The sequence below is a fragment of the Rhinopithecus roxellana genome, chromosome 19, assembly GCF_007565055.1.
Source record: "Rhinopithecus roxellana isolate Shanxi Qingling chromosome 19, ASM756505v1, whole genome shotgun sequence".
NCBI classification, from domain to species: domain Eukaryota; kingdom Metazoa; phylum Chordata; class Mammalia; order Primates; family Cercopithecidae; genus Rhinopithecus; species Rhinopithecus roxellana.
Genome location: NC_044567.1, coordinates 48,757,932 through 48,814,609, shown reverse-complemented (window position 1 = coordinate 48,814,609; position 56,678 = coordinate 48,757,932). Strand labels below are relative to the sequence as shown.

Here is a 56,678-nt window from a genome sequence, read left to right as displayed (position 1 = left end):
TTAACATGGTTTTTTTTTTTTTTTTTTTTTGAGACGGAGTCTGGCTCTGTTGCCCAGGCTGGAGTGCAATGGCTCAATCTTGGCTCACTGCAACCTCCACCTCTCTGGTTCAAGTGATTCTCCTGCCTCAACCTCCTGAATAGCTGGGATTACAGGCTTGCACCACCATGCCTGGCTAATTTTTTGTATTTTTAGTAGAGACGGGTCACCATGTTGGTCAGGCTGGTCTTGAACTCCTGATCTCGATATCCACCTGTCTCAGCCTCCCAGAGTGCTGGGATTACAGGCCTGAGCCAGCACACCCCACCTCACTTTTTTTCAAAAGCCATTCATGATACATATAGATCTGATTCATTCCCTTTCTTTCCTGAGCATTCTATCTATGCAACACATTTTATTTATTCATTTCCTTATTATTATTATTATTGTTGTTGTTGTTTTGTTTTTGTGTTTGAGACAGGGTCTCACACTGTCACCAACCTGGAGTGCAGTGGCATGATCTCTGCTCACTGCAGCCTCAAACTTCTGGGCTCAAGCAGTCCTGCCACTTCAGCCTCCCAGGTAGCTGGGACTACAGGAGCGTGCCACCACGCCTCGCTAATTTTTTGTATTTGTAGAGAAGAGGTTTTGCCATGTTGCCTGGGTTGTATTATTATTATTTTTTTGAGACAGGGTCTCACTCTGTCACCCAGGCTGGAGTGCAGTGGTGCGATCACTGCTCACTGCAGCCTCCACATCCCTGGCTCAAGAGATCCTCCCACCTCAACCTCCCAATTTGCTGGGACCACAGGTTCGCCATCATGCTCGGCTAATTTTTGTATTTTCTGTAGAGACAGGGTTTTGCCATGTTGCCCAGGCTGGTCTGGAACTCCTGGGCTCAAGCAATCCTCCTACCTCAGCTTCTTGAGATTACAGGTGTGAGCCACCACGCCCTGCCCATAAGGTTTTATTGCATATAGTCACACCTATTGTGACAGATACCTTCTGGTCTGGCAAGCCCAAGCCCAGCTTATTCACTACGGTCCTTACAGACAACGCTTGCCAACACCCTTCTTGGACTTGTGCCAGAATTGCTGTCCTGCTGGTCATCTCTTGGGGCTCTCTCTTGGATCCCTCATTAGTCCACAAGCTTCTGGGTGGTGACACCCGGGTTTTGTTGTTTTTTCGTTGTTTGTTTTTTTTCTTGAGACGGAGTCTCGCTCTGTCGCCCAGGCTGGAGTGCAGCGGCCGGATCTCAGCTCACTGCAAGCTCCGCCTCCCGGGTTTACGCCATTCTCCTGCCTCAGCCTCCCCAGTAGCTGGGACTACAGGCGCCCGCCACCGCGTCCGGCTAATTTTTTGTATTTTTAGTAGAGACGGGGTTTCACCACGCTAGCCAGGATGGTCTCGATCTCCTGACCTCGTGTTCTGCCCGCCTCGGCCTCCCAAAGTGCTGGGATTACAGGCGTGAGCCACCGCGCCCAGCCTGCTGTTGTTTATGAGACCAAGTCTCGCTTTTTTGCCCAGGTTGGAGTGCAGTGGCACAATATTGACTCACTGCAACCTCTGCTTCCCGGTTTAAGCAATTCTCCTGCCTCAGCCCTCCAGCAGCTGGGATTACAGGCGCCCACCACCACACCCGGCTAATTTTTGTATTTTTAGTAGAGATGAGGTTTCACCAGGTTGGCCATGGCTGGTCTTGAACTTCTGACCTCAATGATCCAGCCGTCTCGGCCTCCCAAAGTGCTGGGATTACAGGCGTGACCCACCGCGCCCTGCTGACACCTGGGTCTTAGTAACCTGCCCTAAGGCGTGCTCTGGCACCAGATCTGTGCTCAAATCCTGCGTCTTGGAAAAGTCGATTCGCTACTTTAAAATTTTTTTAAATTAAAAAGAAAAAAGGATTTTTTATTTAGAGACAGGGTCTCACTCTGTCGCCCAGGCTGGAGTGCAGTGGCTCCATCACAGTTCACTGCAGCCTCGACCCCTGGGCTCAAGCGATCCTCCCAACTCAGCCTCCCGAGTAGCTAGCTGGGACCACAGGCGCACTCCACTACGTGTTGCTAGTAGTAGCAGTATAGTAGTAGTAGTAGTAATAGTAGTAGTATTTTTGGTGAGACAGGGTTTCGCCGTGTTGCCCAGGCTAGTCTCGAACTCCAGGGCTCAAGGGATCCGCCCGCCTCGGCCTCCCAAAGTGCCGGGACTGCAGGCGTGAACCACCGCGCCAGGCCGATTCCCACCTTTATCTCCCAATTTCCTCGTCTGAGCAATGGAGATACAGGTAGGGCTGAAGGTCAGGCAACAATGTGATGAGCTGTGAGAAGCACTTGGCGAGGTGCTGGTTATCAATCTTGCCCTGCCTCAGTACGTTTACCAAGGAGGCCTAGCCAGCCGCGCTGTGTAGCAGCACGGAAGAGACGGGGTGAACCGCTGGGCGAGCGGCGCTGGGACCCAGACGCCACCCGTGCGAGGCGCCGCAGCGCGTCCGTCAATCAAGGTCGTCGTGGGGCGGGGCGGGGCGGTGCTTCCGCCTGCGCGAGGCCGGGCCGGGCAGCTCCGAGGCGGCGCAGGTCGGGAAGCCGCGCTAGGTCTCGCCGGCCGCGCGGCCAGATGAGGGGGGCGATGGAGCTGGAGCCTGAGCTGCTGCTGCAGGAGGCCCGCGAGAACGTGGAAGCAGCTCAGAGCTACCGGCGGGAGCTGGGTCACCGGCTTGAGGGGCTGCGGGAGGCGCGGAGGCAGGTCAGAGGGCCACACCCACAGGGGCGCTGTGGGCCCGGGGGCGGCGCGGGTGCCGGGCGAGGGCAGGGAGGGCTCTGAGGGGTGGGAGTGTCCGAAAACTCTGAAGTAGGGAAGAGGCATTCATTTGAAAGGAGACCTGGTGGAGTCAGAACGGGGAAGGTGGGAGTTGAGGAGGTCGTAAGGGGAAGTTTTGGGGGCGGAGGGAGGGTGTGAGGAGCGTTCACTAAACTGTGGGGCAGCGATGGGAGTAGCGGTGGGGTCCGAAGTTTGGGAGAGTAAGGGACCAGAGCAGATTCCGAGGGGGTCACGCGGGTAGTGATGAGTCGGGGGAGGAGGAGACTATTCGGGAAAACCTCCGGTAGGTAGACATTGATTTTAGAGAGCCTGAGGAAAAGGTGGGACAGTGACCTGGGAGACTGAAAGTGGAGACAAAATGGATATTGGAAGGGGAGGACTAAGGGGCGAGAGTGAGGGAGGGGGTAGGGATTGAGAAGCAGTAGCGTTGGCACTAAATAAATGCAGTTAATGCCTGAATAATATATGATTTTGAATGCTTTTTAAAAAATCATTTAGAGTAATCCCGTTCTAGAAGGTTTAAAATTTAAGGTGAAGGTGAAGCTGTGTTGGAGTAGCAGAGGAAAATTATTTCATTTTCCTTGAGAGAGGGAATACAAAGATATAGGGAAATGGAAGAATAGATTTTAAGAGAGGAGTGCTGAAATGAAAAGCTAAAGATATTTTCAAGTGGTGCAGTTATCTGTTTCACAGGGAAAGAGTTATCAAAGATACAGGAAAGTCATATGGTTTCTCTATACCCTCGAACGTGTATAGAAAAAGATAAAACCCGCTGCCAATTGGAGATAGGACAGATAATCTTCAGGCTACTATTAATGCAGCTGCTTAATAAGTGCTTTTTGAGTGAATGGGATTCCATCTGAATTTCTCTGGGTCATACTTCATATTAATCTAGATGGTCGTCTTAGCACTTCCATGCTGTATAGAACCTGAAAATGGTAGAAAAGTGCTGTGCAAACAGTGTCTTTGGATATTCTCATCATTAAGGACTCAACATGTTTTAGGTTATATATATATAAAAAACATATGCAAACATATATAAATATGTATATATATCTTTTTTTTTGAGACGGAGTCTCTCTCTGTCGCTCAGGGTGGAGTGCAGTGGCACTATCTTGGCTCACTGCAACCTCCGCCTCCCGGGTTCAAGCGATTCTCCTGCCTCAGCCTCCCGAGTAGCTGAGATTACAGGTCTGCGCGCCACCACACCCGGCTAATTTTTGTATTTTTAGTAGAGACAAGGTTTCAGCAAGTTGACCAGGATGATCTTGAACTCCTGACCTCGTGATCCACCTGCCTCAGCCTCCCAAAGTGCTGGGATTACAGGCGTGAGCCACTGCGCCCGGCCGGGTTTTATGTATTTAAAAATACAGTGTAGGCCAGACATCTTTTGTATTTTAGTAGTGAAACCGGAAGCAGAATCTAGATATGATTATGCTGATTTGGTGAATACTTTTCAAGGCCTTCCAATGCACTCATCTTTATTTCTCTGTGAAAATGTCTGCATTATTCCTTCTGCTATTTTGAAATAGGGACTCTAGATCTAAGACATTGTATAAAAAGAAAGATATTAAAATACCATCTAACATTTCAGTCAGTTAAGGTGTATTATATATGAGCATGATTATTGTTTGTGTATTAACAATTCAGAATCAGTAGAGTTGACACTAAATGAGTGAGTTTAGCACCTGGGAATAATTAATTTCTTGTGATATTGGATGCATTAAAAAAAATCATGTGATTACACCTTAGATGGTTTAGTATTCAATTTTCAAACCTATACTTTTTTCAATTTTATATCCAACAATTTAAATACAGGACATGCTTCTCTGTAGTTTAGTTTATTATGAGCTTTGTTTTGTTTTGTTTTTGAGGCCCATTGTCTTGGGCTTGAGACAGAAAACATTAAATGGACATCCATTACAGTTAGGTTCCTGATGACATTGCCTTCTGACTAGACTGAGTAATAATGTAGTTCTCTTTTGTGAGTGTGAGTCTCTTTTGGGAATGTGTTTTGTGCCAGTGGCAGTTACAACAGCATCTCTCAAAGCTAACTCTAGGGGATTGTGCATGTTTGGGTTTGTGGCATAAGTCCTCTGTGAACTTGCATTTTAAGGAAGGTCTATGGTACAAAAATATTATCAAAATAACCAGCTGCTTTTGTTTGGTGGTTAGGATATTTTTAGGGTTCCAGTCATTTTCAGAGTAACTATGTAAAATACATGGCACTTTAGTCAAGGATTTTGCATGGGAGAAGCATGAGAAGAGCAGAGAGGAAGGGATACCACCTGTTGTCTTTATTTTTTACTTGCTGATTTTATATCTTTTTGGCATATGATTTTTGTTTTTCTTTTTCTTTTTTTTTTTCTTTTTTTTTGGTGGGGGTGCAGACAGGGTTTTGTTGCATTTCCCAGGCTGGTCTCCAACTCCAGGGCTCAAAAGATCCTCCCACCTCTGCCTTCCAGAGATGGAATTACAGGTGTGAGCCACTGTGCTGCCTGGCATGTGACTTTTTTATTGAGATATAATTCACATGCCATAAAAGTCATGCCTTAACGTTTACAATTCAAAGGTTTTTAGTATATTCGTAGAGTTGTCCAACCATCACCACTATCTAATTCAAGTATATATTCATCACCCCCAAAAGAACTCCTTAGCTGTCACTCCCATATCCCCTGGCAACCACAAAACTACTTTCTGTCTCCATGGATTTGCCTATTCTGGTCATTTATATAAATGAATTCATACGGTATATAGCCCCTTGTGACTGACTTCTTTGACTTAGAATAATGTTTCAAGGTTGATTGATGTGGTAGCACGTAACAGTACTTCAAACCTTTTTATGGCTGAATAATTGTTATGTGGATATACCACATTTTATTTATCCATTCATCAGTTAATGGACATTTGGATTATTGGATTAATTCCACTTTTGACTATTATGAATAATGCTTCTGTAAAGAATTTGTGTGGACATGTTTTCAGTTCTTTTAGAATATAGCTAGGAATTGGTGGATCAAAGGCAACCTTTTGTTTAACCTTTTCAGAAACTCTTGGCATACTTTTTATCTTTTTTTTTTTTTTGAGACAGGACCTCGCTGTCACCCAGGCTGGAGTGCAGTGGCACAATCTCGGCTCACTGCAAGCTCTGCCTCCCAGGCTCAAGTGATCCTCCCATCTCAGTGTCCCAAGTAGCTGGGACTACAGGCAAGTGCCATCACACCCGGCTAATTTTTTGTATTTTTAGTAGAGATGGGGTTTCAGCATGTTGCCCAGGCTCCTGAACACCCACTTTGGCCTCCCCAAGTGTTGGGATTACAGGCTTGAACCACCACACCCAGCCTCTTTTTTTTTTTTTTTTTTTTGAGCCAGAGTCTTGCTCTGTCACCCAAGCTGGAGTGCAGTGGCATGATCAAAACTCACTGCAGCCTTGACTTCCTGGGCTCAAGCCATCCTCCTATCTCAGATCCCCAAGCAGCAGGGGCTATAAGTACACACCACCATGCCTGCCTAATTTTATTTAATTTTTTTAGTAGAGATGATATCTTCCTGTGTTTCCCAGACTGGTTTCTTTTTCTTTTCTTTTCTTTTCTTTTCTTTTTTTTTTTTTTTTTGAGACAGAGTCTCGCTCTTTTGCCCAGGCTGGAGTGAGGTGGCACAATCTTTTCTCACTGCAACCTTAGGCTCACTGCAACCTCCGCCTCCTGGGTTCAAGAGATTCTCCTGCCTCAGCCTCCTGAATAGCCAGGGTTACAGGCACCTGCCACCATGCCCATCTACTTTTTGTATTTTTACTAGAGACAGGGTTTCACCATGTTGGCCAGGCTGGCCTCGAACTCCTGACCTCGGGTGATCCTGCCCACCTCAGCCTCCCAAAATGCTGGGATTACCACCGCACCTGGGTGAGCCACCATTCCCAGCTGCCAGGACAATTTCTAACTCCTGAGCCCAAGCAATCCTCTTACTTCAGCCTCCCAAAGTACTGGTATTACAGGTGTAAGCTGCTGCATCTAGCCTACCTTTTATCTTTGCTTTAGTTTCTTATCCTTTAAAATCTAGCATGAAATTTGTCTCGTGTTAAGAAATCATGTTGTTTGAACATTTAGAAGGAAGAAGAATAAAAATGTTTTTAAGTTATTCTGTCAAAACTGCCAACATGTAGCAGTTTCTCCTCTTGTGGTTAAGTTTAGGCTCTACCCTCTTTTCAGAGAAAAGGAAGTTCTGCGTAGGAATGCAAGGATTGTCTGTAACTCTTAATGTTTGAATAAGTTAAAGGCTAGAAAGCTGTTCATTGTCTTCAGGAAATCAGATAATGTTTACAGCCAACTTGGCCTAGCTGATGTTGAAATCATTAAGAATAGTTCTCTATAGCTCGCTGGAATCCTTGGTACTAAGATGTAAATACCAAAGAAATTAACTCCCGGCCGGGCGCGGTGGCTCAAGCCTGTAATCCCAGCGCTTTGGGAGGCCGAGACGGGCGGATCACGAGGTCAGAAGATCGAGACCATCCTGGCTAACATGGTGAAACCCCGTCTCTACTAAAAAATACAAAAAACTAGCCGGGTGAGGTGGTGGGCGCCTGTAGTCCCAGCTACTCGGGAGGCTGAGGCAGGAGAATGGCGTAAACCTGGGAGGCGGAGCTTGCAGTGAGCTGAGATCCGGCCACTGCACTCCAGCCCGGGCGACAGAGCGAGACTCCGTCTCAAAAAAAAAAAAAAAAAGAAAAAAGAAATTAACTCTCACTGTCCTTAAATATTCATTTGTTCATTCACTCAAGTAAATATTTATTGGGTGCCTACTGTAGGGCTGAGAAACTTCTAGGTCCTAGATTCTGTGTTCAAGGAAATAGATCACTGCCCTCCTGGATTTATGCATTCCTCTTTACTTTGGTGGCTGATACTTAGGTTACTACCCCTAAAAACAAAACAAGAAAAATGTAAGTTCTATTTGTGTATTCATTTTTAGATTTCGCTTCTATTATATCTTTCATCACTTGTCCTATTTCTACAGCATTGGCCTTTCTGTTTGTTATAAGTAGAGATCCAACCTGGCCAATATGGTGAAACCCCATCTCTACTAAAAAAATATAAATTAGCCGGGTGTGGTGCCGGGTGCCTGTAGTCCTAGCTACTCTGGAGGCTGAGGCAGGAGAATTGCTTGAACCGGGGAGGCGGAGGTTGCAGTGAACCAAGATCACACCACTGCACTCCAGCCTGGGCGACAGAGCGAGACTCCATTTCAAAAACAAAAATATAAGCTGAGATAACTGATCAAAATGTCATGTAGTGATGTCAGCTGGCCACTCAGGCCTCACAGAGTGGCACCACTTTGATGACATTGCCAAAGTCAGGGCCTGGTCTTTAAACTTTGTAAGTCCAAAAAGTTCATTTTTGTACATTATCAAAGGGGAATTAGTTGAGGTACTGGAGGTGTCTATAGTGAGAAATGCAGTATTTTATTCTGTGTGTTCTAATTCACTCTATAACATCACTATGTTGGCTTTCATATACCTTTTGGTATTCCGATTCAGTATTTCTCAGGACCCTAACAAAAGCAAGTCTCTGCTCCTTCAAGAGCAAATGGTAAGATCCTTGCACCTAATTAAGATACTAGTTGGTGGCCGGGCGCAGTGGCTCACCCCTGTAATCCCAGCACTTTGGGAGGCCGAGGTGGATGGATCACATGAGGTCAGGAGTTCGAGACTAGCCTTCAACATAGCAAAACCCTGTGTCTACTAAAAATATAAAAAAAATTAGCCAGGTGTGGTGGCACACACCTATAATCCCAGCTAGTCTGCAGGCTGAGGCAGGAGAATTGCTTATACCTGGGAGGTGGAGGTTGCAGTGAGCCAAGATGGCGCCACTGCACTCCAGCCTCAGCAACAGAAGACTGTCCCCCCCCCCCAAAAAAACACAAAAACTCAAAAAAAAGTTATTTCAAAAAACCAAGACAGGAAGTCTTAGTAGCTTAACAAAGAAAAGAAAGCTGTTGGCCAGGCGTGGTGGCTCATGCCTGTAATCCCAGCACTTTGGGAGACCGAGGCAGGCGGATCACCTGAGGTCAGGAGTTTGAGACAAGCCTGACCAATATGATGAAAACCTGTCTTTACTAAAAATACAAAAATTAGCCGGGCGTGGTGGTGGGCGCCTGTAATCCCAGCTACTCGGGAGTCTGAGGCAAGAGAATTGTTTGAAGTCAGGAGACAGAGGTTGCAGTGAGCTGAGATCGTGCCATTGCACTCCAGCCTGGGCAATAAGAGCGAAACTCTGTCTCAAAAAAAAAAAGTGCAAAGAAAAGAAAGCCGTTATTGCTCCTTTTATCTCCCACTTCCTCTTCTGTTACCCATTTTCAAAATACTACAAAAATCTGAGTATAATTTGTTACAGTAGTAGTACTTAAAATGTTCCTATTATAGTATTCTAAGAAAAGATTAAATCCAGATACAGGGAAAACCAAGAACAGGTGAAATATATATATATATGTTTTTTTTTTAATGAAGTTTCACTCTTGTTGCCCAGTCTGGAGTGCAATGACGCAATCTTGGCTCACTGCAACCTTCGCCTCCCAGGTTCAAGCAATTATCTTGCCTCAGCCTCCTGAGTAGCTGGGACTACAGGTGCGTGCCACCACGCCCAGCTAATTTTTGTATTTTCAGTAGAGATGGGGTTTCACCATGTTGGCCAGGATGGTCTCAATCTCTTGACCTCATGATCCACCTTCCTCCGCCTTCCAAAGTGCTGGGGTTACAGGCTTGAGCCACACTGCCCGGCCTGCAGTTAACATTTGATGTATCTTTCTATATATATTATTCTGGAAAGTTGAGAGACTACTGTATATGCAACTTTATATCACTTTTTAATTTTTATTAACATTATAAACATTTTGTTAACATTATAAGAATTTTGGTAACATCATAAGCATTTACAAGAATATTTTCCCATGTAAAGCCTTTTTTTTTTTTTGAAGACAGTCTCACTTTGTCATTCATACTGGAGTACAGTGGCACCACCTTGGTTCACTGCAACTTCCAACTCCCGGGTTCAAGCAATTCTCCTGCCTTAGCCTCTCAAGTAGCTGGGATTACAGGCACATGCCACCACACCCAGCTCATTTTTTGTATTTTTAGTAGAAGGAGGTTTCATCATGTTGCCCAGGCTGGTCTTGAACTCCTGAGCTCAGGCTGTTCACCCACCTCAGCCTCAAAAAGTGCTAGGATTACAAGCATGAGCCACTGCGCCCATCCCACAGCCTCATTTTTAATGCAGAGTTGGAGTCTATTATAAATACTTAAAGGAACATTTGTTGGTGGTAGGTTGCAATATATTGATTCTGGAACTCCAAAGTACTGGAAGCAAAACTAATTGCACATAAGGGGGGTAAAAATAAAAGCCCCACATATACAGTCAAAACAACAGGGATATATTCTGAGAAATGTGTCATTGGGCGATTTTGTCATTGTACAAACCTAGATGGTATCATCTGCTACACACCTAACTATAGTTTATTGCTCCTAGGGTACAAGTCTGTACAGCATGTTACTATACTGAATACTGTAGATAGTTGTAACATATTGTAAGTGTGTATCTAAACATAGAAAAGGTACAGTAGGCATGGTGGGTCACACTTGTAATCCCAGCACTTTGGGAGGCCAAGGTGGGAGGATCTCTTGAGCCCAGAAGTTTGAGACCAGTCTGGGCAATATAGGGAGACCCCATCTCCACAAAGAAATTGAAAATTATCCAGGTATGGTGGTGCATGCCTGTGGTCCCAGCTACTCAGGAGTCAAAGATGAGAGGATTCCTTGAGCCCAGGAGGCTGAGGGTGCAGTAAGCCATGATCACACCACTGTATTCCAGCCTCGACAACAGAACTAGACCCTGTCTCAAGAAAGAAAGAAAGAGAGAGAAAGAAAGAAAGATACAGTAAAAATATAAAAATATAATAATATAATCTTATGGGACTACCATTATGTATGTGATTGTTGTTGTCCAAAACATCATTTTGTGATGCTTGACTGTATTTGTGTGCAAAAGACCACATATTTACATTGGTTTTTGAGTCAGTCTTTTCGACCAATAAATCTTTTCACAAGTTTTTTTTTTTTTTTTTGGAGACGGAGTCTCGCTCTGTCACCTAGGCTGGAGTGCAGTGGCCAGATCTCAGCTCACTGCAAGCTCCGCCTCCCGGGTTCACGCCATTCTCCTGCCTCAGCCTCCCGAGTAGCTGGGACTACAGGCTCCGCCACCTTGCCCGGCTAGTTTTTTGTATTTTTAGTAGAGACGGGGTTTCAACGTGTTAGCCAGGATGGTCTCGATCTCCTGACCTCGTGATCCGCCCGTCTCGGCCTCCCAAAGTGCTGGGGATTACAGGCTTGAGCCACTGCGCCCGGCCTTTTTTTTTTTTTTTTTTGAGGTGGAGTCTTGGTCTGTCACCTAGGCTGGAGTGCAGTGGCACGATCTCAGCTCACCGCAACCTCTGCCTTCCAGGTTCAAGTGATTCTCCCGCCTCCACCTCCCGAGTAGCTGGGACTACTGGTGCACACCACCATGCCCGACTACTTTTTCTGTTTTTAGTAGAGACGGGGTTTCCTCATATTGGCCAGGCCGGTCTCAAACTCCTGAGCTCGTGATCTGCCTGTCTTGGCCTCCCAGAGTGTTGGGATTACAGGCGTGAGCTACCATGCCTGGCCTACAAATTGTCTTTTTTTTTTTAACTTTTTATTTCCTGAACAACACCGATGTACAGAAATCATCTTTAAATATGGCACTCTGAAAGCTGCTGGTTGAGTTTAAGACTCCCCAGAAATATAGAAGGAGGTCAAGGAGAATTAAAACAAGCCATTCTGGCCAGGCTCGGTGGCTCACACCTATAGTCCCAGCACTTTGGGAGGCTGAGGTGGGCGGATCATCTGAGGTCAGGAGTTCCAGACCAGCCTGGCTAACATGGTGAAACCCCGTCTTTACTAAAAATATAAAAAAGTTAGGTGGTACACCTGTAATGCCAGCTGCTTGGGAGGCTGAGGCAAGAGAATGGCTTGAACCTGGGGGTCAGAGGTTGCAGTGAGCCGAGATTGCGCCCCTGCACTCCAGCCTGGGGAACAGAGTGGGACTCCATCTCAAAAAAAAAAAAAAAAAAAAAAAAGAAACTAGCCATTTTCTGGTCGGGTGTGGTGGTTTACGCCTGTAATACCAGCACTCTGGGATGGCAAGGTGGGTGGATTACCTGAGGTCAGGAGTTTGAGACCAGCCCGGCCAACATGGTAACACCTCGTCTCTACTAAAAATACAAAAAGTTGGCCGGGCACCAGTGGCTCACACCTGTAATCCCACCACTTTGGGAGGCCAAGGTGGGTGGATCACCTGAGATCAGGAGTTCGAGACTGGCCTAGCTAACATGGTGAAACCCCATCTCTACTAAAAATTCGAAAACTAGCCAGGCGTGGTGGTGGGTGCTTGTAATCCCAGCTACTCGGGAGGCTGAGGCAGGAGAATCGCTTGAATCCAGGAGGTGGAGGTTGCAGTGAGTGGAGATTGCGCCACTACACTCTAGCCTGGGCGACAGAGCGAGACTCTGTCTCAAAAAAACAAAACACAAAAGAAAAAAACCCTCAAAAATTCGCTGGGCGTGGTGGCAGGTGCCTGTAATCCCAGTTACTTGGGAGGCTGAGGCAGGAGAATTGTTTGAACCCGGGAGGCAGAGGTTGCATTGAGCCGAGATTGCACCACTGCATTCCAGCTTGGGCAACAGAGCAAGACTTCATCTCCAAAAAAAAAGAAAAGAAAGAGGAAGCTGTATCCACACTTGGAGGCCGAGACGGCGATCACGAGTCAGGAATCGAGACCTCCGTAACATGGTAACCCCGCTTATAAAAAAAAATACAAAAAGCACCGGGCTGGGGCCTGATCCACTCTCGGAGCTGGAGGAGAATGGCGTAACCGGGCAGTTGCAGGAGCTGAGACCGCACTCATCAGCCCGGCGACAGACGAGACTCCGTCTCAAAAAAAAAAAAAAAAAAAAAGAAAAGAAAGAAAGAAAGTGTGTGAATGTTTTGTTGTAGAGGTATATTTTTGTGTGTAGATTTTTTTTTTTTTTTTGAGACGGAGTTTCGCACTTGTTGCCCAGGCTGGAGTGCAATGGCACAATATTGACTCACGGCAACCTCCGCCTCCCAGGTTCAAGTGAGTCTCCTCCCTCAGCCTTCCGAGTAGCTGGGATTACAAGCATGCACCACCACGCCTGGCTAATTTTGTATTTTTAGTAGAGATGGGGTTTCACCATGTTGGTCAGGTTGGTCTCGAACACCCGACCTCAGGTAATCCACCAGCCTCAGCCTCCCGAAGTACTGGGATTACAGGCGTGAGCCACCATGCCTGGCGATTTTGTTTTAGTAGAGAACTGGGTTTTTTTTTTGAGGCGGAGTCTCGCTGTGTCACCCAGGCTGGAGTGCAATGGCATGATCTCAGCTCAATGTAACCTCTGCCTCGCGGGTTCAAGCAGTTCTCCTGCCTCAACCCCCTGAGTAGCTGGGATTACAGGCTCCTGCCACCACGCTTGGCTAATATTTCTGCATTTTTAGTAGAGACGGGGTTTCACCATACTGGCCAGGCTGGTCTCCCAACTCCTGACCTCAGGTGATCCGCCCGCTTCTGCCTCACAAAGTGCTGGGATTACAGGCGTGAGCCACTGCTCCTGGCCAGTAGCTATTCTTATTGCTATAAATCTGGTAAATAATATGACTAATTTGTCATCTAAAAAGCCAAACAAGTATAGAACAACCTTTTATTGTTATTACTATTATTATTGTTTTTTTGAGATGGAGTTTTGCTCTGTCACCCAGGCTGGAGCACAGTATCTCAATCTCGGCTCACTGCAACCTCTGCCTCCCGGATTCAAGCAATTCTTCTGTCTCATCCTCCCGAGTATCTGGGATTACAGGCGTGCGCCACCAAGGCCAGCTAATTTTTGTATTTTTAATAGAGACGAGATTTCACTGTGTTGGCCAGGCTGGTTTTGAACTCCTTGCCTCAAGTGATCTGCCCACCGTAGCCTCCCAAAGTGCAGGGCTTACAAGCATGAGCCACCACACCCGGCCCAGCCTTTTTTTATTATTGAGGGCTATCAGTGAGTCACTAATATTTGCCGTTATTTTAGTTGTTCCTATTAGCCATGAAAGCTTGCGAAACTAAACTTGCCTAATCTTCAGTTTCCTTCTGTGTAAAATGAGGATAAGGATAGTATCTACCTGGCCATTGTGGGAATTAAAATGAGAAACTTATTTAAAATGCTTAGCACAGTGCCTAGGACATAGGAGATTCTTAATTAATGTTAGCCATGATAATACTAAATATTATTGTTATTCAAGGTGACATCCCCTGCTCCTCCAACTGACAACTTATTCTTTAAATGTCTCCTACTCTCTTTCCCATCATAATGCTCTTTTAATGCTCTGATGGCAGTTTGTGGCTGCCCCAGTTATGTAAGAACATAATTCATTTCATTATAGTTACTTTTGCTTGCCATCCTTGTTACCAGAATGAGAGTTTTTGAGGTGAAGACCATGCTTTATTCATCTTTATAACCCTACTTTCTGGCACATACTAGGCCTCAATAAATGTTGAATGAATGCCTTTATGAATGTTGTGGGTGTAATTTGGCAGACATTCTTTTTTCGATTATCTTGGTCTTGATGATGTGCACTCTATTAGATAATCAAGAATTAAACATGTATTTTTCATATGGTTTGTTTACTGCTACGTAATAAAACTGTGCCAAAGCTTAATAACTTAAAAAGCAACCATTTTATTTGCTTACAATTCTGGAAGTTGACTGGGGCTCAGATAGGTAGTTCTCCTGGTTTTGCTTGGCAACACTCTTATGGTTGCGTGAAGTTGAGGCTGGAACTGTCTGACATAGAACATTCACTTATATTGGAGACTTAGTATTAGCTAGTCTCAGTTGGAACACTGGCATACCTGGGCTTTGGTGCCAATCTCTCTCTCTGTCTTCCTCCCTTCCTGCCTTTTCACCTTCCTGTCTCTTTCCTCTTGTCCTCTCCAGAAAAGTAGGCATACTTCTTTCATGGTGGCCTCCAAAAAGCAGATGTTGACAGGTCTTCTGAAGGATGAGGCCTGGAACTGGCACAGGATTAGTTTCACTCTATGGCTGTGCACGTGTGATTGCATTGCTAGTCACAGGCCCAGCCCAGATTCTAGGGGAGAGGACCACACAAGGCCACGAGTAGTTGGAAGTGTGAATTCCTGGTACATTGGGGGCCGCTACTGTAATAGATTACCAAATCATATAATATACGTTTTCTTTTTGAAAGTTCTCAAATAAGCATTTTTTTTCTAAAAAAGCCTAAGTGTAAGAGAAACGAGGAGAAACATAGCAGTGCTTACAAGTCCATTCTTGAGTCAGACTGAATTCACAATCTCTGCTACTTCATAACTTTGTGATATGGCCAGTTTCATCTCTCTGACTCCTATGTTACTCATCTACACCATCTACACATGTTCTTTTCACAGGGTTATGGTAGAGTTTAAATTAGACCATAAGTACAGTTTTACCTGGCATACAGGTACTCAGTAGATGATAGCTGCTGCTGTATTGTTACTGTTTCCATTACTACTAATGACTGATGTCTTGGTATCAGTACAAAGACAAATAGCTAATATACATTTCACACAAAATGAGAAAAAATATGTTGATTAGCGTCTTCAATTTTAGTTGACTATTTTTATCTTTTTATTTATTTATTTATTTATTTATTTATTTATTTTTTTTTTTTTTTTGAGGCGGAGTCTCGCTCTGTCGCCCGGACTGGAGTGCAGTGGCCCGATCTCAGCTCACTGCAAGCTCCGCCTCCCGGGTTTGCGCCATTCTCCCACCTCAGCCTCCCGAGTAGCTGGGACTACAGGCGCCCGCCACCTCGCCCAGCTAGTTTTTGTATTTTTAGTAGAGACGGGGTTTCACTGCGTTAGCCAGGATGATCTCGATCTCCTGACCTCGTGATCCGCCCGTCTCGGCCTCCCAAAGTGCTGGGATTACAGGCTTGAGCCACCGCGCCCGGCCTATTTTATTATTTATTTATTTATTTATTGAGATGGAGTCTCGCTCTGTCGCCCAGGTTAGGGTGCAGTGGCGCCGATCTCAGCTCACTACAGTCTCCGCCTCCCGGGTTCACGCCATTCTCCTGCCTCAGCCTTCCAAGTAGCTGGGACTATAAGCACCCGCTACCACACCCAACTTAATTTTTTATATTTTTAGTAGAGACAGGGTTTCACCGTGTTAGCCAGGATGGTCTCGATCTCCTAACCTCATGATCTGCCTGCCTCGGCCTCCCAAAGTGCTGGGATTGCAGGCATGAGCCACCGCACCTGGCATTTTTTTAAATTTGTATTTTAGATGGAGTCTCGCACTGTTGCCTGGGCTGGAGTGCAGTGGCACGGCCTCGGCTCACTGCAACCTCTGCCTTGCAGGTTCAAGCAGTTCTCCTGCCTCAGCCTCCTGAGTAGCTGGGATTACAGGTGCCCGCCACGATGCCCAGCTAATTTTTTTGCATTTTTAGTAGAGATGGAGTTTCACCATGTTGGCCAGGCTGGTCTTGAACTCCTGACTTTGTGGTTCAACTGCCTCAGCCTCCCAAAGTGCTGGGATTACAGGCATGAGCCACTGCACCCGGCTGTCTTTTATTTTTGATCAGTATGTTTTTCTGTTTTTTTGTGGGGGTTTTGTTTGTTTGTTTTGAGACAGATTGTTACTCTCTCACCCAGGCTGGAGTACGGCAGCGTGATCGCGGCTCACTGCAACCTTCACCTCCTGAGCTCAAATGTTTCTCCTGCCTCAGCCTCCCAGTAGCTGGGATTATAAGCAGGCAACACCAAACCCAGCTAATTTTTGTATTTTTAGTAGAGACAGGGTTTCACCATGTTGCCCAGGCTGGTCTCAAACTCCTGAGCTCAGGCAATCCACCTGCCTCAGCCTCCCAAAATGCTAGGATTCCAGGCGTAAGCCACTGCGCCTGGCCAGTTTTTAATCAGTATGTTCTTGTTAGCAAATAGTTTTGTGTTTTGTATATGTGGTTTTCTTTTTTGTTTGTTTGTTTGGTTATTTTTGAGGCAGGGTCTCACTTTGTCACCCAGGCTGGAGGGCAGTGGTGCAAAAACCACCCACTGCAGCCTCAACCTCCCAGGCTCAAGTGATCCTGTCACCTTAGCCTCCGAAGCAGCTGGGACTACAAGCCATGCCACCACACCCAGCTGATTTTTTGTATTTTTTACTAGAGACAGAGTTTTGCCATGTTGCCCAGGCTGGTCTTGAACTCCTGGACACAAGTGATCCGTCCTCTAAAAGTGCTGGGATTATAGGCATGAGCCACAGCACCTGGCCTCTGCATATGTCTTTTTAGTAACTAAACTCTGGAGGAAAATATGTCAGTTACTATTGTTTTGGAGAGTTGTGAAGGAAATACTCCTTAAGCTTTTGGGTGGCTTAGTACTGAAATACAAACTTGATGACTTTTTGGCATTTTGTGAGCTCTTAATCATGTTAAAACTTTAGAACAGTTGCTTTGGGGTTATATTCAGCTGTAGTGGAAACTTGGTTTTATTTTTTATTATTTACTTATTTATTTGTTTTATTTATTTTTTTGAGGTGGAGTCTTGCTCTGTTGCCCAGGTTGGAGTGTGATGGCACTATCTTAGCTCACTGCAACTTCCGCCTCCCGGGTTCAAGTGATTCTCCTGCCTCAGCCCACCAAGTAGCTGGGACTACAGGCGTGCACCACCACACTTGGGTAATTTTTGCGTTTTTTGTAGAGACGGGGTTTTACCCTGTTGGCCAGATTGGTCTTGAATTCCTGAGCTCATGATCCACCTGCCACAGCCTCCCAAAGTGCTGGGATTCCAGGCATGAGCCACCGTGCCCAGGCCAAAACTTTGTAAGGTTTTTTTTTTTTTTTTTTTTTTTTTTTTTTTTTTTTAAGACGGAGTCTTGCTCTGTTGCCCAGGCTGGAGTGCAGTGGCCAGATCTCAGCTCACTGCAAGCTCTGCCTCCCGGGTTCACGCTATTCTCCTGCCTCAGCCTCCGGAGTAGCTGGGACTACAGGCGCCCGCCACCTCGCCCGGCTAGTTTTTTTGTATTTTTTTTTTTTTTTTTGAGACGGAGTCTTGCTCTGCCACCCAGGCTGGAGTGCAGTGGCCGGATCTCAGCTCACTGCAAGCTCCGCCTCCCAGGTTCACGCCATTCTCCTGTCTCAGCCTCCCGAGTAGCTGGGACTACAGGCGCCCGCCTCATCGCCCGGCTAGTTTTTTGTATTTTTTAGTAGAGACGGGGTTTCACCGTATTAGCCAGGATGGTCTCGATCTCCTGACCTCATGATCCGCCCGTCTCGGCCTCCCAAAGTGCTGGGATTACAGGCTTGAGCCACCGCGCCCGGCCAACTTTGTAAGTTTTAATGGTCTGTTACATTAAAGGTTTTAGTGGCAGATTATTTCAAAATATTATTAATCAACATAATGTATTTACAGTTTCCTTTTTGAAATCTTGACTTCTCTGTCATTTGTATTCTCAAATCTATTTTGTTACAAATCACCACAGTTGTTTTTGCCTTGAATGGCTAGGTAGCATTTGAAGCTGATTGGTTGTCCACCACACGATTCTTTACACAGGGACAGGAAATACTACATGTTGTACCAAGAAGTGTCTTTAGCCAATACATAATTTACAGATTTATCTAGGAGCTCTTTTAAAATAGTGTTCTAAGGCCGGGCGCAGTGGCTCAAGCCTGTAATCCCAGCACTTTGGGAGGCCAAGACGGGCGGATCACGAGGTCAGGAGATCGAGACCATCCTGGCTAACACGGTGAAACCCCGTCTCTACTAAAAATACAAAAACTAGCCGGGCGAGGTGGTGGGCGCCTGTAGTCCCAGCTACTTGGGAGGCTGAAGCAGGAGAATGGCGTAAACCCGGGAGGCGGAGCTTGCAGTGAGCTGAGATCCGGCCACTGCACCCCAGCCCGGGCGACGGAGCAAGACTCCATCTCAAAAAATAAAATATAAATAAAAAATAAAAATAAAATAAAATAGTGTTCTATGGCCGAATGCGGTGGCTTATACGCTAGTAATCTCAGCACTTTGAGAGGCTGAGGCAGGAGGATTGCTTGAGTCCAGGAGTTTGAGACCAGCCTGGGCCACATGATGAAAATCCATTTCTACAAAAAATACAAAATTTAGCTGGGTGCAGTGACACATGCCTGTGGTCCCAGCTTCCTGGGAGGCTAAGGTGGGAGAATCACCTGAGTCCAGGATTTCGAGGCTGCAGTGAATTGTGATTGTACCACTGCTCTCCAGCCTGAATGACCAAGTGAGAGCCTGTCTCCAAAAAAAAAAAAAAAAAAAGTGTCCTGTAAGTACAAAACGGCTTGGTGTAATGAAAGAGCATAGTCTTTGGAATTAGACTGTTTCTGGCACTGCGAAGCCTTGGGTAAGTTGTCTTCTTTGGTCCTCACTTTCTGAAACTGTGTTGTAAAGATTTATTGAGTTAACAGTGAACACATGCAACCATTGGTACCACATCAAATATGAAGAAATTCACTCAGCAGTGGAGCTGCATTTTTAAATTAGTTTCATAAAGTCAAGCAAATGAACTTGATTAGTTACATGATTGGATTAAAGGTGACTAGGCTTTAAATCATGAACTAATTCAAGGAAAAGAAAATGATCCCATGGTAGTATCAAGTTTGAAATGGCAGTGGTTGGGATTCTGTAAGCAAAAGGGACCAAATTTACAATGAGAGTACAGGAGGTGAATTTGGAAATTGAGCCTCACTTTTTTAGCCCTCTCTCTGTTTTGTGTTCACATACTTCCTTTTTTCTGAGACTCTGAAACAAAAACAAAACATAGGCTCTGCAATAACTGAAGGAGCTTTTGAATTCTTTCTAAAGGGGAAATTGACTTTACCTAACCAATGCACTTCCTGTGTATGCTGTATCCGCTAAAGAGCAAGACAGGACCTCGGCGGCATAATACTTAACTGCAGAATTTCCTCTTGGCCATTCGAAATGTATTACAGCGCTCTGACACAAGGTCTTTATTTATTCTGGTATCTGTAATGTGTATACAAGGTACCTGAGGGTCCTGTTAAAAATACAGGTTTGGCTGGGTGCGGTGGCTCACACCTGTAATTCTAGCACTTTGGGAGGCTGAGGCGGGTGGATCGCCTGAGGTCAGGAGTTCGAGATCAGCCTGACCAATATGATGAAACCCCATCTCTACTAAAAATACAAAAATTAGCCAGGCGTGGTGGCATGCGCCTATAATCCTAGCTACTCAGGAGGCTGAGACAGGAGAATCATTTGAACACGGGAGGTGGAGTTTGCAGTGAGCTGAGATTGCTCCATTACACTCCAGCCTGGGCAACAAGAGCAAAACTCCATCTCAAGAAAAAAAAAAAAGATACAGTTTCTAGGGGAGGAGGAGGAAGAAAAAAAATTCACGTTCTGATTTAGCAGTTCTGGGTGGGGCCTGAGATTCTGAATTTCTAACAGTATCCCAGGGGATGTGTTAAAATCATAAGGTATTCTCTCTTTGGTTCTTTTAGAAAGTTCTTTGAAACACACATGATTAACTGCGTTTTCCCTCAACAGCATTTGTTTGCCAGATGCTATGTAGATGAGGGCCTAGTTTGCAAGTATCTCATAGTTGGATGGTGAGCCGAATCAAGTGCAATTTGGGTTTATGGCCTTTCTTTCTTTTTTTTTAAATTTTTACTTGGATTAATTTCACAGAAATGCTTTGGTAACTACAGAAATTAGTTAACAATTAATTTAGAATTTTTCTTTGTGATTTAAAGAATTATTTTACTAACTGCACAGATATTATTATAATTGTGTTAATGTCAAATGGAGAGAAAAGGGCTGGATGAGGTGACTCACGCCTTATCCCAGCACTTTGGGAGGCTGAGATGGACGAATCACCAGAGGTCAGGAGTTCGAGACCAGCTTGGCCAACATAGCGAAACCATCTCTACTAAAAATACAAAAATTAGTCAGGTGCGGTGGCGCGTGCCTGTAATCTCAGCTACTCAGGAGACTGAGGCAGAAGAATGTCTTGAACCCAGAAGGCAGAGGTTGCAGTGAGCCAAGATTGCGCCACTGCACTCACTCCAGCCTGGGCCACAAGAGTGAAAGTCCATCTCAAAAAAAAAAAAAAAAGGAAAGAAAATTGTTTCTATGATCTGCCCACCTGGTAAATGATACTGCTGTTTTTCTGTTTTAGTCCTGGGGCATGGGCATTTTTTGTTTTTACATGGTCGTGAACGTTGCTGGGAAACAATATTGTATTCTGCTTTTTAAATTTAGAGAGAATTTAGAGAATAAATAGAAAGTTTTAAATTTCTCTATCAACTGTTGAAATATTGTTCTTTATTCATAATTTGATATGTTCTTTCTTGGTGGATTTTTCTTATACTTTAAACTTTATTGGTAAGAGAAAGGTAAAAGGGTTATGGTAGTAAACAATATGTCGTATGAAACTAAGATAATAATATCTGGAAAGCAAAGTATGTTTTTTCTTTAACTTATTGGAGTGACTTATAGTTAGAATTTTCTCATTAAGTGAGAGAAAACGAGTTGTATGTTACCTGAATCGTTTTTGAGAAGAGAGCCTTGCTCTGTGGCCCAGGTCAGGTTGCAGTGGTGATCCTCCCACCTTGGCCTCCCAAAGTGCTGGGATTACAGGCTTGAGCCACCATGCCTGGCCTGTTATCTGAGGTCTTTAAAATAAAAATCCAGGTGCAGTGGATCACTCCTATAATCTCAGCATTTTGGGAGGCCAAGGTGGTAGGATTGCTTGAAGCCAGGAGTTCAAGACCAGCTTGGGCAACATAACAAGCTCTCGTCTCTACAAAAAGTAAAATTAGCCAAGTGTGGTGGCCTGCGCCTATAAGATCAGCTGCTCAGAAGACTGAGGCAGGAGGATCACCTGAGCCCAGGAGTTCAAGGCTGCAGTGAGCCAGGATCATGCCACTGCATCCGGCCTGTGCAACAGAGTGAGACCCTGTCTCCTAAATAAAAGAAGAAAAATCTAGTGTCTGTATATACAACCTGTTTGTCTTCATAATATATTTGACTTGAAGATTTTCCTGTCATATCCCCTAGAATATGGGTTCTTAATCTGAGATCTGTAGATTTAGGGCAGTGTTTCTCAAATTGTGGGCTGCAGAATTACAGGTGTGCTTGGAAAAAGTGAGAACTCCATCCATACACTCCTTTAGGCCCTCCTGTCATTTTCTGGTTCAGTAGGTCTGGGATGGAACTCTGCAGTCTGAATTATAACAAGTAGCCTACATGATTCTTCTGCAAATGAAGTTTCATAATTACTACTTCAGGCAAGCCATGGTTTGGCTCTGAGGGAATTTGTAAACTTCTGAAATTGAATAATTTTTTAGGGTATAGATTATTTATTTTGGGGGGAAAAGGCTTTATTTTTTCTTCTCTTTCAATAAATTTGAAAGGAAGAAGCTTTATAAACCTCTCATTTAGATTCACAAAGAGCACTGTCATTCAAAAAGGATTAAGTCATTGTCCCAGCTCTGCCTCCTACAGGCCTCTTTGGTTTTTAAATAATTCTTGGTTTTCTTTTAGCATAATGAGAGCATTTTATCCATGAGGTTTTTGTTTGTTTGTTTGTTTGTATTGTGGCTTTTCATTTTTATTTAGGGACAGGGTCTCACTCTGTCACCCAAGCTAGAGTGCAGTGGTGCAGTCACAGCTTACTGCAGCCTCAACGCCCTGGGCTCAGGTGATCCTCCCACCTCAGCCTCCTAAGTATCTGGGACTACAGACATGTGCCACCATGCCCAGCTAATTTTTGTATCATTTGTAAAGACAGGGTTTCTCCATGTTATCCAAGCTGGTCTCAAACTCCTGGGCTCAAGTGATCCTCCTGGCTTAGCCTCTCAAAGTACAAAGATCATAGGTGTGAGCCACTGCACCTGACCATAGCTTGCTTTTTTTTTTTTTTTCTTGAGACAGAGTCTCACTCTGTTGCCCAGGCTGGAGTGCAATGGTGCGATTGCAACTCACTGCAACCTTCACCTCCCGGGTTCAACAGATTCTCCTGCCTCAGTGTCCGAAGTAGCTGGGATTACAGGCACAGGCACGCACCACCACGCTCAGCTAATTTTTTTGTATTTTTAGTAGAGACGGGGTTTCACCATGTTAGGCTGGTCTTAAACTCCTGACCTCGTGATCCACCTGCCTCGGCCTCCCAAAGTGCTGGGATTACAGGCATGAGCCACCGTGCCCGGCTGACCATGGCTTTTTAATCTACTGTTTCTTTGCTGCTTTTCAGTAAAATGAATTTTAATCCCCTCATAATTAAACAATTTTTAGTATTGAAACATGTAATTTTCAAGAACACCTTTTACAGATAATAATAATTTATAACTTTATTGAGTATGACAATGTGCTGTTTATTTTACCCACTGTAGTACCTAGTTTATTTTAATTTATCCTCACAGCAACTCCATGAAGTAACTACTGTTTATTTCTTTTTTTTGAGATGGAGTCTCACTGTGCTGCCCAGCTGGAGTGCAGTGACGCAATCTTGGCTCACTGCAACCTCAGTCTCCCAGGTTCAAGCAATTCTCCTTCCTCAGCCTCCCAAGTAGCTGGGATTACAGGCCTGCACTTCCACGACCAGCTAATTTTTGTATTTTTAGTAGATACGGGGTTTCACCACATTCGCCAGGCTGGTCTCGAACTCCTGTCCTCAAATGATCTGCCCTCCTTGGCCTCCCAAAGTGCTGGGATCACAGGCGTGAGGCACTGCAACCAGCCGAAATAACTATTATTATGCTCATTTGACAAATAAGGAAATTGAGGCATAGAATACTTAATTAACTTAACCAAATTGACATAATTTGTCAATGATGAAACCAAGATTTGGCTTATTCCATCTGACTTGAAGGGCAATTCTGTGTACTTCTGCCTGTTTGTGCAAATCAATCACATTTGGTTTATCAGTGAATGGAAGATGTATATATACAATGGAATACTATTCAACCTTAAAAGAGAAGGAAATTCTGTCATTTGTGACAGCATGGATGAACCTGAAGGACATTATCCTAAGTCAAATAAGCCAGATACAGAAATAAACATATTACATGATCTCATTTATATGTAGAATCTAAAAAGGTGGAAATCATAGAAGCAGAAAGTAGAATGGTGCTTGCTAGGGATGGAGTTGGGGATGGGGAGATGTTGGTCAATGGCTACAAAGTTTCAGTTATTTAATATGCATAAATTCTAGAGATCTCAAGTACAGGATAGTGACGATAGTTAATAATATTGTAGTGTGGCTGGGCGCAGTGGCTCATGCCTGTAATCCCAGCACTTTGGGAGGCCAAGGCGGGTGGATCACGAGGTCAGGAGATCAAGACCAGCCTGGCTAATGTGGCGAAACCCCGTCTCTACTAAAAATACAAAAAATTAGCCAGGTGTGGTGGTGGGCGCCTATAGTCCCAGCTACTCGGGAGGCTGAGGCAGGAGAATGGCGTGAACTCGGGAGGTGGAGCTTGCAGTGAGCAGAGATCGTACCGCTGCACCCCAGCCTGGGTGACAGAGCAAGACTCCATCTAAAAAAAAAAAAAAAAATACTGTCGTGTATACTTGGAATGTGTTAGGAGAGATCATAAGTGTTCTCACCACACAGAAAGGTCACCATGTGAAAAGATGGACGTGTTAATTAGCTTGACTACAATAATAGTTCACTATGTGTATGTGTATCAAAATATCACACCTTAAATGTATATAATTTCAATTAGTCTTTTTTTTACTAAATTGAAGATAATGGTTATACGGTGCTTTTAGATTATTGTGAATTGTACCTATGGATTAACCTTTTTTAAAGATTCTGATTTTGAGTATTTCGTTATTTCTTTTTAGATCAAAGAAAGTGCATCACAGACAAGAGATGTTCTCAAACAGCATTTTAATGATTTAAAGGGAACCCTTGGAAAGCTCCTGGATGAGCGATTGGTGACCCTTTTGCAAGAGGTGGACGCCATTGAACAGGAGACCATTAAACCACTAGATGACTGCCAGAAGCTCATAGAACACGGAGTCAACACTGCAGAAGACTTAGTTCGAGAAGGTGGGAGACCAGGGATCCTGTTACATTAGTGCATTAGTACATTTTCACACTGCTGATAAAGACATACCTGAGACTGGGCAATTTACAAAAGAAAGAGGTTTAATGAACTTACAGTTCCATGTGGCTGGGGATCATGGCAGAAGGTGAAAGTCATGTCTCACATAGTGGCAGACAAGAGAATGAGAGCCAAGCGAAAGGGGTTTCCTCTTAAAATACCATTAGATCTCATGAAAGTTATTCACTACTGAGAATAGTATGGGAGAACTGCCCCCATGATTCAATTATCTCCCATCGGGTCCCTCCCGCAACACATTGGAATTATGGGAGTACTACAATTCAAGATAAGATTTGGGTGGGGACACAGAGCCAAACCGTATCACATGCTAAATGTGGTTCGTTCAGATTGACATTTTGCAGATTCCTCAGGATAGCAGCAGGCTTCTTGCCAGCTGTGGGGTTCTTAGAATGTTCTTACCTAGAGACGGTTTATTTTATTTTATTTTATTTTATTTTATTTTATTTTATTTTTTTTGAGACGGAGTCTCGCTCTGCCACCCAGGCTGGAGTGCAGTGGCCGGATCTCAGCTCACTGCAAGCTCCGCCTCCCCGGTTCACGCCATTCTCCTGTCTCAGCCTCCCGAGTAGCTGGGACTACAGGCGCCCGCCTCATCGCCCGGCTAGTTTTTTGTATTTTTTAGTAGAGACGGGGTTTCACCGCATTAGCCAGGATGGTCTCGATCTCCTGACCTCATGATCTGCCCGTCTCGGCCTCCCAAAGTGCTGGGATTACAGGCTTGAGCCACCGCGCCCGGCCGAGACGGTTTATAATATAGGATGACAGATACACAGTTAGGCATCCCATGGCAAGTGCAGTTGAAGTGTTAGTTATAATTAGCTATAAAACAAGAAAGAATAAATGATATGGGGCACATTGAAATGTTTTGATACAGGCACGCAGTGTGTAATAATCACATTGTGGAAAATGGGGTATCCATCCTCTCAAGCATTTATCCTCTGTGTTACAAACAATCAAATTATACTTTTTTTTTTTTTTGACACGGGGGTCTTGCTCTGTTGCCCAGGCTGTAGTGCAGTGGCGCTATCAGGGCTCACTGCAGTCTTGACCTCCCTGGCTCAGGTGATCCTGCCACCTCAGCCTCCCAAATAGCTGGGATTACAGGTGCGTGCCACCATGCCTGGCTAATTTTTGTATTTTTGGTAGAGACAGTGTTTCACCATGTTGCCCAGTCTGGTCTCGAATTCCCGGTCTCAAGCAGTCTTCCCATCTTGGCCTCCCAAAGTGCTGAGATTACAGGTGAGAGCCACCACAATTATAGTCTCCACTGTTCTGCTTAAAAAGTTAAAAAAAGTGATTGGTGTTTACTCCTATCTTCAGCCAATTGAGTCATGCCCTGCTGCCTTCATTCTACTCACCTTCCTTCAACAGAGATCTATGTCAGGCACATAGCATAAACAAGGGGGCCAGATGCAGTGGCTCACGCCTGTAATCCCAGCACTTTGGGAGGCTGAAGCAAGTGGATCACTTGAGGTCAGGAGTTTAAGACCAGCCTGGGCAACAGCCTGTCTCTACAAAAAAAAAAAAAAAAATTAGCTGGCCATGGTGGTATGCACCTGGAGTCCCAACTACTTAGGAGGCCGAGGTGGGAGGATCACTTGAGGCCAGGAGATTAACGCTGCAGTGAGCCGTGATTGCACCACTGCACGCCAGCCTGGGTGACAGAGTGAGACCCTGTCCCAAAAAATATAAAATGAGAGTAAGAATAAAAGCCAGGTGCGGTGACTCATGCCTGTAATCCCAGCACTTTGGGAGGTCGAGGTGGGTGGATCATGAGGTCAGGAGATCAAGACCATCCTGGCCAACATGGTGAAACCCCGTCTCTAGTGAAAATACAAAAATTAGCTGGCCATGGCAGCATGTGCCTGTAGTCCCAGCTACTCAGGAGGCTGAGGCAGGAGAATTGCTTGAACCCAGGAGGTGGAGGTTGCAGTGAGCTGAGATCGTGCCACTGCACTCCAGCCTGCTGGGTGACAGAGTGAGACTCCCTCTCAAAAAAAAAGAAAAGAATAAAATAGGTGAGAGTTCTTTCCTTTGGGATTCAGAGCCCAGTGAGAGAGAGAGATACATGCTAAGAGAGATCTAAGACCTTATTGGAGCACAGAGGAGGAAGTTCTTAACTTTGTCTGGAATAGTATAGGATAGCTTTCTGTAGGAGGAGTTCCACAGAGGCTGTCAAGCAGACATAGGAAAAAGAGGAGGTAACAGCATGATTCCAAGCAGAAGCAACATCATCATAAAGGCTGGAGTGCAGTGGCTGGATCTCTGCTCACTGCAAGCTCCGCCTCCCAGGTTCACGCCATTCTCCTGCCTCAGCCTCCTGAGTAGCTGGGACTACAGGCGCCCGCCACCACGCCCGGCTAATTTTTTTTATTTTTAGTAGAGACGGGATTTCACCGTGTTAGCCAGGCTGGTCTTGATCTCCTGACCTCGTGATCCACCCACCTCTGTTGAAGCATTTTAAGCAGCAGAGTGCAATCAGATGTGCATTAAAAAAAAATGATCCTGCCTATGTTTTGGAGACTGTGTTAGAGATTGTAAGACTAGAGGGAAAAGAGACTGATTAAAAAGTTATTAGAGGCTGAGGCCAGGCTAACACCTATAACCCCAGCACTTTGGGATGTCAAGACGGGAGGATCACATGAGGTCAGGAGTGTGAGACTAGCCTGGACAACATGGTAATACCCCATCTCTACTAAAAATACAAAAATTGGCCAGGCATGGTGGCAAGTACCTGTAATTCCAGTTACTCGGGAGGCTGAGGCAGGAGAATCGCTTGAACCTGGGAGACGGAGGTTGCAGTGAGCCAAGATTGCAACACTACACTCCCAAAGTGCTGAGATAACAGGCTGTGGGCCACTGTTTTAAAAAAAAATTAGCCAGGCGGGCTGAGCACAGTGGCTCACGCCTGTAATCCCAGCACTTTGGAAAGCCGAGGTGGGCAGATCACGAGGTCAGGAGATCGAGACCATCCTGGCTAACACGGTGAAACCCTGTCTCTACTAAAAATACAAAAAATTAGCCAGGCGTGGTGGCAGGCGCCTGTAGTCCCTACTACTTGGGAGGCTGAAGCAGGAGAATGGCGTGAACCCAGGAGGCAGAGATGGCAGTGAGCTGAGATTGCACCATGGCACTCCAGCCTGGGCGAACAGAGCAAGACTGTGTCTCAAAAAGAAAAAAAAAATTAGCCACGCATAGTGGCATATACCAACTATTGTCCCAACTATTCAGGAGGCTGAGGTGGGAGGAGAGCTTAAGCTATGATTGCACCACTGCAGTCCAGCCTAGGCAACAGAACAAGACCCTGTCTCTTAAAAATAAAAAAAATAAAAAAAGATTTTTTTTTTTCCCCAGAAATGGAATTATTGATGATTTTACTGAGCAGTGACTGTTGTCTGTAGATGATTACCTACATATGTGATGGAGGGGAAAGGGAAGGATTTGTGATGGCAAAAATCAGCCTACTTTTGGATTCTGAATAAATGGTGGTGCTGTTTTTGACACAGTAAGTGAGGGAGGAGGTGGGTGCTTAGTACGTAGTCAGGCATCTGGCTTGGGCATGGTGAGTTTGAGGTGCTTAAGATGGAAATATGGGTATGATTCTTAGGAGAGAGATCATACCAGGAGATGTCAGTATGGCAGTTAATGGTATATATATCAAATATGAATCCATTGGAATAAGTACAATCATCAAGGGACACCGTGTAATGTGAGAAGAGCAGATGAAAGAGATTAGAACACTAAGGGGCACCAACTTTTAAAAGTCATTTGAGGAAAAAGGAGCTAGGGAAGGAGACTGAATTCCATCCCTTCTGCAAAATGAGTGCTGGGAGTGGTGTGGGAAAAAAGTGTGAATGATTCACAAGGCTGTTACTCTACCTGGAAGTTCATCTTCGTTTGGTCCCACTTAGAATATAGTACGAGTGTTATCTTGACATTGCTAGTTACATTTTTGTCTTATCTTCAATGAGAAGTGTTTATTTGCCACTGACCATAACAGTGCTTTTGAGAAAATTCTAGCAGTACCATGGAATGTCTTTCCTTGGTGGACTTTGCATTTGGAAACAAACCCAGAAGCAGTGCAGCATGGGCCAGGAGTGTACACTCATCCCCTGAGGACTGATCATTTGTTTTTATTTTAGAAGATAAATCCTGGCCGGGCACGGTGGCTCATGCCTGTAATCACAACACTTTGGGAGGCTGAGGTGGGCAGATCATCTAAGATTAGGAGTTCAAGACCAGCCTGGCCAACATGGTGAAACCCTGTCTCTACTAAAAATACAAAAATTAGCCGGGCATGGTGGTGGGCGCCTGTAATCCCAGCTACCCGGGAGGCTGAGGCAAGAGGTTGCAGTGAGCCCTAATTGCACCATTGCACTCCAACCTGGGCTACAAGAGTGAGACTCCATCTCAAAAAAAAAAAAAAAAAAGATAAATCCTAGCTGGGCATAGTGGCACATTCCTGTAGTCCTAGCTACTTGGGAGGCTGAGGCGGGAGGATCCCCTGAGCCCAGGAGTTTGAGGCTGCACATCACACTGCAGCCTGGGTGACAGAGTCAGAGTCTGTCTCAAAAAGAAAAAATCCTTTGGGGCAGTGTGATTGTTACAGCATTTGATACTTGAATATTTTTGTGTGTCCAAAATTTAATTTAATTATTTATTTTTGAGATGGAGTCTTGCACTGTTTCCTGGGCTGGAGTGCAGTGGCACGATCTTGGCTTGCTGCAGCCTCCGCCTCGTGGGTTCAAGCGATTCTCCTGCCTCAGCCTTCCAAGTAGCTGGGATTATAGGCACCCACTACCACACCCAGCTAATTTTTTGTATTTTTAATAGAGACAGAGTTTCACCATGTTGCCCTGGCTGGTGTAGCACTCCTGACCTCGTGATTCGCCCACCTTGGCCTCCCAAGTGTTGGGATTACAAGCGTGAGCCACCATGCCTGGCCTATGTTTTTTAATTTAAAAAAATTATTATACATCCCAGCAGCAGAAGGAAACTTCAGAAATATTTTTAATGTCAAACTCTTTACTATTCTCCTGAGGGATAGAAAGTTATTTATGGAATTTTGAGAAAATTATTTATTTATTTATTTTTTTGTTTATTTTTGAGACAGAGTCTCCACACTGTTGCCCAGGCTGGAGTGCAGTGATGCGATCTTGGCTCACTGCAACCTCCACCTCCCAGGTTCAAGCGATCCTAGTGCTTCAGCCTCCTTAGTAGCTGGGACTACAGGAGCGTGCCACTATGCCCAGCTACTTTTTGTATTTTTAGTAGAGACAGGGTTTCACCATGCTGGCCAAGCTAGTCTTGAACTCCCAACCCAAGGTGACCAGCCAGCCTCAGCCTGCCAAAGTGCTGAGATTACAGGCATGAACCACAGTACCCAGCCATGTCTCTGTTTTTGTTTTGGTGAAGGAGAAGGACATATGGTCTCAAAAAACTTGAGTAACTACAGGGCACATTCAGATGGAAAAGAGTTATGACAGTGTTCTTCCGGGCTGTGGAAGGACATAGAAGTTGGTCATTTTCATATCATATGCCTCTATGTAACTTCCTTTTTTTTTTTTTGAGACAGAGTCTCGCTCTGTTGCCTAGGCTGGAGTGCAGTGGCGTGATTTTGGCTCACTGCAACCTCCACATCCCGGATTCAAGCGATTCTCCTGCCTCAGCCTCCTGAGTAACTGGGAGTACAGGTGCCCACCATCACACCCGACTAATTTTTGTATTTTTAGTAGAGACGTGGTTTCACCATGTTGGCCAGGATGGTCTTGATCTTCTGACCTTGTGATCTATTCACTTTGACCTCCCAAAGTGCTGGGATTACAGGCGTGAGCCGCCGCACCTGGCCTGACATTTTCTTTTTATTATTCTGTTAAATAATTTGTAATCTGATGTATGATACTCTTTTAGGAAAACATAGATGCATCATTTGGCTTTTCAAGCCCTATGCCCAGCCTAGGCAACATAGTGGGACCTCATCTCTACCAAAAAAAAAAAAACAAAATAGCTGGGTATGGTGGCGTGCACCTGTGGTCACAGCTACTTGGGAGGCTGAGATGGTAGGATTGCTTGAGCCCAGAAGTTCAAGGCTGCAGTGAGTTATGATCCTACCACTGCACTCCTACCTGAGCGACAGAACAACACCCAGTCTCAAAAACAAACAAACAAAAAAACACAACCGTATCCCCTATTGCTCCTCTCAGGGCAATATTTTGTACTGGCTCCTATTGAAGTTCATAATGATTCTGTAGGAGAGATGGGAAGAAGTCCCTGGGCTTTCTGGTTTGCCTAAAATTGGTTGATTTCCTTGTATAGAGCAGATAGATTTTTCATCTCTGGCAAAATGTTGCCACTGTGTATCCCTTTCCCTCCTGGATTTGATCTTAGAGTCACTTCTAAAATAGTTTCTACTTTAACTTTTTGGGAATTTGACTGTGGCATCATTTAAGAACTATTTTCAAGAACACTAGAGACCCACCCAGACATGAGTTATGTTGATTACTTTATATGTGACCATTTTCACTGTTCCAGGTCTCTTATTCTTGATTGTAGGTGAGATTGCCATGCGTGGTGGTGTGGGAGAAGAGAATGAGAAACTGTGGAGCTTTACCAAAAAGGCCTCACACATTCAGTTGGACAGGTAAGAGAGCTGTGCCATTTGGACTTACTTTTAAGCATTTAAACTATGTCTGCTTTTTTCCTCCCTCTGTTCAAGATTCTGATTAAGGGAGATAGAGAATATATATCTCAAGGTTTTCAGGCAGGGCATGGTGGTTTACACCTGTAATCCCAGCACATTGGGAGGCCAAGGCAGGCAGATCGCTTGAGGTCAGGAGTTTGAGACCAGCCTGGCCAACATGTTGAAACCCCATCTCTACTAAAAATATAAAAATTAGGCGGGCATGGTGGCACATGCCTGTAATCCAGCTACTTGGGGAGGCTGAGACAGGAGAATTGCTTGAACCCTGGAGGCAGATGTTGCAGTGAGCCAAGATTGCACCACTACACTCCATCCTGGGCAACAGAGCAAGACTCCGTCTCAAAATAAATATAAAATAAAATAAAAAATTATCTGGGTGTGGTGGCATGCGCCTGTAGTCCCAGCTACTCAGGAGGCGGAGGCAGGAGAATCACTTGAATCAGGGAGATGGAGGTTGCAGTGAGCTTAGTTCACACCACAGCACTCCAGCCTAGGGTGGGGACAGAGTGAGACTCTGAGGGGAAAAAAAAAAAAGCATTTCACTACCCATTACCACTGTTACTAATGAAATAGTTGTGATTATAATCCTTGGTATAGTATTACTACAGATTTTTTCAATCCAATGTGTAAAAGAGTTGTTAAATTTTAGAAATTCTCAATGTATTGTTGAAACGGAGTCATATTCCAGTAAACCAGATCGTTTGACATAAAATGGACAGTTATGATCCTACCAATTTTCTGTCTTGCTTATATTTATTTGAAAAGAGAATCTTTGTGTAACATCTTGCAAATCCCCTACTGCCATGAGAATTACTTACTGGGGGCTTCAGGATCTTTCAAGCTTGTGACTGCTCTAAAATATTTCTTTTTTTTTTTACTTTTTAAAACAGTTTTATTAAGATATAAATTCATAGACCATGCAATTCACCCATTTGACATATGCAATTCAGTGGTTTTTATTATATTCACAGAATTATGTAACCACCACTACAATCAATTTTTTTTTATTTCTTGTATTTTTTAACTCTCAGTTAGAGGTCTCATAACACATGAGCTTTGTTTCCTCAGCTTACCAGAAGTACCTTTACTGGTTGATGTGCCTTGTTTATCTGCTCAGTTGGATGACTCAATTCTTAACATAGTGAAAGACCACATTTTTAAGCATGGAACAGTAGCATCTCGCCCACCAGTACAGATAGAAGAACTAATAGAGAAACCTGGAGGCATCATTGTACGATGGTGTAAGGTATGTAATTCAGAATTCTAGAAATAACTTCCACATTATGGGTTTGAGATTTGAGGGCCTTTCAGATTTTTTTTTTTTGAGACGGAGTCTCGCTCTGTGGCCCAGGCTGGAGTGCAGTGGCTGGATCTCATCTCACTACAAGCTCCGCCTCCCGGGTTTATGCCATTCTCCTGCCTCAGCCTCCCGAGTAGCTGGGACTGCAGGCGCCTGCCACCTCGCCCGGCTGGTTTTTTGTGTTTTTTAGTAGAAACAGGGTTTCACCGTGTTAGCCAGGATGGTCTCGATCTCCTGACCTTGTGATCCGCCCGTCTCGGCCTCCCAAAGTGCTGGGATTACAGGCTTGAGCCACCGCACCCGGCCCTCTCAGATTTTTTCATTGGCTACTTTTAAATACATTCTTTTCTTCCCAAACAAAAATCTCTTTTACTTTACAGTAAAATGAAGTCACAGGGAACACTGAGGTAGTTCTTCCAGTTTTATTTTTATTTATTTATTTATTTATTTTTTTTTTTTTTTTTGAGATGGAGTCTCGCTTTGTCGCCCAGGCTGGAGTGTGGTGGCCAGATCTCGGCTCACTGCAAGCTCCGTCTCCCAGGTTCACGCCATTCTCCTACCTCAGCCTCCCGAGTAGCTGGGACTACAGGCGCCGCCACCTCGCCCGGCTAGTTTTTTTTTGTATTTTTTAGTAGAGACGGGGTTTCACCGTGTTAGCCAGGATGGTCTCGATCTCCTGACCTCGTGATCCGCCCGCCTCGGCCTCCCAAAGTGCTGGGATTACAGGCTTGAGCCACCGCGCCCGGCATTTATTTATTTTTTTGAGACAGAGTTTCGCTCTTTTGCCCAGGCTGGAATGAAGTGGCGTGATCTCGCCTTATTGCAACCTCCATGCCCTCCCCTGCCTGCCGCTTCCCCCAGGTTCAAGCCATTCTCCTGCTTCAGCCTCCTGAATAGCTGGGATTATAGGCACCTGCCACCACACCTGGCTAATTTTTGTATTTTTTGTAGAGACAAGGTTTCACCATGTTGGCCAGGCTGGTCTTGAACTCCTGACCTCAGGTGACCCACTCGCCTCGGCCACCCAAAGTGCTGGGATTGTAGGTGTGAGCCACCATGCCTGGCCTTTTTTATTGAAATGAAGCCTTGCTCTGTTGCCCATGCTGGAGTGCAGCGATGCAACCTTGCCTCACTGCAACCTCCGCACCATTCCCCCTCCCCACCCACCCAAGTTCAGTAGCTGGGACTACCGGCACTACACCCAGCTAATTTTTTGTATTTTTTTTTTTTTTTTTTTTTTTGAGACAGAGTCTCACTCTGTCGCCCAGGCTGGAATGCAGTGGCTGGATCTCAGCTCACTGCAAGCTCCGCCTCCCGGGTTTATGCCATTCTCCTGCCTCAGCCTCCCCAGTAACTGGGACTACAGGTGCCTGCCACCTCGCCTGGCTAGTTTTTTGTGTTTTTTAGTAGAGACGGGGTTTCACCGTGTTAGCCAGGATGGTCTCGATCTCCTGACCTCGTGATCCGCCCGCCTCGGCCTCCCAAAGTGCTGGGATTACAGGCTTGAGCCACCACGCCCGGCCTAATTTTTTGTATTTTTAATCGAGACACGGTTTTGCCATGTTGGCCTCGAACTCCTTAAATCTCAAGTGATCCACCCACCTTGGCCTCCCAAAGTGCTGGGATTACAGGCATGAGCCACTGTGCCTGGCTTTTTCTTTTTTTTTTTTTCTTTTGAGACGAAGTTTTGTTCTTGTTGCTCAGGCTGGAGTGCAATGGCACGCTCTTGGCTCATCACAACCTCCGCCTCCCAGGTTCAAGCCATCTTCCTGCCTCAGCCTCCCGAGTAGCTGGGATTAAGGCATGCGCCACCACGCCTGATTAAGTTTGTATTTTTAGTAGAGATGGGGTTCCTCCGTGTTGGTCAGACTGGTCTCAAACTCCTGACCTCAGGTGATCCACCTGCCTTGGCCTCCCAAAGTGCTGGGATTACAAGTGTGAGCCACCGTGCCCAGCCAAGATTTTCTTAAAAGGATTTTTTGTTTTTTTTGTAAACATGCTGTTATTTCATAACAGGACTCTTTTTCCATTTTTATTAATTTTCCTATCAGTGGACCTATTTATTTCCAGTTTTTTGCTATAAGTATTTTTACTTGTGTTTCCTTATGAACGTACGTGAAGTTTGCAAAATATTAATATTTACCTAGCTGTAAAATTATGAGGTCATCTTAGAGTATTGGATCCATACACTAGTAGGTAATAACAAACTTTCCACAAGATGATTGTATCAATTTAGCCTTCCAAGCAGTATATGAGTTTCTGTTATTCCATATCTTGACCAATAATTGGCATTGTGAGACTTTATATTTTTGCCTAAATGTACCTTGTTGTGGTTTTATTTATTTATTTGTTTGTTTTTGAGATAGGGTCTTACTCTGTCACCCAGGCTGGAGTACAGTGGCACAATCATGTCTCACTCCAGTCTCAACCTCCTGGGCTCAAGTGATCCTCCTGCCTCGGTCCTCAAGTAACTGGGACTTCAGGCATGTGCTTCCATACCCAGCTAAGTTTTGTAATTTTTTGTAGAGATGGAGTTTTGCCATGTTGCCCAGGCTGGCCTCAAATTCCTGGGCTCAAGTCCTCCATCCGCTTTGGCCTCCCAAAGTCTTAGGATTATAGGCATGAGCCACCATATCTGGCCTTGTTGTGGTTTTAGATTATATTTGCCATATTACAAATTAGGTTGAATATTTATAATATATATTTTTGGCTATTTATATTTCTTCTGTAGAATACTTATTTATGTCTTTTACCCATTTTTCTATTGGTGGCTAATTAACATACAGAATATATGCAGGACCCCTAAAAATTAATGGGGATTCTGTGTACTGTATGTTAATTATGTCTTGGTTATTATGAATGATGTATGGTTGTGGGAAACTTATCATTGAATCTTGAATGTTTTATCTTTGGCATTGATTAAAAAACATGCCATTTCTTCAAAGGAGGCAGACTTTTTTATATCAGACTGGGAAATGTAGAACACATGGTTCAATAAAGAAAAGAAGGGTGCTCAGGCACAGTGACTCACGCCTGTAATCCTAGCACTGTGAGAGGCTGAGACGGGAAGATTGCTTAAGCTCAGGAATTAAAGATCTGAGATATGGTGAAAACCCATCTCTACAAAAAATACAAAAAATTAGCCGGACATGGTGGTGTGCGCCAGAAGCCCCAGCCAGCTACTTAGGAGGTTTGAAGGAGGAGGATGGCTTGAACCCAGGGTGTGGAGGCTGCAATAAGCCGAGATCATGCCACTGCACTCCAGCCTGGGTAACAAAGTGAGACCCTGCCTCAAAAAAAAAAAAAAAGAAGAGAGATAATGATATGATGGCATATTTTCTATGGCCTTCCCAAGAATACCCCATATTCAGCATGTGGGCCTGGCTGCTTGGTCCAAAATGGCTCCATTCAAAGTTTTTAAGCAGTGATGGCTGAGAGAAGTCATCTTCTGTGTCTCACCTAACATAAAGCTTTTCTCCTTAGGTGGATGACGACTTTACAGCCCAAGATTACAGGCTCCAGTTTCGTAAATGTACTTCAAATCATTTTGAGGATGTATATGTAGGTTCTGAAACTGAATTCATAGTATTGCACATAGACCCCAACGTTGATTATCAGTTCAGAGTCTGTGCCCGAGGAGATGGCCGACAGGAGTGGAGTCCTTGGAGTGTCCCCCAAATAGGTCATTCCACATTGGTGCCTCATGGTATGCTGCTAACCTTTTCTCTCCTGAAGCCTAACTGTATATTAGAATACCTGTATTCTGTGCTAAGGGCAGCACACTGACAACCAGCTATTCTAAGCATAGATCCTGAATTGATAAGAACAACATGCACCTTGTATTTTACTCGGATTACCTCATGTGATTTTTGTTTTCATCAGTTCTTCAGGGACCAAAAAAAAAATGCTGGACTAGATTTTTAGCCTCACTGAAAACCAAAGATTGAAAATATTGTGTAGGACACTGATACTCCTTTTTATTCATCTTCTTTTTTTTATATTTTACTTTTATTTAGTTAGTGTTTTTTGAGACAAGGTCTCACCTCTGTCGCCCAGGCTGGCGTGTGGTGGTGCAATCATGCAGCCTGACCTCTGGATCCTTCTGCCTCAGCCTCCTAAGTAGCCAGGACCACCTGCATGCACCACCACACCTGGCTAATTTTTTTTTTTTTTTGTAGAGACCAGGTCTTGCTATGTTGCCCAGGCTGGTCTCAAATTCCTGGGCTCAAGCAGTCCTCTTGCTGTGACCTCCCAAAGTCCTGGGATTATAGGCGTGAGCCACTGTGCCCAGCTGATTTTCCAAACCCTCAAGAAATACCTGGAGAGAGATATTTTCTTAAAAGTCTGATTTGAGGGCCAGGCGTGGTGGCTTATGCCTGTAATCCCAGCACTTTGGGAGGCCAAGGCAGGCGGATCACAAGATCAGGAGATCGAGACCATCCTGGCTAACACGGTGAAACCCCATCTCTACTAAAAATACAAAAAGTAAGACAGGCGTGGTGGTGGCCGCCTGTAATCCTAGCTACTCTAGAGGCTGAAGTAGGAGAATGAACTCAGGAGATGGAGCTTGCAGTAAGCTGAGATCGCGCCACTGCACTCCAGCCTGGGCGACAGAGCAAGACTTAAAAAAAAGTCTTATTCCATCCTGGCTAACACGGTGAAACCCCGTCTCTACTAAAAATACAAAAACTAGCCGGGCGAGGTGGCGGGCGCCTGTAGTCCCAGCTACTCGGGAGGCTGAGGCAGGAGAATGGCGTAAACCCGAGAGGCGGAGCTTGCAGTGAGCTGAGATCTGGCCACTGCACTCCAGTCCGGGCGACAGAGCGAGATTCCGCCTCAAAAAAAAAAAAAAAAGTCTTATGATTTGAAATCGATCTCTCTCTCCTGCATTCTTTTTTAGAAGATGTAGACTCATTTATTTATTTATTTATTTTTTTGAGACGGAGTCTTGCTCTGTCACTCAGGCTGGAGTGCGGTGGCCGGATCTCAGCTCACTGCAAGCTCCGCCTCCCGGGTTCACGCCATTCTCCTGCCTCAGCCTCCCGAGTAGCTGGGACTACAGGCGCCCGCCACCTCGCCCGGCTAGTTTTTTGTATTTTTAGTAGGGACGGGGTTTCACCGTGTTAGCCAGGATGGTCTCGATCTCCTGACCTCGTGATCCGCCCGTCTCGGCCTCCCAAAGTGCTGGGATTACAGGCTTGAGCCACAGACTCATTTATTAATTAGATTTTTATTAGGTTGGAATAAGTTCAAGCAATTATGCTTGAACTATGATTTTATTAGATAACACTTATTTGATTTATTATATCAAAATTATGCAGGAATATACTAAAATCTTTTTTTGTAATTTGTGGGACTGATCATGATACCCTGTTAATGGAATCTTTTATTTTATTGAACTTGACCATGGCCCTAAGAGTAGTCTCCTATTTCCACGTTTTATTTAACATGTCTGTATTGAAGATATCCCTCAAGAGATTCTAACAGTTTTCAATATCTTTGCTTTTAAAAAGAGTGGACAGCTGGTTTTGAGGGGTACAGTCTGAGCAGTCGAAGAAATATAGCACTCCGGAACGATTCTGAATCATCGGGTGTTCTCTACTCCAGAGCTCCGACTTATTTCTGTGGACAGACATTAACATTCAGGCAAGTAGATATTAAAACATCTTACCTGCCTCAGGAAGCAGAGTGAAGTGCACAGAGCATACATGAGCTTTGAATTCAAAACATCCTGAATTTATTCCGTCATTTATAGGCAGTGTTACTGTGGGAAGGCTTCTTTATTTCCTGCAGCTGTAGTTTTCTCATCTGTATTCATAGGGTTATTACGTAGAGTAACTGGGAAATGTATATAAAATGCTTGATATTTAATATGTTTATATCTCTTTTCCTCTTGGTAAGTAGAGGTAAGTAGAATATCTCTCAAAAGTCAATCTTAGGCTGGGCACAGTGGCTCACACCTGTAATCCTAGCATTTTGGGAGACCGAGGCGGGTGGATTACCTGAGGTTGAGAGTTCGAGACCGAACATGGAGAAACCCCGTCTCTACTAAAAATACAAAATTAGCCGGGCATGGTGGCACGTGTGCCTGTAATCCCAGCTACTCGGGAGGCCGAGGCAGGTGAATCGCTTGAACCCAGGAGGCTGAGGTTGCAGTGAGCTGAGATCATACCATTGCACTCCAGCCTGGGCAACAAGAATGAAACTCTGTCTCAAACACACACACACACACACACACACACACACACACACACACACACAAAATTAAAAAGTCAATCTTAAAAATTAAGAGGCCAGACGCAGTAACTCACGCTTGTAATCCCAACACTTTGGGAAGCCAAGGCGGACGGATCACTTGTGGTCAGGAGTTCGAGGCCAGCCTGACCAACATGGTGAAACCCCGTCTTTACTAAAAATACAAATATTAGGCCAGGCGCAGTGGCTCACACCTGTAATCCCAGCACTTTGGGAGGGTGAGGCAGGTGGATCACAAGCTTAGGAGCGCAAGACCATCCTGGCCAACATGGTGAAACCCCATCTCTACTAAAAATACAAAAATTAGCTGTGTGTGGTAGTGCACGCCTGTAATCCCAGCAACTAGGGAGGGTGAGGCAGGAGACTCGCTTGAACCGGGGAGGCAAAAGTTGCAGTGAGCCACTGTACTTCAGCCTGGCAGCAGGGTGAGATTCCGTCTCAAAAAAAAAAAAAAAAAAAATTAGCCACGTGTGGTGGCGGACACCTATAATACCAGCTACTCAGGCAGCTGAGGCATGAGAATTGCTTGAACCTGGGAGGCGGAGGTTACAGTGAGCTGAGATCGCGCCACTGTACTCCAGCCTGGGTGACAGTGAGACTCCATCTCAAAAAAAAAAAAAAAAAAAAGGCACGGGCTGGGCACGGTGGCTCATGCCTGTAATCCCAGCACTTTGGGAGGGCGAGGGGGGCAGATCACAGGGTCAGGAGATCGAGACCATCCTGGCCAACATAGTGAAACCCCGTCTCTACTAAAAATACAAAAAATTAACAGGGTGTGGTGGCAGGCGCCTGTAGGCCCAGCTACTTGGGAGGCTGAGGCAAGAGAGTCACTTGAAGCCGGGAGGCGGAGGTTGCAGTGAGCAGAGATTGTGCCAGTGCTCTCCAGCCTGGGTGACAGTGTGAGATTCCCTCTCAAAGAAAAAAGGCAAAAATTTACCGGCCAAGAATTTATTTTGTCCTTTGTGAGTCATTAACAGCAAGTCTTTGTAAGAGACAATGCTGTAAACATATTATGTATATGCTACTCTGTAAAGTAAAACTGAAAGCAAGCCTCCCCTACCACTGATTAATGTTGTTTCTCTACCCATTTCTTTCTGTAATGGAAAAGTTTCTTTTTTCTTGTTTTCATGTTATCTGAAATGTATTCTTTATAGTCACATTTCTAAATAGCTCTTCGTAGAAACCATAGACCAGTTTTGACTTAGAGAAGTAAAGTTTGCCTGATTTTCACCATACTCACCTTAGTGTAACAAGCTCTCCTCTAAGTTTTAAGTCTTGAGATGGGATTTTATTGTGAATGCTTGACCCAAGTTCCTCTTGTTCTCAGGGCCGTATTATTTAAGGCATGGAGAATATCTGAATATTTTATCTAACCCAATGTTGCTGTATTCCTCTCCAGCTAAGTAATTTGAATTGTCAGCAGTTGTCAGAATATACTAGTTCATGTTTTGTCTATTTTTTTTTTTTTTTTTTTTTTTTTTTTTTTTTGAGAGGAGTCCGCTCTGTCTACCGGGCTGAGTGCAGTGGCTCGGATTCTCAGCCTCACTGCAATCTCGCTCCCGGGTTTAAGCCATTCTTCCTGCCTAGCTCCCGAGTAGCTGGACATAAAGGCGGCCCGACACCTCGCCGGCTAGTTTTTTGTATTTTTTAGTTAGAGACGGGGTTTCACCGGGTTAGCCAGGATGGTCTTGATCTCTGACCTCGTGATCAGCCCGTCTCGGCCTCCCAAAGTGCTGGGGATTACAGGCTGAGCCACCGCGCCCGGCCTTGTCTATTTTTTGACACCTCTTCTCACCCCTTAATGAAGAAAGAATGACTCAGTAACCAGAAAAATACCAATAGAGAGAGAGAAAAAAAAAGACCAATACCTAAAATATATTTAATTATTCCCCAGGTAATCATGAGTTTTCTGTACCCCTTCTCTGCTTATGTCCCTTGTTTATAGAAGCACTTCCGTTAGTGACTCTCCTGAGAACAAGGTATTTCTGTGCAATGACAGAGCTTCCTACCTTGATAAATTCAGGCCAGATATCTCAGACTGCAATAATGATGATGATGATAATAATTGCAGTTAATGGCCGGGCACGGTGGCTCACGCCTGTAATCCCAGCACTTTGGGAGGCTGAGGCGGGCAGATCATGAGGTCAGGAGATCGAGACCATCCTGGCTAACACTGTGAAACCCCTTCTCTACTAAAAATACAAAAATAAATTAGCCGGGCATGGTGGCGGGCGCCTGTAGTCCCAGCTACTTGGGAGGCTGAGGCAGGAGAATGGCGTGAACCTGGGAGGCAGAGCTTGCAGTGAGCCGAGATCGCGCCACTGCACTCCAGCCTGGGCGACAGAGCGAGACTCTGTCTTGAAAAATAATAATAATAATAATTGCAGTTAATATTTAAACAATATTTACTGTGTGTCATGTACTGTCTTAAGTATTTTACTTGTATTAACTCATTTGATTTTCATAGTAACCCAGTGAGATAGACGTATTTATTTTAGGGATGAGGAAACTGAGGCACAGAGAAGTTATTTACCCAGTGTCACACAGCTAGTAAATGCCAAAATTAGGGTTTAAATCCAGGCAGTTCAACTCCAGACTGGTCTGTATTGCTTCTTTTTCATCTTTTTCATGGGAGAGTTAATATGATTCTAGTTGGTGTTGAAGTCTACAGTCTATTACTGTGTCCTTAGCTCTTTAATTTTTAACCTCTGATGACCTTTTACCCCTTGATCTGATGCTCTCCTGCTTTTTAAATTCTTCCTCCTTGGACACATGGTAATGTCTGATAGATTGCATAGTTAGGTTTATTTCTTAGGTCATTCAGTAAATATTTATTAAGACATTGGAACTTATACAAATTGATTTAAATTCACCTCTGCTGACCATGATGTGAAAGGCATAGTAGGTCTCAATAAACTGTTAGTCTGTCTGGCCTCTCCTAAAGATGCATCACCAGGCCCCACTTGGCAGGGTGATTAACTGAAATTCAGTTAAACTCAATATGATCGTAGCCAGCCTTTTGCATTTTTGTCATTTTTTTCTTTTGACTGTGGAATGAAATGTTTTCTCCCCTTGTTTAAAGGAATTTCAGGCATCAGCAATGAAGTCAGAGATGTGAATGCGAGGGGAGTCCATGCATAAGGGAGGAGCAAGTGGGTCTACTTGAATCAAGAGAAATAGTATTTAGTTTTTTGAGGGTGCTTAAGGGCCTAGTAATTAGAAGGGAGCTTATACTCTTGAAGGCACTACTTTGTTATTTATCCCAGTCGGTCCCTGCTGAAGTTTCTGGAAGGCTTAGAGCTGCTGAAGCCAGAGAAACCTGTGATACTGGCTAGACTATAACAGTCTCTAGACCCACTCTCATTAGATGCCCAGGTCTGCTAGCAACCCCCTCCTTCCAGATCTCCCTGACTTCTTATGTAAACATTCCTGCTCTTTCCTTCTAAGATTTTCTAATTTTTTTTTTAAGATTTATTTCCTTCCTTCCTTCCTTCCTTCCTTCCTTCCTTCCTTCCTTCCTTCCTTCCTTCCTTCCTTCCTTCCTTCCTTCCTTCCTTCCTTCCTTCCTTCCTTTTCCTTCCTCCCTTCCTCCTTTCCTCCCTTCCTCCCTTCCTCCCTTTCTTTTTTTGAGACAGAGTCTCGTTCTGTTACCCAGGCTCGAATGCAGTGGCACAATCTCGGCTCTCTGGGACTTCCACCTCTCGGGTTCAAGCGATTCTCCTGCCTCAGCCTCCCAAGTAGCTGGGATTACAGGCGTGTGCCACCATGCCCAGCTAATTTTTTTGTTGTTGTTAGTAGAGATGGGGTTTCACCATATTGGCCAGACTGGTGTCGAACTCCTGACCTCAAGTAATCTGCCCACCTCGGCTTCCCAAAGTACTGGAATTACAGGTATGAGGCACTGCGCCCAGCCGGTCTTATTTTTTAACCATGTTTTTACTTTCTCTTTACCACTGCTTTTCTCTAAAAAAGAGAAAAAGCTACAAAAATTAGCTGGGTTTGGTGGTGTGCACCTGTAATCCCAGCTATTCGGGAGACTGAGGCAGAATTGACTGAACCTGAGAGGTGGAGGTTGCAGTGAGCAGAAATCACGCCACTGCACCTCAGCCTGGGCGACAGAGCAAGACTTCATCTCAAAAAAAAAAGAGAGAGAGAGAAAGCCTGCCGTTACAAGTGGCATGCGCCTGTAGTCCCAGCTACTTGGGAGGCTGAGGTGGAAGGATCACTTGAGCCCAGGAGGCAGAAGCTGCAGTGAGCCAAGATTGTGCCACTGCACTCCAGCCTGGATGACAGTGACACCCGGTCTCTAAAGAAAGAGGGAAGGTGCTTTAGGTGCTAACAGCCTTCTTTAATCCTAATAGTCTAGGAGGTAGGCTGTTACTATCTTTCTTTTACAGAGAAAAAACAAAAGCAGAGAGACTAAGTGGCTTGTCAGGATTCAAATCCTGGCAGTCTAACTCCAGTCTGTGCTCTTAACCACTGTGTTACCTACCTCTCATTGCTAACATTAGGTGGGCAATCAAAGGAATAATAAGGCTATTCTTTCAAATTCCTGAGCTCAAGCAATTCACCTGCCTTGGCCTCCCAAAGTGCTGGGATTACAGGCGTGAGCCACTGAACCCAGCCCAAAACTACTTTTCTAAAATGTAAGGACAGTTCTCCTGATTAACTCCAATCTTTTCTCTTTGCATGAAGCTGATTGTTTTGTACACACTTATTCCACTCAGGCGGTATTTATAGTACCTGCTAGTACCTGCTATTGTAGGGAATGCAAAGTTGAAGAGAAAAAAAAACAGCAGAACCTTTGGCTCAATAGCAAATAAGCAGTTTGTAAATGAATGTAAGAAAGATGCAGACTGCGGTGGAATATAGAAGAAGGAAAGGTTACTTCTAGATCAACAATTGGTGAAGTCTTTATCTCAAGTAGAGCTGGAAAGTACAGTTGCTGGGGCCAGAAAAGCAGGAACCAAAGTTATGGAGGTAGAGAAAATGCATGGCTGGGCGCAGTGGCTCATGCCTGTAATCCCAGCACTTTGGGAGGCCAAGGCAGGCAGATCACGAGGTCAGGAGATCGAGACCATCCTAGCCAACATGGTGAAACCCCGTCTCTACTAAAAATACAAAAATTAGCTGGGTATGGTGTTGTGCACCTGTAATCCCAGCTATTTGGGAGGCTGAGGCAGGAAAAAGGCATGAACCCACAAGGCGGAGATTGCAGTGAGCCGAGATCACACCACTGTACTCCAGCCTGGCAACAGAGTGAGACTCTGTCTCAAAAAAAAAAAAAAATGCAGAGAACACCAAGAACTGAGTCTGGATGGGGTTAATAGAGACAGGGAGTATAGTTGAAGAGAAACCTGGAAAAGTAGGATGTTGCCTGGTGCAGTGGCTCACGCCTGTAATCCCAGCACTTTGGGAGGCTGAGGCGGGCAGATCACGAGGTCAGGAGATCGAGACCATCCTGGCTAACACGGTGAAACCCCGTCTCTACTAAAAAACAGAAAAAATTAACTGGGCATGGTGGCACGCACCTGTAGTACCAGCTACTCAGGAGGCTGAGGCAGGAGAATCGCTTGGACCCGGGAGGCAGAGGTTGCAGTGAGCTGAGATCACACCACTGCACTCCAACCTGAGCGACGGAGCAAGACTCCGTCTCAAAAAAAAAAGAAAGAAAAGTAGGATTTTGTTTTGGACAGGCTGTGTATATTTCTTGTTTAATTCCTGAAGGAAATACCTCTTTTAGAGGTCACCTATGCCCACTTATAAGGGGGACATTTGATACCACATACAGAATTTTTTTTTTTTCATTTTGCCCAGCTAAGGTACCATGACAGAGATCATTATTGTTCCCTGACAAAAGGCTCAATAGCCTCACCAAGTAAAACTAAATCAGTTTTCATAGTTCCAGGGGTCATCCTATGTATGTGACTTCTCATGCATTCATAAAGTTAAACTATGCAAAATAATATCAGCCAGATTGATTTTTTGAGCCCTACTACGTGTCAGTTCCAAGTACTTAACTAAGTTAATGCTTGTAAATCCTTATTACAGTCTCATGAGTCAGACATGTTTTTTAGATGTGGAGACAGACATGAAAGGATTAAGCAACCAGACCATGCTGCGTGGCTCATGGCTGTAATCCTAGTGGTTTGGGAGGCCAAGATGGAAGGATTGCTTGACCCCAGGAGTTTGAGACCACCCTGGTCTCCGTGTCTGCACCACTACCTTGCTCCCGGCTCCTCACATAATGGGCGGGCCCATCCCCTCTGGGTGGGGCTTGGGGCTTCCTCTGGGCCCACTCTTGGCTGGAGATCAGGGACTTGAAGGTAGTTAAGACATGTCTTGCCCTGGAGGGCTTCCCAGCATGGTAGGGGAAATGGGCATCCCACTAGTGAGACACCGTCTCTACAAAAAATTAAAAATTAATAACTAGGTGTGGAGGCTGCCTGTAATCCCAGCACTTTGGGAGGCCAAAGTAGGAGGATCACTTGAGCTGGGGTGTTCGAGACCAGCCTGGGCTACACAGTGAGACCTTATCTGTATTGGGAAAAAAAAAAAAAAGAAAAATTTAAAAAATTGAGCAACTAGGCTGGGCGCAGTGGCACACACCTGTAATCCCAGCACTGGGAGGCCAAGGCAGGTGGATCATGAGGTCTGGAGTTTGAGACCAGCCTGGCCAGTATGGTGAAACCTCATCTCTACTAAAAATACAAAAATTAGCCAGGTGTGGTAGCGTGCGCCTGTGTAATCCCAGCTACTTGGGAGGCTGAGGCAAGAGAATCGCTTGAACCCAGGAGGCAGAGGTCGCAGTTAGCTGAGATCGCACCACTGCACTCCAGCCTGAGTGACAGAGTGAGACTCTGTCTCAAATAAAACATAAATAAATAAAAATAAACAACTTGTCTGAGGTTACACAGATCATGAATAGTGATGCTGAGATTCAAATCTTAACCATCTGGACTGTTTGGACTCTGTTTTGACTCTGAGTGAGATGAGAGGCCATTGGAGGATACTGAGCAAATGAATGACATGATCTGACATTTTGCAAGTCATTTTAGTTGCTGTGTAAAAAATAGCCTGTAAAGAGGTACAGATACAGGTTGGGAGACTAGTTAGGAAGCTATGTAATAATCATCTTGGTGAGACCCAATGGTGGCTCGGACCAGAATGGAGCAGTGGAAGTAATGGTAAGTGGTCGGAATTTGGATATGTTTTTTGTTTGTTTGAGAGAGTCTCACTCTGTCACCCAGGCTGGAGTGCAATGGCACGATCTCAGCTCACTGCAACCTCTGGGTCCTGGGTTCAAGCAATTCTCCTGCCTCACCCTCCCTAGAAACTGGGATTACAGGGGTATGCCACCATGCTTGGCTAAGTTTTGTATTTTTAGTAGAGACAGGGTTTCACCATGTTGCTCAGGCTGATCTTGAACTCCTGAGCTGCCTACCTCAGCCTTCAGAGTGTTGGAATTATAGGTATGAGCCACTGCTTCCAGTCAGAATCTGGATATATTTGGAAGGAAGAGCTGACAGGATTTACTGACAGATTGTTTGTAGGAAGTGAGAAAGAAAAGAGTCAAGTATGACCTCAGGGTTTTTGGACTAAGTAACTAGATGGATAGAATTGCCATTTACTGAAGTATGTAAGGGTGGTCCTTCTTGAAATTTTATCTGGGTAGGTGGGAAATAGTATCTCATTGTATTTGTTATTTTCCCTAGTTTTCAGTGAGGTCATAAATCTTTTCTTTTCTTTTCTTTTTTTTTTTTTTTTTTTGAGACGGAGTCTCGCTGTCACCCAGGCTGGAGTGCAGTGGCTGGATCTCAGCTCACTGTAAGCTCTGCCTCCCGGGTTCACGCCATTCTCCTGCCTCAGCCTCCCGAGCAGCTGGGACTACAGGCGCCCGCCACCTCGCCCGGCTAATTTTTTTGTATTTTTAGTAGAGACGGGGTTTCACCGTGTTAGCCAGGATGGTCTCGATCTCCTGACCTCGTGATCCGCCCATCTCAGCCTCCCAAAGTGCTGGGATTACAGGCTTGAGCCACCGCGCCCGGCCAATAAATCTTTTCATGAATTTCTTGGTCATACTGGTTTGCATGTCTGTGAATTGCCTGACTATATATACTTGGCCTGTTTTTCTTTTGGATTGTTTCCCATTCATTTGTTGATTGTCGTATGCTACAACATGGATAAGCTTTGAGGACATAATGCTAAGTGAAATAAGCCAGTCACAGAAGGACAAATACGGCATGATTCCACTTACATGAAGTATCTAAAGTAGTCAAACTCAGAGAAAGAGGAAATTGAATGGTGCTTGTAAGAGGTTTCTAAAATTCTCCACTTACTGATAATAGCTATATTCTGCAACATCGCATCAAATCCTTTTTTTTTAAAGAGACGTGGTCTCGCTGTGTTGTCCAGGCTGACTTTAAACCCTTAGCCTCGAGTGATCCACTTCAGCCTCCTGAGTAGCTGGAACTACAGGCATGCACCACTGTGCCTAGCAACATTCTAGACTTCTTTGAGGTCATTTTTGTCCAGATTTCTTCTCAAAATAATTGTCCAGAATATTAAAAATATAGACCCTTCTATACTTCTTTATTAATAATTTTCATAAAACAGGCTGGGATTACAGGCATGAGCCACCCGGCCTGGCCTGCGCATTTGAAAGAATAGTATCAGGTTGGGCATGGTGACTTACACGTGTAATCCTAGCACTTTGGGAGCCACAATCTCAGCACTTCAGGAGGCTGAAGTGGGTGGATTGCTTGAGCCCAGGAATTTGAAACCAACCTGGGCAGCATAGTGAGACCCCATCTCTATAAAAATTCAAAAAATTTAAAAAGAATGGCTATCTCTCCCAGTGTTTATGGACTAGCATTGTGCTGGGAAAGTCTCTGTATGATCAGTCACCTTCACCAGTCAGCCCAGCTGGATGTTCTGGGGGCCTCTGAAACTTTTTTGGCAGGTATGATTTCTCTGGGCCTCTGCCTACATTTTCTATATTCAAGAGGCTAGGTGGTTTCTTTTTCAGAAGTTTGTGATTTCTTGCTCCTTCTGGTGTCTGTCTGTGGCACTACAAGTTCTTTGGTTCTATAGCAGCAAGCCACCCCACTCTCATCTTCAGTGGCCACCAGGTATCCAAAGTAGCTGGCTCCCTCTCAGTTCAAGTCTTGTGAGAAAGCTACCAGTCCCTCAGGCAGTCTTCTGAAAAGCTAGAGAGCCTGATGCACATTCCACTGTCTCGCTCTCCTGATATTGAAACTTCAAGTTGTGCCCCTTCTCCAGATCTTGTTGACCTCATGGAGTCATGCTGGCTGCAGCAAGCTGTAGCCCACTTCTTTTCCTTATTCTCAGCAACCTTCAGGGATCCACAATTTGCTAGCTCCATCAGTGCTCCAAGAGAGGCAAGACAGAAACGAGTCGCAGCCAGCCCTCTGGAGAGCCGGAACACCAGTCGCCATGCTCTGCTATTCTCCCTCCCTCCTGAGGGAGAAGTCATAAGCTCAGGTGTTCTGGCCCGGCCCTGAGTTGTGCTGGCTTGGGGGAGGGGTTAATGGGGAAAATCAAAATTATTCTTACCTGTGTCAGTTTGCTCTGCTTGGCTTTGTGCTCATCTGGGGTACTGCAACCTTTTTTTTTTTTTTTTTTTTCTTTTTTTTCTTGAGACAGAGTCTCGCTCTGTTGCCCAGGCTGGAGTACAGTGGCGTGATCCTGGCACACTGCAACCTCCGCCTCCTGGGTTCAAGCGAATCTCCTGCCTCAGCCTCCTGAGTAGCTAGGAATACAGGCGCCCACCACCACGCTCGGCTGATTTTTTTATTTTCAGTAGAGACGGGGTTTCACCATATTGGCCAGGCTGATTTTGAACTCCTGACTTCAAATGATCCGCCCACCTCAGCCTCCTAAAGTGCTGGGATTACAGACGTGAGCTACCATGCCCAGCCGGGTACTGCAACTTTTTAACTAGATTTTGGAATTCTCATGAAAGTATTTGGGTTTGTATATGTTAAATTGGTGTTTCTGTGGGAGAACAAGGGCTGAGACTTCCTCTTGACGTCTTCCTCCTCCCCATAAAACATTTTTTTTTTTTGAGACGGAGTCTCGCTCTGTCACCCAGGCTGGAGTGCAGTGGCGTGATCTCAGCTCACTGCAATCTCTGCCTCCCGGATTCACGCCATTCTCCTGCCTCAACCTCCCAAGTAGCTGGGACTACAGGTGCCCGCCACCACACCCAGCTTATTTTTTGTATTTTTAGTAGAGACGGGGTTTCACCATGTTGGCCAAGATGGTCTCGATCTCCTGACCTTGTGATCCGCCCGCCTCAGCTTCCCAAAGTGCTGGGATTACAGGCGTGAGCCACCACGCCTGGCTTCTCCTCCCATACTTCTTTAGACTGCTCAGATGTGAAATAACTTCAGAAACCTACCCAAATATTTATTTTGATCCTGCATGTTTGCCATTTCATGATCAATGACATTTTGAGGCCACATTGACTATAAATAATCACATCTGTCTTTGGAAAAGCCACATTCTGTTTCACACTATTTTTTTTTTTTTCTCCTTGCAAAGTTGGCTTTCTGGATGGAGAGAATGGTATGTTGGCAATAGGGATCTGTACATTTCCTATTTCAAGAGCACATGAATTATTGACATCTGAAATGAAAACACAAAAGGAAAAGCTTAAACTTGCCACATAGAAAGTTCTTCAAGCTTGGGCCGGGCGCGGTGCCTCAAGCCTGTAATCCCAGCACTTTGGGAGGCCGAGACGGGTGGATCACGAGGTCAGGAGATCGAGACCATCCTGGCTAACACGGTGAAACCCCGTCTCTACTAAAAAAAAAAAAGTACAAAAAACTAGCTGGGTGAGGTGGCGGGCGCCTGTAGTCCCAGCTACATGGGAGGCTGAGGCAGGAGAATGGTGTAAACCTGGGAGGCGGAGCTTGCAGTGAGCTGAGATCTGGCCACTGCACTCCAGCCTGGGCGACACAGCAAGACTCCGTCTCAAAAAAAAAAAAAAAAAAGTTCTTCAAGCTTGAATAGTGTCTTCATAACCATAATGGATTTTTTTAGGATTATAATAGTTCTTTTTAAATGCTTTATATACTTAACAAACAGTAATCAAATCATTGCAGATTCTCATATGGAAGATTTAGGCGCTGGCAGCAATAGTTAACGTAAATTATAATGTCAACTATGACAAATTATGTGTCTAGAGCTAGAATATAAAATAGAAATGTGCCATCATGGCTACAAATGGTTAAGAATACAGATTCTAGGCCGGGCAAGGTGGCTCACTCCTGTAATCCCCACACTTTGGGAGGCCAAGGAGAGTGAATCACCTGAGGTCAGGAGTTCCAAGACCAGCCTGAGCAACATGGTGAAACCCCGTCTCTACTAAAAACACAAAATTAGTCCAGGCGCGGTGGCTCTAATCCCAGCACTTTGGGAGGCCGAGGCAGGCGGATCACTTGAGGTCAGGAGTTTGAGACCAGCCTGACCAACATGGTGAAACCCCGTCTCTACTAAAAATACAAAATTAGCCGGGCTTGGTGGTGCATCCGTGTAATCCCAGCTACTCAGGAGGCTGACGCAGGAGAATTGGTTGAACCCAGGGAGGCAGAGGTTGCAGTGAGCTAAGATCGTGCCATTGCACTCCAGCCTGGGCAACAAGAATAAAACTCCGTTTCGAAAATATAGATAGGTAGGTAGGTAGGTAGGTAGGTAGATCGATTGATTGATTGATTGATTGATTCTAGAGTCAGAATGCCTGGGTTTGAGTCCTGGTTCCACCAGTCATCAGCCAGGTAATCAGGGTCAAGTTATTTAGCCATTTTTCATCTTTTTTTCTTTTCGTGCCTCATTTTCCTCACCTGTAAAATGGGTATGTTAAAAATAGCACCTACCAGCTGGGTGCAGTGGCTCACACCTGTAATCCCAGCACTTTGGGAGGCCGAGGTGGGGGGATCACGAGGTCAGGAGTTCAAGACCAGCTTGGCCAAGATGGTGAAATCCCATCTCTATTAAAAATACTAAACTTGGCCGGGCGCGGTGGCTCAAGCCTGTAATCCCAGCACTTTGGGAGGCCGAGACGGGCAGATCACAAGGTCAGGAGATCGAGACCATCCTGGCTAACCCGGTGAAACCCCGTCTCTACTAAAAAATATAAAAAACTAGCCAGGCGATGTGGCGGGCGCTTGTAGTCCCAGCTACTCGGGAGGCTGAGGCAGGAGAATGGCGTAAACCCGGGAGGCGGAGCTTGCAGTGAGCTGAGATCCGGCCACTGCACTCCAGCCTGGGCGACAGAGCGAGACTGTCTCAAAAAAAAAAAAAAAAAAAAAAAAAAAAACTAAACTTAGCTGGGTGTGGTGGTGGGTGCCTGTAATCCTAGTTACTTGGGAGGCTGAAGCAGAGAATTGGTTGAACCCGGGAGACAGAGGTAGCAGTGAGCAAAGATCATGCCACTGCACGTCAGCCTGGGTGACAGAGCAAGACTCTGTCTCAAAAAAAAAAAAAAAAAAATAGCGTCTACCTCATAGGTTGCTGTGAGAATGATAGATAGATATAAAATAATTAAAACAGTGCCTAGAGTACAGCAAGAACTCAATCGTGGTTGCTGTTACTATTTAGAAAAAAAACAATTGTGGTGAGATTGCTCTTTTTAAGCTAGTGGCTGTTAGGTATCATTCATGTTATATTTTAAAAGTATGAAATGACCTTTCTACTTCATTTACAGAGTTGAAACTGTGGGACAACCAGACAGAAGAGACAGCATAGGAGTGTGTGCAGAAAAACAGGATGGATATGACTCTCTGCAGCGGGATCAAGCTGTGTGCATTAGTACAAATGGTAAGAGATAAATAACTGTCATTCTCTTGGAAATACATGAATTATTATAGTAATATATGAATCTGTTCCAGTTTCATACATTTATAGTAGGAGATGAGAAAATTTAGGTATTTTTCTTTTTTTAATTTTTTAATTTTTATTTTTATTTTTATTTTATTTTATTTTATTTTATTTTATTTAATTTTTTGTTTTTTTTGAGACAGAGTCTCGCTCTGTCGCCCAGGCTGCAGTGCAGTGGCCAGATCTCAGCTCACTGCAAGCTCCACCTCCTGGATTCATGCCATTCTCCTGCCTCAGCCTCCCGAGTAGCTGGGACTACAGGCGCCCGCCACCTCGCCTGGCTAGGTTTTGTATTTTTTATTTTTTATTTTATTTTATTTTTTTTTTGAGACAGAGTCTCACTCTGTCCACCAGGCTGGAGTGCAGTGGCGCGATCTCGGCTCACTGCAAGCTCCGCCTCCTGGGTTCATGCCATTCTCCTGCCTCAGCCTCCCTAGTAGCTGGGACTACAGGTGCCCGCCACCGCGCCCGGCTAATTTTTTGTATTTTTAGTAGAGACGGGGTTTCATGGTGGTCTCGATCTCCTGACCTTGTGATCCGCCCGCCTCGGCCTCCCAAAGTGCTGGGATTACAGGCGTGAGCCACCGCGCCCGGCGGTTTTGTATTTTTTTAGTAGAGATGGGGTTTCACTGTTTTGGCCAGGATGGTCTCGATCTCCTGACCTCGTGATCCGCCCGTCTTGGCCTCCCAAAGTGCTGGGATTACAGGCTTGAGCCACCGCGCCCGGCTTTATTTTTTTTTATTTTGAAGTCTCACTCCATCACCCAGGCTGGAGTACAGTGGCATGATCATAGCTTGCTGCAGCCTCAAATTCTTGGGCCCAAGCCATCCTCCCTCCTCAGCCTCCTGAGTACCCGGGACTACAGGTGCATGCCACCATGCCTGGCTAATTTTTTTTATTTTTACTTTTGTAAAGAGAAGTTGTTGCCCAGGTGGGTCTTGACTCCTGATTTCCAACAATCCTCCCACCTTGGCCTCCCAAAGTGTTGGGATTACAGGTGTGAGCCACCATGGCTGGCTGAAAGTTTTGGTCTTAATGACATAATTTATATGACTGCTATGTACCAGGCATTGTTCTAAACTCTTTACAAACAATAAATCATTCAGTCTACATCCCTACTGCTCTTTAAAAATCACCTGCCAGAGGCCGGACGTGGTGGCTCACGCCTCTAGTCCCAGCACTTTGGGAGGCTGAGGCTGACGAATCATGAGGTCAGGAGTTCGAGACCAGCCCGACCAACATAGTGAAACCCTGTCTCTACTAAAAATACAAAAAATTAGCTGGGTGTGGTGGTGTGAGCCTGTAATCTTAGCTACTTGGGAGGCTGAGGCAGGAGAATCGCTTGAACCCAGGAGGCAGAGATTTCAGCGAGCCGAGATCGTGCCACTGCACACCAACCTAGGCGACAGTGTGAGACTCCATCTCAAAAAAAGAAAGAAAAAAAAAATTCACTGGCAAGACATGTTAATATTTTGTGTTGTTGGCTGGGCACGGTGGCTCACGCCTTTAATCCTAGCACTTTGGGAGGCTGAGGTGGGTGGATCACGAGGTCAAGAGATCGAGACCATTCTGGCCAACATGGTGAAACCCCATCTCTACTAAAAATACAAAAATTAGCTGGGCCTGGTGGCCAATACCTGTAATCCCAGAGGCTCAGGCAGGAGAATTGCTTAAACCCAGGAGGTGGAGGTTGCAGTGAGTCCAGATCATGCCACTGCACTCCAGCCTGGGCAACAAGAGTGAAACTCTACCTCCAGAAAAAAAAAAAAAGTTGGTGAGTCAAGAATTTGGTAGAACAAGATTCTTTCTTGTTTATTCCATAAGAAACAGTCTTTCTATTTCACAGGAGGTAATTTTGTAACACTGTCAAGTTTCTTTTCATGACATTGATATGGGCAACTCATAGTCTGCTGGAATAGTAGAGCCCTGGACAGAACTCTAAAATCTATGTCTAGTTGGCATTCCAGATTTTTTTATTCTGAATTAGGAAATGAGCTATGTTACCAGTAATCTAGAAACTATTTCAGATCTCTTAGTTATTGCTCACACGTAAATGACTCTACCTTAACATTTTAGGTGCAGTTTTTGTCAATGGAAAAGAAATGACGAATCAGTTACCCGCAGTTACTTCTGGGTCCACTGTCACATTTGACATTGAAGCCGTGACTCTAGGAACCTCCAATAATAATGAAGGTGGACACTTCAAGCTTCGAGTAACTATAAGTTCAAATAACAGAGAAGTGGTTTTTGATTGGTTACTTGATCAGTCATGTGGTTCTCTTTACTTTGGATGCTCATTTTTCTATCCTGGATGGAAAGTGTTAGTGTTTTAGATGTTTGGATGCTTGGTTTTTGTTTTTAGGGTTTAACATTAGCTGTCCTCAGCCCAGCATAGTTCTAATTGCTTAAAAAAAAAAAAAAAAAAGTTGAATTCATCTCTAACTTAGGCCATTGGAAATGGAAGGTGTTTACTGGATTCATTTTGTAATATTTTAGCAAAAAGAGACTTGAATGTTGTGGACAAAATCATGTAATTCAGTCATTTTTATTCTTAGCATACTGTTAAATATCACATCACAGTAAAAATCAAATTGGTTTTACAAGTATGAGAAAATATAGAAAGTTCTATACCCTTCCACTCTACTTCTTAAAGTGGTTATTAGACCAGGAAAACTTAATGTAATATTATTTTTTAAATCATCATAAAGGATCCAAGTCCATGTAACTCTTTAGAATAAAACAAGAGGAATAGATCAGATAGAAGCAGCTGTGTAATGTATTAATACATCCGTTCATGTGCTGTCCACATGAATGTGTTGACTGTGCTTTCCATGTTCGGGTATTTGTAAGCAGTGTGGACTTTTATCCCATCTTCAATAATCTTTAAGTCCCCAAAACATTATAATGTTTTCTTTTTTTTTGAGACGGAGCCTCGCTCTTGTCGCCCAGGCTGGAGTGCAGTAGTGTGATCTCAGCTCACTGCAACCTCTGTCTCCTGGGGTCAAGCGATCCTCCTGCCTCAGCCTCCTGAGCAGCTGGGATTACAGGCATCTGCCACCACGCCTGGCTAATTTTTGTATTTTTAGTAGAAACGGGGTTTCACCATGTTGGCCAGGTTGGTTTCGAACTCTTGACCTCAGGTGATCCACACGCCTCGGCCTCCCAAAGTGCTAGAATTATAGGCTGAGCCACTGCACCAGGCCAATTTTTGTATTTTTTTAAATGCTTGACTAAGTGTCTATAATAGGCAAGTAGTACCTTTTGTTCTTTCATTGCAATTTGACTCAGTATAGGCTACAGTATTTTTACAGGGTAAAACTACTTATGGAAGTAGTATGCACAGCAGTGTTAGCCATTTCATATGTATGTAATATGCACATGTGTGTATCCAACCTGCCTGTGACGGGCATTTTACTCTTTGCAGAGTATGAGCTGCAGTCCAGTTTAATGTCAGTTTGATAAGTGGTCTCTTAGCAGACCAAAAAAAATATAGGATAAATACTTAACCTATTTTTTTGAAAACTTAAATTTGTGTGTAAAATATTTATTTGAAGGACTTTAATATGTAAAAATAATTGTCTTGCTATGCCAGCCGCTACAGATTTTATTTTAATGTGAATTATTTTTTTCATTTTTACCAGTAGTGAAAAGTAGAAAAGCAAGTATGATATTTTTGTAAGATAATTTATTTGGGGATTCATGTTCCCTGTTAGACAATCATGACCTTTTCTCCTTGTCTTTTTATGTATAAGTAAGTAGAATTTCACTTGTTTAGGGATTAAGAAGATGTTTTAGAATGTACATACCTTGTCCAGCCATCAGAATCAAAATAAAAAACTTTTAAAAAGTTCAGTGTGTGTACTTTTTTCTTCTGTGAGATTTGGTGAATCCAGTTTTAACCAACTTTTCATTATAAGGGAAAACAGGCTTCTTGTGACTACAGGCATTTTACAAGTACAATATGTTTATTTACAAGTACAATAAAACATTGTAACTTGTGAAAGGTTACGTGTACTTTCTTCTTGTACTTTCTTTTAAAAAACTTTTTAAAATTATTTTTTGTAGAGAATGAGGGTCTTGCTTTGTTGTCCATGCTGGTCTCAAACTCTTGGCCTCAAGCAGTCCTCCCCAGCCTTGGCCTCCCAAAGTGCTGCAATTATAGGCATGAGTGGCCACACCCAGCTGGTTACTTGTACTTTCCTATATTCTGTGTCTGATACTGAGCATCTTGCCTGACACAATGTGTGCAGAAAGAATGTTGGATCGAATGAGGATAGATGAGTCGTTTTCTCCAGATATCTTCATCTCATTCCTTTAATTCATCAAATATTTCTTGAATGTATTTGTTTCTTAGCCTCTCTAGGGAAATGACATCTTAATTTATGCCTATACAATCTGCCTGTTCACAGGAGTGCCTTAAACCTAATTTGAGACAGGAGTGGTAATATTTGGAACTCTGAAACTAATTTTTTTTTTTTTGACAGATTCTCACTTT

At 44.6% G+C, this 56,678-nt stretch overlaps 1 protein-coding gene across 4 annotated transcripts; it reads left to right on the top strand.

Annotated features, from left to right (window-relative positions):
* Nucleotides 1–2,484: 2,484 nt before the first annotated feature.
* On the top strand, nucleotides 2,485–56,035 carry CRLF3 (cytokine receptor like factor 3). Of its 4 annotated transcripts, none has more exons than XM_030923061.1 (8): nucleotides 2,485–2,718; nucleotides 24,741–24,948; nucleotides 31,577–31,664; nucleotides 32,793–32,970; nucleotides 36,508–36,730; nucleotides 38,538–38,670; nucleotides 52,010–52,122; nucleotides 54,260–56,035. In XM_030923061.1, the coding sequence occupies exons 1-8, from the start codon at nucleotides 2,590–2,592 to the stop codon at nucleotides 54,514–54,516; spliced, it is 1,329 nt and encodes a 442-aa protein (XP_030778921.1). In that variant the 5' UTR covers nucleotides 2,485–2,589; the 3' UTR covers nucleotides 54,517–56,035. The 4 variants fall into 4 exon arrangements, with proteins under 4 accessions (XP_030778921.1, XP_030778920.1, XP_030778923.1 ...); XM_030923060.1 differs by having other exon boundaries at nucleotides 2,510–2,718; nucleotides 31,556–31,664; XM_030923063.1 differs by lacking the exon at nucleotides 2,485–2,718 and adding an exon at nucleotides 2,859–2,877 and having other exon boundaries at nucleotides 31,556–31,664.
* The last annotated feature ends 643 nt before the right edge of the window (nucleotides 56,036–56,678 follow it).

Excerpts from the sequence above, each read along its gene's own strand:
- CRLF3 (XM_030923060.1), top strand. The coding sequence starts at position 2,590 with ATGAGGGGGGCGATGGAGCTGGAGCCTGAGCTGCTGCTGCAGGAGGCC. Across the intron at positions 2,719-24,740 it reads TGCGGGAGGCGCGGAGGCAG|ATCAAAGAAAGTGCATCACA; the intron begins GTCAGAGGGCCA and ends ATTTCTTTTTAG. Across the intron at positions 24,949-31,555 it reads AGAAGACTTAGTTCGAGAAG|GTCTCTTATTCTTGATTGTA; the intron begins GTGGGAGACCAG and ends TCACTGTTCCAG.